At 41.9% G+C, this 72,089-nt stretch overlaps 1 protein-coding gene across 1 annotated transcript; it reads left to right on the top strand.

The window, feature by feature from the left end:
* The first annotated feature begins 24,751 nt into the window (after nucleotides 1-24,751).
* Nucleotides 24,752-60,666, top strand: slc26a2 (solute carrier family 26 member 2). The gene is made up of 3 exons (XM_068042955.1): nucleotides 24,752-24,888; nucleotides 39,783-40,409; nucleotides 58,735-60,666. The coding sequence occupies exons 2-3, from the start codon at nucleotides 39,795-39,797 to the stop codon at nucleotides 60,262-60,264; spliced, it is 2,145 nt and encodes a 714-aa protein (XP_067899056.1). The 5' UTR covers nucleotides 24,752-24,888; nucleotides 39,783-39,794; the 3' UTR covers nucleotides 60,265-60,666.
* Nucleotides 60,667-72,089: the final 11,423 nt, after the last annotated feature.

Raw genomic sequence — 72,089 nt, 5'->3', positions numbered from 1 at the left:
GTCCGTGAAATAGCAGAATGGGTTGAAAGAGTGGAGGGTAAGAAAGCACAGTGCAAGTTCCAATAGTGGGTCTGGAAGTGACTCATGCTTAAGGAAGTGATTGCATACTGGAGAAAGAGCCTCCAATAAAGTGCTAGGGAGATCTTCTTGCAGTAGTTCCAAAAGACATCAAAGTGCTAATAGAGGCCGTAGTTTGAACAGATTCCACAATAAAACAAAGGTTAGAGAGCACTATCGGAATCGAACTAGAAATAGAAGACCTGATGACCGTGACGTTTTAGTGGCTGCCAATAAACTTGAGGATAAACTAATAAGAGAAGCAAAACATAAGGAATTAGAGAGTTTGGAGTTTATTCTGAGGTACCAGATAGGGGACAGCCAGACTTGTCACAGAGATGGATTTGTACTGAAAAGGTCCTTCCTGATGGAACTTATAAGGCTAAAGTGAGTCTAGGTGTGAGGGGTTTTGAAGAGTGACTGGGTGATACAAATATTAGAGTGGACTCTCCCACAGCTGGAAAAGTAATCTTGAAAATCTTTTCAGCTCTTTTGGCCACATATTCATGTGAGTATAGATCTATTTACATAAAAGCTGTATTTCTGCAAGGTGATACACTTTTCTCTGAAAAATATCAACAACCACCTAAAGAGGCAGCAGATGCAAAAGGAAAATTATGGAAACTTAATAAATGTGTCTATGACCTTAATGATGCTCCCAGGGTGTGGTATTTCTCAGTGAGATCTGTTTTGTTGAAAATTGGTTGTGTTCAACTCAAAGTAGATCCTGCAATGTTTCATAAAGGGAAACGCTCAGGGATCTTCGTGATGCACATTGATGATTTCTTTTGGGGTGGTACTGCGGATTTTGAGAAATCTTATTAATAAGGTTAGGGCAGAATTTAAGATTGGGAGCCAGGCTTGTGGGGCCTTTAAACATATTGGTTTAGATATTAAGCAGATTAAGTCTGGAATAAGTTTGAATCAACAATCCTTTTTAAAGAGTGTTACTCCCAACCTAACAATCAGGTTAGGTCATCTCAGAAAGATGATGATCTATCTAAAGCAGAGACTGAGCAATAGCAAAGCTTGTTTGGTCAATTAAACTGGTTGTGCTCTCAGACTAGGCCTGATGCTAGTTTTGATGTGCTATGGTTAAGCACGATGAAATATCCAAAAGTCGAGAATGTTTTAAGGGCAAAAAACATTGATAAAACTAAATCTGGAGAAATGTGTACTGAAGTTCCCACCCTTCAGTGATTCAAAGAACATGAAGCTAATAATTTTTAGTGATGCTTCACATGCTAATCTTGCTGATGGATATGTGAGTGCAGCTGGCTTCATAATATTTGATTATTGATTAAGGAGGGGAAAACAGAATACGAGAGTAAGTTTGCGGGGAACATAAAAACTGACTGTAAAAGTTTCTATAGGTATGTGAAGAGAAAAAGATTGGTGAAGACAAATGTCGGTCCCTTACAGTCAGAAACAGGGGAATTTATTATGGGGAACAAAGAAATGGCTGACCAACTAAATGCATACTTTGGTTCTGTCTTCACAAAGGAGGACACAAATAACATTCCAGAGATGTTGGGGAACACAGGGTTTAGTGAGAGGGAGGAACTGAAGGAAATCAGTATTAATAGAGAAATGGTGTTGGGGAAATTGATGAGATTGAAGGCTGACAAATCCCCAGGGCCTGATGGTATGCATCCCAGAGTACTTAAGGAAGTGGCCCTAGAAATAGTGGATGCATTGGTGGTCATCTTCCTAGATTCTATAGACTCTGGAACAATTCCTACAGATTGGAGGGTAGCTAATGTAACCCCACTATTTAAAAAGAGAAAGCAGGAAATTATAGACCAGTCAGCCTGACATCGGTAGTAGGGAAAATTATAGAGTCCATTATCAAAGATTTTATAGCAGAGCACTTGGAGAACAGTGTAGAATTGGACAGAGTCAGCATGGATTTACGAAAGGGAAATCATGCTTGACAAATCTGCTAGAATTCTTCAAGGATGTAACTAGTAGAGTTGATGAGGGGGAGCCAGTGGATGTGGTTTATTTGGACTTTCATTAGGCTTTTGACAAAGTCCCACATAAGAGGTTAGCGTATAAAATTAAAGTGCATGGGATTGGGGGTAGTGTATTGCGATGGATAGTAAATTGGTTAGCAGACAGGAAACAAAGAGTAGGAATAAACGGGTCTTTTTCCAAATGGCAGGCAGTGACAATTGATCCCAGCTATTCACAATATATATTAAGTATTTAGATGAGGAAACTAAATGTAATATCTCCAAATTTGCAGATGGCACAAAACTGGGTGGGAGGGTGAGTTGTGAGGAGGGTGCAGAGAGGCTTCAGGGTGATTTGGACAAGTTGAGTGAGTGGGCTAATGCATGGCAGATGCAGTATAATGTGGATAAGTGTGAGGTTATCCACTTTGGTAGCAAAAACAGGAAGGCAGATTATTATCTGAACGGCTATAAACTGAGTGAGGGGAATTTGCAATGAGACCTGGGTGTTCTCATACACCAGTTACTGAAGGTAAGAATGCAGGTGCAACAGGTGGTAAAAAAGGCAAATAGTATGTTGGCCTTCATAGCGAGAGGATTCAAGTACAGGAGCAGGGATGTCTTGCTGCAATTATACAGGGCCTTGGTGAGGTCACACCTGGACTATTGTGTGCAATCTTGGTCTCCTTATCTGAGGAAGGATGTTCTTGCTATAGAGGGAGTGCAGTGAAGGTTTACCAGACTGATTCTTGGGATGGCGGAACTTACGTATGAGGAGGGATTGAGTCGCTTAGGATTATATTCGCTGGAGTTCAGAAGAGTGAATGGGGATCTCATAGAAACCTATAAAATTCTAACAGGACTTGACAGGGTAGATGCAGGAAGGATGCTCCCGATGGTGGGGGAGTCCAGAACCAGGGGTCATAGTCTAAGGATATGGGGTAAACCTTCTAGGACTGAGATGAGGAGAAATTTCTTCACCCAAAGAGTGGTGAGCCTGTGGAATTTGCTACCACAGAAAGCAGTTAAGGCCAAAACATTGTATGTTTTCAAGAAGGAGTTAGATATAGCTCTTGGGATGAAAGGGATCAAAGGATATGGGGGGAAAGCAGGAACAGGTTACTGTGTTGAATGATCAGCCATGATTATAACAAATGGCGGAGCAGGCTCGAAGGGCCGAATGGCCTACTCCTGCTCCTATTTTCTAGTTTCTATTTCTGATAGATGTAAATGGGAAATGTTGTCCTTTAGCTTGTGAGGCTAAGAAAATAAAAATAAAACGGGTCATTAAAAGCACTTTAGCTGCAGAAACACTGGGTCTTGTGGATATGGGGCTCTGCTTGTCAAATGTTTTGGGTGGAATTCTGAACAAGGGACATACTGACTATAGGATACCCATTGAATGTGATGTGGATAATCGTTCTTTGTTGGACAATGTACACTTTACAAAAAGTGTGTGTGAGAAAAGACTGTGTATTGACCTTGCTGGATTGAAAAAAATGCTGGAGAGAAAAGAAATCTCCAACCTAAATGGGTAGATGCAAGCCCTCAACTATCTGATTGTTTCACAAAGAAATGCGAGTACAAAGAAATTGATAGGGGCACTAGAGGAGGGGTGTCTCTCATTGTAATGCTTTGTACCCAAAATGGAATTTATTTTGAAATGTTTTTTGAGGATATTAATCCAAGTTTTATTGTAAAAAGAAAGAAAGGGATCTGTTATTCTGTTAATTGTGTATCAATGGTTTGATTATATGCAGGTGAAGGGTGTTAATTGGGGTCTTAGTTGAGCACTTATAAGCAGTGAGACTGGTGGAGGTTTTGAGTGAGGAGCTACATGTTTGTAATACTTTTACTCTGTACAGTAAATATGAAACTGAGTAAATATAGACTCCAGCATTATCCTTCCGTAACAAGCTTTCTGGAGTTTATCATATCATTCTTGCACATCTCTGTGATTTCCCTGCAGATTTGCTCCTCTATCACTCTCTCAGTATTTGGAGGCCTATAGAATACCCCTAGTAGCGTGATCATACCCTTTTTGCTTCTCAACTGTTATCAAATGGATTCTGTCCTTTCCCCTTCAAGGACATTCTCCCTTTCCAACACTGCCATCCCACATCCTTTTCTCCTTCTCTATCTTTTCTGAACACTTTACATCCTTGCACATTAAGCGCCTTAATCCCTTAAACAGATGGCTACTGACCCCTCTACGGGAGCTCCAGATAGGCAGAGGTGAAAAAACCAATGCCACCTGCTCAGCAGGTCAACCATTGAGCAGGCCATCGAGTGTGTGAAGATGCGATTCTGGTGTCTGGATCAGTCAGGTGACACCCTCTAATACCCTCCTGCAAGGGTCTTAGTCATTGTGATGGTCTGCTGTGCTCTCCATAAAATGGCCCTCCAGAGAGGTGTGGACGTTAGGACAGTGAGGCCCTGGAAGGTGACAGCTCAATGAGGAAGGAGCAATAGGTAAAAGAGGGGGAGGGGGAATAACACTGAACAGAGAGATGCTGCATGATGAGGCGGCCTCCTCCTGCCACTCTCCAGGAAAAGTACCTCCCTTCTCTCCCTCATGGCCTGCAGCATTAGATCCAGGTGGGCATCAATGAAGCAAGGGCCTGCCCTGCCCCTCATGCCAGGCCTTCTGCTCCCCTGTGACATCTCGCTTCCCTCTGGTGCTGTGGAAGGCAGATCTCTCCCTCAGGACAACCAGCAGCCTCAGTAATGTTCCCGTGAAAGTCTACATGAGCTCCAGACTTGATCTGACCCACTTTTTTAATACCATTGGTTCTAAGAGGACAGGAAACCGTTCTCCATATCAATTAAGGCTTACCCACTTGAAAATTGCAATCTGAATCAGCTTTCCACAGGAAGCAGGCTTCAGATCAAAAACCGGACCCAGCTTCTGTTCCAACCTCCACTTTGAACATCCGGCCCCTGATTTCCTGAGCAAGGCAATGGGAGGTCAGTTATTGTAAATTAAATTGTTGATACTGGTGATTAAAATCAGGCAGATTTGGATTTTGGTATAGTGCTGTATGAAATAGTTATATCCTGTGAATTGAGAAAGCTGCTTCATTAAAAAGATTAATAGTTAAAGAACTCTGAAAAATCAATTAAATTGTAATGGCATAGAAGAAAGATTTTAAATTGGAAGATGTGATGTTCTTCGGACTAAGCAGTAATATTCAGTCAGAGCTAGTAAAACACAAAACTGCTGCATGCTGTTAAAACATGGATTCCTTTATTCTCTTACAGCCACCCTCTGCTGGATTATGTGTGTATGGCAGCCTTAAGTGGACAAAATATACAATGCAATTTTCAAAACACTAGCATCCCTCCCCTTCTTAATAAATGAGAGACATAGCACATTTTCAATGGTTTGTTTCAAAATGTGTAAACTATAAATTTAAGCATAACTTGAACATTCAACTTCACCAGTAACGCTATTAGATATTCTAACTTTTGTATTGTTACAGACGCATGGAGATGATATGGATGGTTTCCCTTTTTCACTTCTCAATTGACCGAAGACAGTGTTTTATAAAAAAGTGTTTTAACCCCTAAGCTTTTAATGGTCAACAGACAAATGATAAATTTTCTTTTAAGTTTAAAAGAAAGATAAATGTTTATTATACAACACCCGAAAATATTCGCAACTTCACCTGTTCGCATACATGCACACACAGACACATGCCAAAATGGAGATTAAAATATAACATTCATTTGAGTCTGATGGCTTTAAAAAGAGTCCACTGTAAAACTTGCATTTTCCCCAGGGTGAAGACTTGGAATGGTACAGACCTGTTGTTCCTTTTTTTAATGGTTCTCTGAAGAAAAAAACTTGGAAGGTTCAAGAGGATGGATGCATTATTGCAGACTTCATTAGTTATCTCTCAGTCACAGTTCAATGGCAAAAACCCTGGTATGATTTCTCAGGTATGAAGTTCAAGGCCACTTCCAGTCTCTGCTTTCATGTAACTTAAAGCTGGTAATCTGAGGCACGGTCCTTTTATCATTGGCATAGAGGGAATCTTCTTTGTCTGTACAATCTATCTCTTATTAAAGCTCCATATCAGAAACCTGTTTTCTGTCATGTGACCGGAGTTTCTCTCTTATTGTTCTCATAAAAGGTGTCCGGTGGTGAGGTCATTGTTAGATCAGGGATGTCACTCATCCCTATTCCACCAAGTCTGCATTGTTATTAACCCAATTTGTTGGAGAGAAGTAGCGATTATCACAAAATGGGTTCTTGCATTTTAATGCCTTCTCCAAGACTTGTCCAGACATAAAGATTGGCTCAGGGCTCTTGCACTTACCATCTGTATTAGCAGTACAGGTTAAGGTCACATCATCTCTTGACTCCATTTTGTTTTGTAGGTTCGTGTCCATTTCAGGCTTTCTTCATAAGTTCATTATATAGTTCACAATTTCTCCTTGCATGAGTGTGACAGTATTAATTTAACAATGCACTCAGTCATATGCCATGAGATGAAAGGTTTGTTCAACTGACAATAGTTCATTTCATAACATAATCACTAAAGTATGGTGGACATTTTCTCTCACGAGTGGGATATCGTCCGACATCAGGTGTGGTCTCATTTAACTCATGTTCTTCTGAGATGTTGATGTCAGAACCAGATTCAATACTTACGAATATAAAAGCAAAATACTGCAGATGCTGGAAATCTGAAACAAAAACAAAAGGTACTGGAAATACTCAGCAGGTCTGAAAGGTCACAGACCTGAAACATTAACTTTGCTTCTCTCTCCACAGATGCTGCCAGACCTGCTGAGTATTTCCAGCACTTTTTGTTTTTGTTTCAATACTTATGAAATGTGTTTAAAGTGCTTTGAAGAATGACGTGTTTTGTGTGATTTGCGAATCGTTCTTAACAGTGATCAATGATCCTTTTGTGTTGGTCAAAAGGGGTTGTTTGCTTTAAAATATGGCCATTACATTTCACATGCACTTTATCTCCTGGCTTTAGCAGTGCAGCTCTAAATTTCATGTTTCGCTATGTATTTACTTTCATTTGATCCTTCTGTTCTCGATCGCGTTCATGTACATGTTGATCATCATTAGCTCTGCAGGGTAGCTCAGGAAGACATGTCTGCATGGGATGTGCAAAGTTAAGTGTAGCTGGAAGTTTTCCAGTAGTTGAGTGAGGTATCGCTTTGTAATTACGAAGAAGGCAACTCTTGCTTCCACGACTTGATCTCAGCTGTAACTGTATGTATCACTTTTTCTTTTCAAGATATGCATAAATCTCTCAACTTCTTCATTAGCTCTTGGCGAATGGGGTGTGATTTTTCGATGAGTGAAGTCTAGGTAATTCACAAATTCACTGAACTCATTGTTGTTGAATGGGGGTCCATTGTCACCTCTCACCATTTGAGGAATTCCAAACAAGGTGAAAATCTGGTCAAGCTTTTGGATGACTGCTTTTGTTGATGTTCACATAACTAATTCCACAATTGGGAATTTGCTGTAGTCATCAGTGATAACAAGCAGGTGTTCACCAGTGGGCAAATCTGCAAAATCAACACTAACTTCAATCCACGGTCCTGAAGGTAGTTCGGACATCTTGAGGAGATCAGGAGGATTTGACATTGTGGTTGTTTAACATGGCAAACACTGATTTTTGTGCTCTACCATGCGGTCAATTTCTGGGAACCAACATTTTCCTTAAGGAGTTGTTTGGTTTTGACAATTCCCTGGTGACCTTCATGTGCTACATCAAACATATTCCCTCAATTAGTGTGGAATGACAATACAGTTACATAGCATGAGATCAAATGTGATTGTAACAGTGAGCTCATTTTGAACATTGTGAAGATCTTGTAGTGTGGGAGTAATTCCATTTGCAGACGCTCTCTCAATCATATCTTTCCAGTTTTGTGATTCCATAGACGTCATAGTTGTTGCAATGCCTCATTTTGTTTTGTTGTCCCTTTGATATCGGCTAGTTTTAGTATCTTTGGCACTGCATTTATGCTTACGTAGTTAAGATTTTCGGCAACCTTTTCCTAGCGACTAGTGGGACTGACTTTCGGCAACAGATGTCACGAAAGATAGTCTGCTAGATTGAGCTTGCCTGGCAGACACTTAACATGAAACTCAAACTCTTGTAGTTTGAGTATCTAATGCTCTATTTGAGTGGGTAGATTGCTATGTAAATTGTTGAACAAGCTTACTTGTGGACTATGATTGGTTATTACTTCAAACTCACTTCCATACAAGTCAAGATGAAAGTGTAAGATTTCCCATGTGATTGAGAGTATTTCTCTGCGAGTAACGTTGCTCTACAGGTGCTAGCGATCTGCTTGTCAGATTGATGGGTCACCTGTCTTATCTTTCTGCACCAGAATTGCACCTAAGTAAACTGGGCTTGCATCCACGACTAGCTGGGTGGTTTTCTCAGGGTCGAAATAGGCATTTGTACAATTTGCTGGCAAACATCTTTTGATCTCACGTACCGCCTGTTTGTGTGATTTAGTCCACTCCCACTTAATGGTTTCTTTTGTCAGATCGTGTAAGGAGTGTAATGACCGAGGCGGGAGGAGTGCACTGTCTTTTCTAGTTCCACTTCTCCAGAGGTCGCAACATATATTTAAATGTTTACTCAGTTACCAATGTGGTCAATCATATAGTCTACTCTTTATCCCAGAATAAAATACACCAACCAGGTTTCTTTAATAAACGCCAAAATGATTAGTTTATTATAAAACAAGACTTATCCAGTAACGAAGCAAAGCATTAACACAGATTGAAATATGAAAGTTCCATTTTTAAATTCCCCTCACACACACTCTGTAAAAAAAATACAGAATTTCTCTCTGCAGAGGTCTGTTATAAAAAAAAAATACTTTGGCCAAATACTTGCTAATTCTTGAGGAAAAAAGAGAATATATGGAAAGAAGTCAGTTGTCTCTTTTGGTCTGGCATCCTGGTATATGGAGACAAGTCACTGGGAGCTTTTCCAAAGCAGTTCTTTTCAGGTGGTGTTGAGAATTAATCTGGTAGGATTTTCCAGATTCTCAGAGATACAGCACCAGGGATTTTAGCTCTCCTACACTGGACCTTTGCGGGGTTTCTTCAAAGGGGTAGAGAAAGAGGTGAACTGGGTGGTTTCTTTTTCCTTGGCAGGCAAAACGCCAACTGTCTTCAAAACAGTTCACACCCCAGCTGACTCGAACCCCAAAACAGAAAGCCAACCTCCTGACCTCCATAAACCTTGATGTGTGGTTTCTCTGTAAACATCTTACCCAGGTCACCAAGGTTTCCGTTGTTTATTGAGCTTAAAGCACATGATTTCCAGCACAGGTTGTTTTCAAACAACATTTTGGTGACCTTTCAGTGAAATGTCAAAAACAAAGTCCAACATTTATGAAATGCATTCAGCCTTGTAATGAATCCATTTCCACAATTTAAATATAAAACCTCAAATTTAAAAAAAATATAGAAGCATCTTCAAAACAGGGGGCAGATAACATAGTAAGTTCAGGAATGAAGCGACTACAGTAGCTGGTGAGTCCTAGCAGACTCCAGACTTCTTGCACATTTGTGGGATCTGCAGAGTTTGCAATGGCTTCAATTTTCCATGGATCTGGTAAGACTCCTTCACCACTGAACACATGACTGGAGAATTCAATTCTGCTTTCACTGAACAAGGACATGTCTTTGTTCAAGGTGAGGTTACATTCTCTGAGACATTGTACGCATGCATGTAGGAGTGTCTCAACTTCACTTTCAGTGTAACCATAGATGAGAATATCATCATTGATGTTCAGCGTGCCTTCAAGTCCTTAAAGTGCAGATTGAATCATATGCTGAAATACCTCAGTTTATGAGTTGACTCCAAAGTTGAGTCTCTTGTATTGATAAAGATGTGATTAGAAATTACAGTTAAGATATCTCTATTCTTCAACAAGCTCGATTTGAGGTCAAGTTTTGCAAAGTTTTTAGCACCATTCGTTTTCTCTATGATTATCATCGATTGTCGGTGTCAAGTGTCTTTCTTATTGTTTGACTTGGTTTGGTGATCGAATATCAATGCAGATTCGAATATGGTTCTCGCTCTTGGGTTTCTTGATGACTTGTATGGGTGAGACCCAAGGGGTAGGCTCATCCCCAACTTCCTCAGTAATGTCAAGATCAAGTAAGTGTTGAAGTTTCTTCCTTGTCTGCTCTCTGATATGAAATGTATTTGTCACCAATGATGTGCAACTGGGGCACATTAGGGTCTACATGCAGCATACATGTAATGCCTTTCAGTTTGTCAATACCAGTGAAGCATTCAGTTCAAGAATGTTATGTGTAATAATTGTATACGTGTCTGCAATCATGTGCAAATCTGTTGCTGAGTGGAAACTGATAAGTGTGTCACAGTCTCCAGATATGACATAGAATACAGCATTCTTTCTAGTGTGTTTGAAACTGCATTTCAAAAGACCTGAGCACTTTCAGTGGATTGTCACTGTTGTAAGGGAAAATTCTCCTATTCCCTGTTTTGCAAAGAATCCTGAAATTTGTTGAATGTTTTCTCTCCCATGACATTGACAGATGCCGCTGTGTCTATGAGAGCATCTACATCTGAACAACCAATGTTCACTGTCACACAAGGCTGTTTGCTGTTTCCTAGAGAAAGCACAAAAATATATTCAGAGTCATCCACCTCTATATTAGCTACATTCTCTCACCATTTTTGCTGTGGCATGCATACGTAGAACCCTTCTGTTGGTATTGCTCTTAGTAGTTTATTTTGCTAATGAGCAACAAACACGAGCAAAGTGATTGGGTTTTCTACAGGCTTTACACTGTTTAGCAGTAGCAGGACACTCCAGTGTGAGTAAGCACTGCCACAGTGGAAACATTCTTTGGACAAGTTGCAACTCTGGTTCCGAGGCTGCTTTGCAGGTGGTTTCCTGACACATGAACAGTGTTCACAGGAATTGAACTTGAAGTGTGGTCGTTACTGTTGGCAGCCTCAACTTCAGTAGCTGTGGACTCTTGAGAGCAATAGTGATCTTGCTAACTTCTGACAGCTTTCTGTCTCTCAAGTGCTTTTCGGACTAGTTGACTAGAGAGACAACCTTCAATTATTTGTAATTTGATTTCCCATTCGACATGTTCAACATCACTGAAGTCACATTTGGTTTCTAGTTGCTTCAATGGTAATATTGGGCAATTGTCTAGTTTGCTTCTCACTTAGTGCATTGAAAGACAATTGTTTTGTATGTGGTATTTTTCTTGGGCGTGAAGTAGGTTGTTAGTGCATTTTTGCTGAGTTGTAGTCATTTTGTTCAGGCATAAGTGTCTCAAAGATATCCTCCAGATCTTCAGCTGCATAGGGGAGGAGTAAAGCCTTTTGTCTTTTGTCATCTGTGATTGCGAAACCTGCCATTGCGCCTTAGAAGTGTCGCCGCCACTTTTGCCAATGTGGGAATACAGATGATGGCTCCGAATGCACATCAAAAGGTGGTAGATTGGGCACAGACAACGCCATATTGATCAGCAACACAGTGATAGAGCATGATTAGGGAAAGTGTTCATTTCATCATTATTTTAATTGGATGGTTATTTTGGTGAGTTCAGTGTGTCTGTGTATACTGTGCAAGCTTCCTGTGTGTGTCTAACACAGCATCAATGTGTTCTCTAAGACTGCAACTTAAAATGCTGTCTGCAGAAAGTAGACAAACACCTTTCAAACGTTCCATACCTGAGAGCAATGTTTCCTATTTTTCACCATCCTGGTCGCTATTGTGATGTTCTTGGAGCTAAACAGTAATATTCAGTCAGAGTTAATAAGAAACAGAACTGCTACATGCTGTTGAAACATGGATTCCTTTATTCTCTTACAGACACCCTCTGCTGGTATATGTGTTTATGGTAGCCTTAAGTGAACAAAATGTGCAATACAATTTTCAAAACACGACAAAAGAAATTTAATTTTTCAGAATAACGAAGGTCTGAAGGGCTTGGATCGAATAGTAACCTTTCCAATCATGCTGCTCATATGCTTAACAATCTAACTCAAAGCACAGAAAAGAAACAGGAAGCCTTATTGTTCTCTGTGCTCACAGGTCTGCAAAACAAATTCTCTTACCATTGCGACAATGCTTGACTTTGGAAAAGTACATTAGATAGGAGCTGGTGATAACCACCATTGAAGGACAATGTGATAGTTGGATTAAACTCTTTCAGGGTACACCACAGAGAATGAACAGTTATAATTAATGTAGACAATTTTAAACTGGATCTCTTTCCTTCTATTCCGGTTAGTTAGAGTGAACCTAATTAGTTAGTCTAAAAAATTTGATTGAATTTTTCGAGGAGATGACTAGGTATGTAGATGAGGGTAAAGCAGTTGATGTGGTCTACATGGACTTCAATAAGACTTTTGATAAGGTCCTGCATGGGAGATTGGTCAAGAAGGTAAGAGCCCATGGGATAATATAAAAGCAAAATACTGCAGATGCTAGAAATCTGAAATAAAAACAAGAAATGCTGGAAATACTCAGCAGGTCTGGCAGCATCTGTGGAGAGAGAAGTAGAATTAACGTTTCAGGTCAGTGACCCTTCTTCAGAAGGGTTCTGAAGAAGGGTCACTGACCTGAAACGTTAACTCTACTTCTCTCTCCGCAAGAGCCCATGGGATCCAGGGCAATTTGGCAAATTGGATCTAAAATTAGCTTAGGGGCAGGAGGCAGAGGGTGATGGTCGAGGTTTATTTTTGCGATTGAAAGCCTGTGACCAGTGGTGTACCACAGGGATCGGTGCTGGGACCCTTGCTGTTTGTAGTGTACATTAATGATTTAGACGTCAATATAGGAGGTATGATCAGTAAGTTCGAAGATGACACATAAATTGGCAGTGTCATAAATAGTGAGGAAGAAAGCCTTAGATTACAGGACAATATAGATGGGCTGGTAAGATGGGCAGAGAAGTGGCAAATGGAATTTAATCCTGAGAAGTGTGATGTGATGCATTTTGGGAAGACTAACAAGGCAAGGGTATATACAATGGATGATAGGACCCTGGGAAGTACAGAGAGTCAGAGGGACCTTGGGATACTTGTCCATAGATCACTAAAGGCAGCAGCACAGGTAGATAAGGTGGTTAGGAAGGCATATGGGATACTTGCGTTTATTAGCCGAGGCATAGAATATCAGAGCAGGGAGGTTATGATGGAGCTGTATAAAACACTAGTTAGCTGGAGTACTGTGTATAATTCTGGTCGCCATACTATAGGAAGGATGTGATTGCACTGGAGAGGGTGCCGAGGAGATTCACCAGCATATTAACTGGGATGGAGCATTTCAGCTATGAAGAGAGACTGGATAGGCTAGGGTTGTTTTTCCTCAGAGCAGAGAAGGCTGAGGAGGGACCTGATTGAGCTATACAAAATTATGAGGGGCATAGATAGGGTAGATAGGAAGAAACTTTTTCCCTCAGCGGAGGTATCAATAACTAGGGGGCATAGATTTAAGTTTGGGGAAGGAGGTTCAGAGGGGATTTGAGAGAAGAAAAAAATCACCCAGAGGATGATTGGAATCTGGAACACACTGCCTGAAGGGGTGGTAGTGGCAGGAACCCTCACAACATTTAAGAAGTCTTTAGATGAGCACTTGAAATGCCATAGCATACAAGGCTATGGGTCAAGTGCTGGAAAATGGGGTTAGAATAGATAGGCTTGATGGCCAGCACGGACACGGTGGGCCGAATGGCCTGTTTCTGTGCTGTATAACTCTATGACTCTATGAGACTTTCAGCAACTGATCAGTTACATCATGGGAGCCTCATGTGAGATGTCCGTGTGATCATTCCGCATTTCCATCAATAATATCTTTCGTGTAATGCTAGCAATTAAGAACCCCTATATGGCAATCTAATGTCTCCCAGGAGTGAGAACACATTTGGTAATTGAAATGAAGACTTTAAAATCACTTCCAGATTTGCTGTAATATGCGGGACTACCTAGGATTTGAGATTCAGGACTCAACGGCCTGATTTAAAATGTTATGCTATCTGTGCTAGCATGAAAAAAATACTTTTATACTACTGTGTAGCTTGTCTTTCTGGTGCTCAACAAATTGATTTTCTTTTATCCAGCTGTACCAAGCAGTACATTCAAACTTGGTAACATAATTATGGTTTGCCTTGAACTAGAGAAATACATTGTAGACTAATGAGATTTGTTTCAGAAACACAATGGGGTATCTTTTCAATTTGCCACACAGTAATAAAACAGGCATTCTGGATCAGCCAACCATTATAGAAATATCCAATTTTCGTTTCCATTGAAATCATCTATTTCTCCCAATTTACCTCTTCCTACATATAATGCAAACAAATTTTAATAACCAACTTTTTGTGAGTTCCCAATCCTAGATATTTTAAAAGCAATAAATATTAATTAGAATGATTCCCTTGTCTGAATAAACCCTTGCCGGTGACAATTTACATGGGCTTTCATGATTTTTAACATTATTTTTGTATAATTCCAGTGTAAATATAGCTGGTAACCCAGAATACTTCATCAGTTTTGCCACTTTAGCTGTTTTAATTCCACTTGCCTCACATTTTTGGGTTTTAATATGATGAAATATATTCTAGCACTTGAACTCCCTTGCTGGGGAATTCCTCGGATCCGCCCCTGTTTCATTGGCGTACTTTAGAGGTGGGACTCCCGCCTCTGCATTTATTCAGTGTGCTGGAGTGATCCTCTGGTCTTTTGGGGTCAAAGTTTAAGGAGGCAGGATCTCTGTCCCTTTAAAAACTTAATAGGGACTTTAAAGACTTAATTGTCCAGGTACGTCCTGTGGACAAAAACCAGGACAAATCCAACCTGATCAATTACCGCCCCATCAGTCTACTCTCAATCATCAGTAAAGTGATGGAAGGTGTCGTCGGCAGTGCTATCAAGCGGTACTTGCTTAGTAACGCTCAGTTTGTGTTCCGCCAGGGTCACTCAGCTCCTGACTTCATTACAGCCTTGGTTCAAACATGAACAAAAGAGCTGAACTCAAGAGGTGAGGTGAGAGTGACTGTTCTTGACATCAAGGCAGCATTTGGCCAAGTATGGCATAAGGAGCCCTAACAAAACTGAAGTCAATGGGAATCAGAAGGAAAACTCTCCGCTGATTGAAGACGTACCTAGCGCAAAGGAAGATGGTTGTGGTTGTTGAAGGTCTATCATCTCAGCTCCAGGACATCACTGCAGGAGTTTCCAGGGTAGTGTCCTAGGCCCAATCATCTTCAGCTACTTCATCAATGACCTTCCTTCAGTCATAAGGTCAGAAGTGGGGATGTTCGCTAATGATTGTGCAATGTTCAGCACCATTTGCGACTCCTCAGATACTGAAGCAGTCTGTGTAGAAATGCAGCAAGACCTGGGCAATATCCAGGCTTGTGCTGAAAAGTGGCAAGTAACATTTGCACCACACAAGTGCCAAGCAATGACCATCTCCAATAAGAGGGAATCTAACCATCTCCCCTTGACATTCAATGGCACTACAATCACTTACTCCCCCATTATCAACATCCTAGGGGTTACCTTTGACCAGACACTGAACCGAGTAGCCATATAAATACCATGGCTACAAGAGTAGATCAGAGGCTAGGAATCCTGCGGTGAGTAACTCACCACCTGACTCCCCAAAGCCTGTCCACCATCTACAAGGCACAAGTCAGGAGTCTGAAGGAATACTCTCCACTTGTCTGGATGCATGCAGCTCCAACAACACTCAAGAAGCTCAACACCATCTAGGACAAATCAGCCCACTTGATTGGCACCCCATCTACAAACATTCACTCCCTCCACCACCGATGCACAGTGGCAGCAGTGTGTACCATCTACAAGATGCACTGCAGAATTGCACCAAGGCTCTTTCGAGAGCACCTTCCAAACCCGCGACCTCTATCAACTAGAAGGACAAGGGCAGCAAATACATGGGAACACCACCACCTGCAAGTTCCCCTCCAAGTCACACACTATCCTGACTTGGAACTATATCGCCGTTCCTTCACTGTCGCTGGGTCAAAATCTTGGAACGCCCTTCCTAATAGCACTGTGGGTGTACATACCCCACATGGACTGCAGCAGTTCAAGAAAGCAGCTCACCACCACCTTCTCAAGGGCAATTAGGGATGGGCAATAAATGCTGGCCTAGCCAGCAATGCAAAATATCCCATGAATGAATTTTTTAAAAAGGCGCCTCTAACCATTGGAAAGGCACTGGCAGCACGAATTTGACGGTCGTGTTGGATCTTTTTAAAAGAAACCTTTGTATTTTGGAGCTGTAATGTGCTGATTTGCATTAAAATGTCATTTAATTTGAGTTGAGTGATTCATTGTAAATGAACAATTACAAAGTACAAATTAAAAAGGTAAAATTATTCAAAGTACTCGTGACAATTGAGGCTTGGGACTGTGCTATCATAAAAATATTTGAATTGCCACATGAGTTGAAGAACATTCGCTAAATAATCCCTATTAAACTTAGCATGATGGAAGAAGAAGGCATAGTAGCACACATCAGTTATGTTCAATCTTCAAGTGATGTGGTTAGCATGCATTGAAGGTGATCTGCAGCAGAAGTTGACAGGGAAAGTGTTTGCACCACCTATTAGAAGGCCATGCAGATAATTCATTGAACGGTCAGGCCATCTGGAATTTGTCTCTGTGCCAACTTTTGGAAAAATCTGAATCTATATCCAGGCTCAATCAAGGGTTTGTGCAACTAGTCATCTTCTTAGTCATAAATAATTTGTTAGCAAAATAAAAACAAATCGAATTTGCTGTGGGCAGGACTGTATATTGGACACCATAGACCAATATTAATCTCCTTGACATTTGGTTAAAGTTTGGTTATCATTCAGTAGGTTGGCTTCCATGGCAAGCTCGCTAAATTTACAATTTTTTTTGAAAAAAAGTACCATAATCTCAAATGTAAAAGTTCGAAGAAGTTCAAACTGCTTAAAATCATTATAAAGCACCCACCTAAACACTGACTGAATGACTGACTTCTTGACCTCACCTCATGGGGCATGTCTTCATCTAGTGGTGTCAATAGGGACGTGGTTTCACTAACAGTGCACCTCGCTGCTTAGTCTTGTCAATAGTTTCATCATTGGACCCATGTTGCAGCAGGAGGAGCAAGTTGCTGCCACAGCCTACAAACCAGGTAACTTTGGATTTCTTTGTACAGTCGGCAGTGAACACGCCACTGACCACAAAATCCTGGCCATTAAGTTATTATATGTGGTATAATCTGTGGTCCATGATATTTTTGCATCAGAGTACTGCCCTACTAAGGTCATAAATCCAGCCATGTGGACACTTCATCTGGTCCTGTTCCCTTAAGTGTCCGAATGAGACTAGGCACTTGCTGTAGTTGAGTGTGGACCCATGCTGATTTTGCTTTGATGCAGAGCACTGATACCTCTGTGTTACTATGCCAAGATCTTCAGAATAGAATAGTTAGAATTTCATGGAATTATTGAACTATTAATATTTTCCATAATTCTTGTATAGTTGTTTTGAACTAAATTGTGATCTTATGGATCTGCATTTTTCAGAGTAATGGACCAGTTATTTTGTTCATGTGACTGTTAATTGGATGTAGAGATCCACATATGTCCAATGACACCTGTTTTCACAAAGTAGTAAAATATATTATAGATTTTTTTTTTGCCTGTTGAGGAATAAGAATTAAATCTAAAATTTGTCTTCCTGTTGTGGCTCAATAATTAAGTCAGTTTTAGCTGGGAAAAATGATACAGAGGATTAAAATAAAAACATCTTTTTTATCTACAAGGTAACAGATTCAAGCAAGTTCAAGTTATCATTAAGGTAACTGTTTCAACATAGGCCTTTATTGATGCCGAACAATCACCAATTTAGCTCTTTTCTCAATTAGAAGTTGAAAATAATAAATAATAATACTTGCATTTATATGGTTTCTTTTCACATTGAAATGCCTCAGCACATTTCACACAGTAAATTGTTGCATGCAGTGACTGTTAGGTAGATCAACATGAGTATAGCTACTGCAGCACCAACAAGGTAACATCTTTTCATAGATAACTGCTAATGTGTGAAGATATAAAGTTACACTTTATTGCCAATCAAAGGGAAAAAATGTCTCACACAAGTTTAAACATGCAAGCAATGCAGATTGGATTAGAACATTGTCCCTTCATCTTTGGGGCATTGATATGATTACGAAGATTGAAGAAAGAACTTGGGGTAGAAATTTATCTCAAGCAGTGGTGCAAAACGGGTGGTGTTGAATCAGTCGCCTGTTCTACGCAGCATCTTCTTATTCCATTGACTGCAATGGAACTGAATGTCAATTGCTGCATATAACAGGCGGCCAATCTGATACTGCCTATTTTGTGCCGCTGCCTGAGACAAATTTCTATCCCTTTGCATTTTTATAGCATCCACGTGACTTGAGGATGCCCAAAAGTATTTTGCAGCTGATTAAGTACTTTTTTGAAGTGTAGGGCAGAATTGGGGGTGAGAACGGAGGCTGGTAGATATGTAAATTTGAGCCGCCGGCAGTGTGCCAGATTGCTGGCATTATTCTGTCCCCGGGCCATTTTCCTGGAGGTGAGATCGGGGGCAGAAAAACTACCCGCCTGCCAATGGCAAGGACCCAATTAGAGTAATTGTATGGCCAAGTAAGGCGAATTATCAGAGGCCGACTGGAATTTTCGGGAACAGACCAGCTGCCTGGAGGTTGCCACCTGGCGGCAGACTGGGTTGGGTGAGCGGGTTGTTGGAGGTGGGTGGAATAGGGCCAGCACTCCAGGCAGACTTTGAGGCCCTCACTGTCTACTTGATCAGAGCTGTGGCCGTTCTCTCTCCACAATGGGCATTTTTGAATTTTAAATTTTATAAAGTTTCTGAGAGGGAACCTCAAGATGGAGATACCAATTTCAGCAAGGGATCCGCTTTTGACTCAGACATCAGGGTCCTGACCCAAAACGCAAAATCCTGTCCATAGTCACTGCTGTAATTCAGGGAAATGCAGCAGCCAATTTGCACATAGACAGCATGAGGTGTTCATTGATGGATAACTATCAGCCAGCACATCTCTCCTGTTCTTCCTCAAATAGTGCTGTGGGAACTTTACGTCCATCAGTGAGGGCAGATGGGGTCTCAGTTTAATGTCTCATCCAAAAGACAGCACCGCCAACAGTGAAGCACTCCATCAGCACTGAAGTATTAACGTACTGGAATGAAGCAAATACATTATGTGCTCAAGTCTCTGGAGTGGTTTTTGATCCCATGACCTTCTGATTCCAAGCAGGGAGTGCTATCACTGTGCCAAGGCTGACACAAAATAGCATTTTCTTATAAATTTGTGTGGCTCTGCGCCTACCCTCCTTCTAGGATTTCTCCTCCCAGTACATTTATATTAGTAGGACTTCAATAATTGAATTTGACCCCTGTCTGCTGTGTGAGCCATACAAAGTGACTTTATTTTCACAATGGTAGCAGTTATGACAAGAGAGCTGATAAAACAAGCTGTCAGTGTTTGAAGTTTGTGTTCTATTGATTGATCCCATTCTACATTTTATCTAATGTTAAGTAAGTAATCTCAGTGTTACTTATTTTGTGCAGAATTATATAATGAAATTACTGGGGGGAACTTGAGAAAGAGACAAATAATTTAATCTCTGTTTCAATGATTAGATCTTCACTGGTGTACAAGAGTCTTCTCTTTCAACAGCAGCCAAACTGACATACACAGGAAGCAAAACAGAACATGCTGGATAAATTCAGCAGGTTAGGTTGCATGTGTGGCGAGAACAGATTTATTAATGTTTCAAGTGTGGACCTTTCAACACAACTGGAAGATACTATACAAACAGGATTTAAAAAGGAACAGAACATGGGGAAGGGAAATTAAAAAAACAAATAGACACACACACACACACTAGAACTGGAATATCTGGTTGGACATATTCAGAAGTAGGCTTTCCCAGACATTCTGCTGAAATTAACAGAACACTTTTAATTTTTTTCTGCGGTGTTTGTCATCCATCAGCAAGCTTATTGGGTGGGAAAGTCTGTGGCACATCGTGGGCTGGGGGAATGGTGGAGGTTGCAGAGATTATGGAGGTCGGGGGAGATCATAGAGGTCAGGAAGAGATTGTGGAGGTCACGGTGGAGAAGCTGGGGGTAGGTAGGTCAGTTGTGGATTCTGTAAAGAGGTTTTCTTGTTGGGCTTGGAAGAAACATTCCTGTTTAATCAGGTGAAGCTTGTTTGCAGTTTGCAAATGTGATTGCATTTTCCTTATAAAGATTGGTTCCCCTGTCGTTGAGTATCTTCGCTCATGGTTTCTTTCTTCTTAAATCTACATTTAAGTTGTTTCCCTGGTGATCCTAATAATCCTAGGCTATTTTCCTGGGTCAGGGTCATTTCCCATGAAGGATGAGTTCTGGCCAGAATTTCCACCAGCAAGAGGGAGCCTGCTGCTACAGTAGTGGAAGAGGTAAATTTGAATTTAAAGGGGTGGAAAAGCCCAGAGGAGGAGTCCAAAAGTTATTTTTAGGCCTCAGTTGAGACCAAGGACAAAAAAAAAGCTTAAGAATTCTTGGGGTCCTGGGCAACAAGAATATTCATGGCGCCTCCACACAACCTCCACAGGCCTCTGCCCCCACACCACTCAATTAAACAGTAATGTATGGTACAATATGTGAAGCAATAGGTCCTAGAATATTTACACATTGCGTTAATAATAAAGAAAATCAGCAGCAGTAGAAGAATTAGGAAGGATGACCCATGGCATCGTTGAAGATATTTATATATTGGAGAGTTTAACTCATGAAACCCCATTCACTTATGCAGAGTTAAAATTGGGCTCTGGTTTTGAAGTGGATTGAGGAAGCCAGGCCAAGGGTCTGGGAAGAAAGTGCATTAAAAATAGAGTTCAGATCATTTCAAAAGTTGTGGAAATTTGCAGTATATTTCTAAAACAGCACTGAGCTATCTTGGGTCCACTTTTGTTCTGATTAAACTTCAGTCTAGAGGCTTCATAAAAATCTACAGTGCATTATTTAGCATATTTCTTACAAATTATTCTGAGTTAATGGGATTAATTTTCACTTTCATTTTCGTTTGGGTGGTAATCTAAGCATGTTCTAGAGTGAGTGGGTGATCAGTTTACTGCCTAGATGGCAAGGGTGAAAATTACCCTTAGCGTTTAACAAGAAATTTCTTTATATTTCCCTCCTTTTAAACTTCATTATCTCTGTGTTTGCTCAGGCCATGGAGAGAATGAGGAGGTGGATTTCTGGATGGGAAATCCAGAAGTAAGGATTTCCCAGACATTCTGCTGAAATTAACAGAACACTTGTAATTTTTTTCTGCAGTGTTTGCCATCCATCTGCAAGCTTGTTGGGTGGGAAAGTCTGTGGCACATCGTGGGCTGGAGGGAATCATGGAGTTTGCAGAGATTATGGAGGTCGGGGGAGATCATAGCGGTCAGGGTGAGATTGTGGAGGTCACGGTGGAGAAGATGGGGGTAGGTAGGTCAATTGTGGATTCTGTAAAGAGGTTTTCTTGTTGGGCTTGGAAGAAACACTCCTGTTCCACAAGTAGTGCTGTAAAGGCACTAACCTTATGGCATTTCTCACCTCTTTTTACCAGCCAACATTAGTTTAAAATAAAACTCATGTTACACTGGAGGGACACAAGCTCCTTAAAAGATTTCAGTGACTGCCTTGTCTCCTCAAAGCAGATTGGTTGCCCGATCTGCCTCCGTTAAAACTCGAAGTGGACTTTGAACTTTTTAACATTTTTACTTCTCACCTGCCCTAAATTGACCCATTCTTGGGGGTTAAAATTGTGTTCATCATGCGGGAAACTGCAGTATCACTTATGTATTCAGAAGAAAACTTAATGTACGATGATTTGGGGCTTAGGATGTGTAAGTCATCATTACATCAAAAATATACTTCAACAGAAAAGAAAAAAATTGCATTTCTATAGCAAATTATCACAAAAAAACTTTGGAGTTTTTTTTTTCTGTAATCATACACAAAAGAGAATTTTCACATGGCATAATCCTGCAAGTTTGTTGGTTGGTTTGAGGGATGAATGTTAGCTAAACCACCAGGAAAACCCCCTGCTCTTGTACAAATAGTGTCATTGGGACCTTTACCATCCACCTGAAGTGACACACAGGACCATGGTTCAATATCTCATCTGAAAGATAACAGCTCAACTTAGATTCTGTGCTGCAAATTGTGAAGTGAGTCTTGAACCTACACTCTTCTGATTCAGAGCAAGACTGCTGCCAACTGAATGAGGTTGACAGAAGTGACAGATCTGCTAAATTTAAAAGATGTTAAAATCTTAATGGAATTTTAGGGCATGTTTTGTTCTGTTACTGCCCTCTTTGCAGCTAAAAATGGGGTAGTAGCAGGACCAATATCGCATGGATGATTGACCCACCAGCTTACTGTTGGTTGTCCATGCATTCCGATTTTTTATCCTGACCTGCATTTGGACAGTCAGAGATCCTACTGAAAACAGGTGGGGCATAGAGTCATTTGCAGCACAGAAGGAGGCCATTCAGCCCATTGAGTCTATGCCAGCTCACCACGGAGCTATCCTGTCAGCCCCACTCCCCAGCTCGATCCCCATAGCCCGACAAGTCTATTTCTCTCAGGTGGCAATCCAACTTCCTCTTCAAGTCATTGATCGTCTTTTCTTCCACCACACTTGTGGGCAGCGAGTTCCAGGTCATTACCACTCACTGCGTAAAAAAGTGCTTTCTCATATTTCCCCTGCATCTTTTTCCCAAATCATTCAATCTGTGTCCCCTTATCCTTGCACCATTTGTTAATGGGAACAGCTTTTCCTTGTCTAACTGATCCAAGCCTGTCATAATCTTGTACACTTCTATTAAATCTCCCCTCAATCTCCTTTGTTCCAAGGAGAACAAATACAGCTTTTCCACCCTACCTTCTAACTAAAATTCTCCATCCCTGGAATGATTCTGGTAAATATCCTCTGCAGCCTCTCAAGGACCCTCACATCCTTCCTGAAGTGCAGTGACCAGAACTGGATGTAATACTCCAGTTGGGGCCTAACCAGAGCTCTATAAAGGTCCAGCATAACTTCCCTGCTTTTGTACTCAATGCCTCTATTTATGAACCCCAAGATCCCATGTGCTTTACTAACCACTTTCTCAATATGTTCTGCCACCTTCCTGCCATTTTTAATATTTAGTTATAAATTGGGGTCAATTAGCAGAGTTAAGATCCCAACTCTTTTTCCATCTCCACCTAAATTTCTACTGCCAGTTTCTCAAGTCACCCACAAACCATTGAGTGTGCAAGTTGGGAGGCAGCCTTTTCCAGTCACGTTTAAAGAGATCCTCAGTTGCAAGTAAGGGAAAGCTGAAGGCAGGCCCGGCATTCATTTTTACTCCAGTCGCCTGTGTGCTTGGAGCCTTAAAGGCTTCTAACATTTGATCTTGTTGTTATAGGCAATAACAATTTTCCCTCAGACTATAAATGGCTACTCCCTTTCACTTCCAACATTTCCACCCCACCCCTTTAAGGTGCTTTTACAGGCAAGATGGGCTTGATTCCCCACTCTCCCAATGAGCAAGCAGCAATTAAGGTGCACCAATAGATGCTGGCAGCTTGCCGATTCAATGCTGACGTGGCTTACCCAGGAAAATTGATTAGGCCAACTTACAACTGCATCGGCTGAGCAGTGGGGACAGAGTTGGCAACCCACCCATTGCTCGCTTGATATATGCCCAAATCCAAAATTGTCCCCAATGAATCAATGAGTGAGATGTTTAATTTATCACTCCAGTATAATACATAGTGACACCCAGCCATTGTACAAGTGGGTCACCCCTTGTATGAGTCTCATGCACACCAAAATAAAAAAATGTGCATTTATGTAGCGCTTTTCACGATCCCAGATGTCTCAAAGCCAATGAAGTACGTTTGAAGTGTAGCCACTGTTGTAGGAATGGGCAGATGTTCAGTTTTGTGTATGTTATTAATATATGTCATCATATTTTCAAAGATAGTTTTATTATTGCATAATGTAGTTGAGATTCTAAATTCAAAAATCTAAGACTTCATCTAAATTTGCCAACATCGGTTGAATAGTTATGACTGGCAACAGATTGCAAAATCATTTAAACATATAACGTTGCGTTTACCTTTGAGTGTTGAATGACATGCACACAAATAGATTACATTTCTTAACCTAAGTGGGTAATGTATTGGTTTCCAGTGAGGCTAGGCAAATGTCCTGGGAGGGAAACAGGTGAGACTCAATTTTGCTGTACAGTGCAGGCGCCAGTTTCTGACATGCGTACAAATTCCATGTCGAAATTCAAGTATTTCAAAATACATGGTGTGTATATGAAAATATCACAAAAGAAAATCTCAGTTAATAAAAATAACAATCTTCAGTCGTTCAGGCACAGAATTTAGAGCTGCAGTAAATTGTTGAGGGGACATTGATCAATCGCAGCGATTAGTACCCGACAACTGGAACGACAGTAACTGGGCGGAGCTCAGCGCCGGTCTCACACAGGTCCGCAAAGGTTCGAGTGGTAGCGGATGGTGGGAGCTCTGACCAATCAGGAATGTTGGCGCTGCAGAAAGTGGGCGGGGCTCTGATGCACTATCGTCCCATGAACTACCGGCTTCTGGCGATGACGTTACAAGGCGTCTGGTTGCGGTGCTGTACGTGGGCAATGAGTCCTGGGGTGATATTCGATTGGAAGAAATATTATAGTTTATCTTATTATTTCACTTTATAGCCCCATGCGAGAGTGCAATTACCTGTTCCATTGTTAACAGGAGCCTGACAGTAGGTGAGTGAGTTCATTCTGCAGTGAGGAAGAGTAATGTGAGTTTGTTGCATTGAAACTGCTTGAGCAGCATTGGGATCGCGCCTTCTGTTTCCATGTTATTACTGAAGAGTTTCATTTATTTCTATTTTTAATGTGATCTAATCCATTTTTGTGGCTTTCAAAGTAGATTAGTTACAGTTTCTACTTACTGTCAAATGTTACTGTTTTGAAAGATAAGGGCAATTTGGACTGCTGGGTATGTACCTACAATCGATTCTACAGCTTGGTGGTGACATTGAACAGTAGATTCTATTGTGATGTGGCAGGTACCTGTTAAACAGGAAAAGTTTGAGGCATTAGTTCATTCTTGCTGCCCGAAATTGACCACTGACATAGTGCTTGTTTACGGTTTCTTTAAAGTGAAAGTGGTTGGAAATTCTGAATTAAATTTGTGGGGAATTGAAATAAACTGGGAGAATCTAAAGTTGCTTTGCGGTTGTATTTAAAAGGGGAATAACAACGAAAAATGCTCGCTAACACACAGCAGGTCTGGTAGCATCTGTGGAGAGAGGGACAGTTAACATATCAGGTCGACAACCTTTCATCGGAGTTAATGTTTCAGGTTGGCCCGCCTACATTTCCGTTGTAAATTAGTTGAAACTAGGTTTGCAAGTTATGGGCTTTCTCCATTGAGAACTTTAGTAACAGGTTAAAGCAGAGTGTTGTTCTTTATATACTGTACTACGTTAAAGCAGATTGATGCATCAATATGCTACGCTTTCAACAAGTTAATTGCTAAACTTAATGCAATTTATTGGACCTTTTGAGGAAATAGAAACGTTGTGGATTAGCAGCCGAAATGGCGCGTATTTTAAAGGATATACTGCAATTGTTGATGTTCCTAGGATGGTGCTAAACCTATAGTTAATAAGTATTTTTAACGTGATCCGTATTATAGGACCAATCTGGCTTGAGCTGAATACTTATTGGACATGAAAAACAAGACCCGATAGTATGAGCTAAATCTTACACATAATGGTGTTAAAATTGTGAGGGGTGGTGTTATGGAGTTGTTGCTGTCCAAGGGAGTAGGCTAACCTCCTGAAAGAGCTAGAAATCACCCACGCTTGAAAGGCTGTAATGGTGTCGCTAGATATAAGTTTGTGTTGTTCCATATAATCTATTTAGTGCAAACATTTTGTTTTAATGTTGCTAAATTTTATTAACATTGTCACCGGTAGACACGATCACCCATGTCATATCACTAATCACCTTTTGTTTTCAGATCTGCTAATGTCCCAACATCTGCAGCACTTATGATGACCAGAAAAACATAAATTTGTGCTTAAAATCAGGCTAGATCAATATTTCATATTGAGATTGAGAAGGGGGTTTTCAAGCTCCAGATTAGCTTATTGAATGTATGAATCCTGCAAACCTTTGAAGTTTTGTTCGTATTGGTGCATCATAAGAAAATAACTAGTCTTTAACTTTCTTTAATTGTATGTGTTAGGGAAAACTCTGACATCAAAGGATATAACCTTATAATATTTACATTGTCATGCCACTTGGTGTTTACTGTAAATTTGCTTTGCACAACTGTTCCTAACTACACTTGAGTTATCATTCTATCCTAGACATTCTGAAACATTTGCTAACATTTTGGGATTTTCACAACCCAAACATTAGATCAGATGTTACGAGTTATTTTTTGGATTAATTGTTTCCAAACAGTTGACCTGAATGGCACAAGAAGACAAGATAGTAGGGCTGTGCTTGCATGCATAGTTCAGCAATACAGTGGTAAGCAATTAAGGTGGTGTTTCTGTCTCCTTGGGGGGCAGGACCCATCTGAAGCAGTCCTTTCTGCCAGTTTCTCTAGAGGCAGCAATACCAGAGTGGCAACAGAATTAATGAATAAAAGCAAAATACTGCAGATGCTGGAAATCTGAAATAAAAACAGAAAATGCAGGTCTGGCAGCATCTATGGAGAGAGAAGCAGAGTTAATCTTTCAGGTCAGTGACCCTTCTTCAGAACTGACAAATTAATGATGCTGGTTGCAGATGGGATATAGAACCAGTAATACACTTCACCAAGCACTGCTCCATATAGAACATTTCAGCTATTAGCAAAGGTTTGGTGAGCAGAAAATAGTCTAAATTGTGACTGTCAAGCAATTGGGTGTGTTCAGCTGTTTGTCAGTTGCCACTGATATGATGGAAATAGCCTGCAATATAAATGGAGCTGGTTCCACAGCAGTGGAAACCAAGGCTGTTCTAATTGCTGCTTCTACAAGGTTCTGTAATCTGGGTTTGGGACAATAACCTCACCATAACTAACCACAGTTTAAAGAATGCATTGCCACCTTGTAATGATTACAGCCAACTGTTACTGTGTATAGTATATTCAACTGCCATAGTTTTGATAATTTCAGTAGGTTTGCTGGTTTGTAATTGCATTGCTTGTGTTCTAGAGCATAACTGTAGAACTTGTTTGTGCATCAAAATGAGCTACCTTACTATGTCCATTAAATCTAAGTAACTGCCAATTAAACTTTTCTTCCTGTAGCTAGGTGCTAAAGATGAGTGTCAACTTGGCTTAGGTGGTGGAACTCTTGGTCTTGAGTCAGAAGATTTTGGTTTCGATCCCAATACCAGGACTTGGGCACAGAATCTAGGTATACTGAGGGCCTATTGCATTGTTTGATGAGCCATTAAGCCAAGGTCCCAAACTGCCTGTTTTATTGCTTTAGGTGTTTATGGCAGGAAAACTTCTCTGGCCCACATTCTTCCCTTAACTAATAGCACCAAATAACAGAATTAATTAATTCTGTTATCATAATATTGTTCATGGGTTCTTGCTTGTCTATATTGGCTGTTGTGTTCACCAATATAACAATAGTAACTGCTTGTAAATTGGATTGATGTAATCATGAAACATTCACTTTTCTTGGATCATCTAGAAAGTAAAAGTAATCCCAAGTTTTTTTTTCTGCACTGCTGACTGCTTCTTTAAATCCCTGTCCCCTGCCTCCCAATGACAAGTATGAGGAGCAATAGACCTCTGTCACTAAAATTAAATTCCTCATCAATGCTTTTGTCAGTACAGTTTTGAGTTTCCACAATCTATACTTTTAAACAATGTGGTTTCATTTGTGAATTTTTTTTTTTGTTGCTTGTATTTTCTTTATCTATTTGGTGTCACTACATATAGGCCTGGATTTGTGGTTAGTGGTGAAGGGACAGCACTCACTGCTGACCTCGCAAAAGGTTGCCCACCAAGATTTAGCAGGCTCTACAGCATGGATTTCCTCTATTCCAATATGACTTTAAATTTGGTACCATCTGTGGCATCCAGCAAGAGTGGAGGTAATAGGGAGGCTGATCAGCCCATCAGACTGAAGAATTTTCACAGACTGCAAAGCAACAAGTAAACAGCAAAGATTATAATTCTCACTTTATTTTGCTTTTTCTGTGCAGTGATTAAAGATTGGAACATACACATGGGATTAAGGTATAAACTGAAGTAGCATAAACTTAAAACAAATTATTTTAAAAATCATACAGCTTTCAATTAGTCTTCTGAGTGAATAAGCCACCACACTTGCAAAATTAGTTCTTCGTGGTCAGAGAGGCTGTTCAGCAGTAATTATGAATTAGTATGCTGTTTTAAAAACTCAGTTACACCTGCTGCAACATTTCTGCTGTTTTTCTTACCAGGAGAATAGTGTGGGAGAAAAATTGAACTTGATGTCAATTCACTGGTTCTGTGTTGATTGCATCTGCAAAAACAGCAACAGCACAACCTGTGGAGGAGCAGGGTATCACTGACAGCGACTTTCAGGTTTCCATGTTTGACTGCAGATCTGCAGATGCCAGAAATTGCTGTTAGTTGTACACAATAATAATGGCGAGTGCTGACAGTTTTGCCATCATTACAAATGCAAAATCCAACCAATAAAGGATTTTTTAAGTAGATATTTATGAAAGGTTAGGCACTTAGAAAATGTCAGCAAGATTTGTAATTGGACATCTGCTAATCTTGTTACTTGAGTATAGTGGGCAAGAAATTCACATGTAACTACTCATCATAAAAGGTGCAAGGTAAGATTAGTAAACTGGAGAGTTATTCTGTGAAGACATTAGTTCTTTTACGCTAAAATCAATTAACGCAGAATTCTAACTATCAGTGTTTTTGAGATATGATAATGCACACTTAATGAGAGTGCTCCATCATATTGCATATATAATTTTCAGGTTGAACTTGTTTCATGGTTAATTGCCGATTGCTCTGTTGCTTCCATCACTACTTCTTTTAATGACTTGCTGCCAGATTGATACAATTTTTTAACCCTTTGTAAAACTGTCAAATTAAGCAGGTCAGATGCATTACACAGAAACCACTGTTAGAGCTGGATACAAAATGATTAACTGCACTGAAAAAAATGACTTTGAATTTTGCACCCAAATCATTAGGGCTGTATGAAAGATAAGAATTCAGAAACATGTCATCAGATTCCAGTTATCAGAATGTAGTAACAGTGTGATATATTAACTTGTTCTGGTCCATGTCCAAAATTCAAACAAAATTACTGAATGTTCTTGGCTTGAGTATTTTGATCGGGAAATATAACTGAAGGTAGAGCACTCAGGCAGTGTTAGATTTTTATCTCCAGCCAAGAACATTTGGCAATGTAGTTGTGTGCCAGAATTTCTAAGTAAATATCTTGAATTGTTACTGCTTTCTCTTAGAACTTTATGCACAATGCATTGATGGTTGTTTTGTAGGGAAATAGAGCAACCATTTTACATAAAGTAGCATCCCACTAACAGCAATGAGGTGAAAATGGTTCTGGTCTTTTTCGGAGAAATGTTGGTCAGGACCCTGGGCATTCTGCCAGCTGTTATTTGAATTGTTCCATGAGACCTTCACCATCCATCTGAACTGTTTGAATAGAGCTTTGGAGCTGAAGGTTAGGTTTTGCAACAATGCAGCATTCTGATTATTACAATAGAATGTAAAACCTGATTTATGTACCTGGATCCTGAATGGGAGCTTGAAACCACAAGCTTTTGATTAGATGAGAGTGCAATCTACCAACTGGTCAAGCTGACCACTGTATTTCAGAGCTCTACGTATTAACCACTGTAAGTGGCCTTATTTCTGCATGTCTATTTGACTTTTATGTGGCACGACTTGAAAGATTTATACTTTTCTAATGCTTGAGTACAGTTCAGTCCAAGTTTTCTCCCCAGAACACTTTCATTCAATTGCACTAAATTCCTACCACCTAAAAATGGTAAGCATTTTATTCAGCAGTTGTAACTACATTCCTTATGTTGGGATCTAATTTGATAATTGATGCAGATCTGATTCCTTGGCCAAATGACAGCTGGTTAACCATTTTCCCCAAGTGGATGGTGATTCTTTCAGCTTCTGATGAGTGGCAATTAAAAAAAAAAGTACTTTAAAACTTAAAGGGCTTGCATAATGTTTTCAGTGGCAGAGTGACTCGGGTAGGGGTGGAGGCAGGCAATGTTTCAATGGTACAAATAAAGCAGTGTTGAAGTTTTTTAATCGTTCATGGGATGTGAGAATCACTGGCAAGGTCGTCATTTGTTACCCATTCCTAATTGCCCTTGAGAAGGCGATGGTGAGTTCCTTGAACCACATCAATCCATGTGGTGTAGGTACACCCACAGAGCTGTTGGGGAGGGAGTTCATGTTTTTGACCCAGCGACAGTGAAGGAATAGTGATATAGTTCCAAGTCAGGATGATGTGTGGTTTGGAGGGGAACTTGCAGGTGGCAGTGGTCCTATGCATCTGCTGCTCTTGTTCTTCTAAGTGGTAAAGGTCACAGGTTTGGAAGGTGCTGACTAAGGTGGCTTGGCGAATTGCTGCAATGCATCTACTAGATGGCTGTGCACCACTGGTGGAGGGAGTGAATGTTTAAGGTGGTAGATGAGGTGCTGATCAAGCGGGCTGCCATGTTCTGTATGGTATTGAGCTTCTCGAGTGTTGTTGGAGCTGCACTCATCCAGGTAAGTGGAGAGTATTCTATCACACTCCTGGCTTGAGCCTATACATGGTAGATGGGTTTTGGGGAGTCAGGAGGTGAGTTATTTGTTGCAGAATTCCCAGCCTCTGACCTGCTCTTATAACTATAGTATTTATATACTGGTCCAGTTAAGTTGCTAATCACTGGTAACTCTCAGGATGTTGATCTTGGGGGCCTCAGTGATGATAATATAGTTGAATGTCAAGGGGTTTAGGTTCGATTCTCTCTTGCTGGAGGTGGTCATTGCCTGGTACTTGTGTGGGCAAATCTTACTTGCCAGTTATCAGCCCAAGCCTGAATTTGTCCAGGTCTTGCTGCATTCAGGAATAAACTGCCTCAGTATCTGAGGAGTCGTAAATGGTACTGAATACTGTGCAATAATCAGCGAACATCCCCACTTCTAACATGATGGAGGGTAGGTCATTGTTGAAGCAGCTGAAGATGGTTAGGCCTAGGACACTACCCTGAGGAATTCCTGGGGCTGAGATGATTGGTCTCCAACCAGCGCAACCATCTTCCTTTTGTGCTAGGTATGACTCCAGCCAATGGAGATTTTTTTTTCCCCTGGCTCCCTTTGACTTCAATTTTGCTAGGGTTCCTTGATGCCACACTTGGTTAAATGCTGCCTTGATGTCAAGGGCAGTCACTTTCATCTCACCTCTTGAGCCAAACATGGACCGGAGTTGAATTCAAGGCTGTAATGAAGTCTGGAGCCGAGTGTTCCTTTTGGAACTCAAACTGAGCATCAGTGAGCAGGTTATTGCTGAATAGGTGCCGCTTGAGAGCACTGTCAGTGACGCCTTTGATCAGTTTTTGCTGATGATTGAGAGTAGGCTGATGGGACAGTAATTGATGGGATTGGATTTGTCCAGCATTTTGTGGACTGGACATATCTGGGCAATTTTCCACATTGTTGGGTAGATGTCAATGTTGTAGCTGTACTGGAATGCAAGTCTTCAGTACTGCTGGGATGTAGTCGGGGCCTATCGCCTTTGCTATATCCAGTGGCTTCAGCTGTTTCTTGATATCACATGGAGTGAATCAAATTGACTGAAGACTGGCATCTTTGATGCTGGGGTCCTCAGGAGAAGGCTGAGATGAATCTTCTACTTGGCACTTCTGGCTGTCTTTTGCACTGATGTGCTCAGCTTCCCTCATCATTGAGGATGGGATTGTTTGTGGAATCTCTTCCTCCAGTTAGTTGTTTAATTGTCCACCGCCATTCACAACTGGATGTGGCAGGACTGCTGATGGATAGGCTGTGAGTGTTTTAAAGCCCATTGCAGCGTCAAATAAGATGTCAAGAATGCAAATGGTTGGGGTCAGCTTAAAGAGTGTGTCTTGCTGGAGAAGGAATCAGTGACAAGGGAGTGGAGTTTGTAATTGGGACCAAAGACAATGGCGTTGATCTTCCTGGTGATCAGCTTTAGAAAGTTATGACTCATCCAGGAGTTGATGTCAGATCGGCAGTCTGGTAGCATAGGCATAGCCAAGGATTGAGAGAAGAAGTAGAGCTATTGTCATCACTGTAGATGTGTATTTGATCTCCATCTGTAGGTGATATTGCTAAGGTACAGCATAACCGTCGGGAACAAAAATGTTCAACTAGATGTATTGATGTGCTAGTTTAACTTGGACGGTTGTAAATGGAGCCATGAAAAAGATGGACAACAGAGCAGAGATTGCAGGAGCATGGTGTGGTCAATTGTCAGTAAGTATAGAAAGCCTGAGCAGGGAAAATGCATCACTGTTAGAGTCACAAATTATATAACTTGTAACTGGCTAGCATCTTTTCATTGCTGTAAGTAGGACCAAAGCTGAACTAGTGAGATTCAAGTAGGAGGTTTCAGAGATGGGCACAGTACTGGTTGGGAATAATGCATTTGCGAATCTGAGGGAAAAGCAGGTGGGCATTAGTTGCATAGGACAGATGGGTCAAGGGTGAGCTTTTATTGAGGAGAAGGGTGATGGCAATGGTTTTGAAGGAGAGGGGCAGTACCTGAGGAAAGGGAACAGTTGGCTATATCAGTTAGGGTGGAGGACAGGAAGACAGTTGAGTGGGAAGGAGATCAAGGGATGAGATAATGGATTATGTAGGTCAAAAAAGCAGAAGAGAGGGATGAGCAAGAAACTGTAAAGGAATCGAGGGACTGGATTATAGTTGCTGGAAGGCTGGGAGGGGATGAAGTGGCCATGGAAAACGATGTGCATCCCAGATTTAGTGTTTGAAGTGAATGTGATTAATAGGGAATTAAAGAGATGGTTTGTCATGGATCAAAAAACAATAGTGGTGTTGTACTGCAGATAATCCTGAAGTGATGGAAGTACAGCTACAACACTGGCATCTACCCACCAATGTGGAAAATTGCCTAGGTATATCCTATACACACAAAGCAGGACAAATCCAACCCGACCAATTACTGCTCCATCAGTTTACTCACAATCATCAGTAAAGTGATGGAAGGTGTCGTCGACAGTGCTATCAAGTGACACTTGCTTAGCAATAACCTGCTCAGTGACACTCAGCTTTGGTTCTGCCAGGGCCACTCAGCTCCTGACCACATTTCAGCCTTGGTTCAAAAGGGCTGAATGCCAGAGGTGAGGTGAGAGTGACTTCCCTTGACATCAAGGCAGCATTTGACCGAGTATGGTATCACGGAGCCCGAGCTAATCTGGCGTCATTGGGAATCGGGGGGAAGCTTTCAGTTTGTTGGTGTCGTCCCTAGTGCAAAGGAAGATGGTTGTGGTTGTTGGAGGTCAATCATCTCCGCTCCAGGGCATCACTTCAGGAGTTCCTCCAGGGTAGTGTCCTAGGCCCAACCATCTTCAGCTGCTTCATCAATGACCTTCCTTCAATCATAAAGTCAAAAGCGGGGATGCTTGTTGCTGATTGCACCATGTTCAGCACCGTTCGCGACTCCTCATCTGAAGCAGTCCATGTAGAAATGCAGCAAGACTTGGACAATATCCAGGCTTGGGCTGATAAGTGGCAAGTAACATTCGTGCCACACTAGTGCCAGGCAATGACCATCTCCAACAAGAGAGAGTTAACCATCCCCCCTTGACATTCAATGGCATTACAATCGCTGAATCCCCCACTATCAACATCCTGGGGGTTACCATTGTCCAGAAACTGAACTGGAGTAGTCCTATAAATACCGTGGCTACACGAGCAGGTCAGAGGCTAGGAATACTGCGGCGAGTAACTTGCCTCCTGACACCCCAAAGCCTGTCCACCATCTACAAGGCACAAGTCAGGAGTGTGATGGAATACTCTCCACTTGCCTGGATGGGTGCAAGAAGCTCAACACCACCATCAAGGACAAAGCAGCCCGCTTGATTGGCACCTCATCCACAAACAGTCACTCCCTTCAGCACCGATGCACAGTGGCAGCAGTGTGTACCATCTACACGATACACTGCAGCAATGCACCAAGGCTCCTTAGACAGCACCTTCTAAACCTATGACCTCTACCACCTAGAAGGACAAGGGCAGTAGTTGCATGGGAACACCACCACCTGCAAGTTCCCCACCAAGCCACACACCATCCTGACTTGGAACTATATCACCGTTCCTTCACTGTCACTGGGTCAAAACCCTAGAACTCCCTTCCTAACAGCACTGTGGGTGTACCTACCCCCACATGGACTGCAGCAGTTCAAGAAAGCAGCTCACCACCACCTTCTCCAAGGCAATTAGGGATGAGCAATAAATACTGGCCTTGTCAGTGATGCCCATATCCCATGAACGAATTTATTTTAAAAAAAAAATTTTGGAGCTAAAAAGTGTGAAGCAGAGTAATGCTTGATTTAGTCAAACCAGATCTGGCAGTTGATAGCTAGACCAGTTATCAGCCTGGTGTGCTGAAGATTGTGCTTCTCTAATGTTTTAATGGAGTGGGAATCTGGGCTATACCAGGAGAGACTGTGGTAGGCGACAGTGATTTATTTGTTGGGAACAAGAATATTCAAGGCAGGGCAAGGAACCAGTTCAACAACTCAATAGTGGCAATAATGTGTGGCAGGTGGAATGCAAAAAAGACGGAGTGTGAAATTGTTCAGGAGATGAAGGAAGAGGTTTTTTTTCCCCTTGGGCAGGTAGTGAAAATAATTGGTTTGGAGGAGCGTAGGAAGTTGTATTTAAAGCATAAAGTAAACCTCTATAGTGTAGCAAAACAGTGAAAGATGACTAGGTTTGGAGAGGGGTAAGCACATGGTTGAAGGAGTTTAAGGAAATCCTATGGATGAAGAAGTCAGAATTAGAGGGTGATGGGGGAATTGAGGTGTAGGTTGGAAAAGTTCATTTTTTTTAAATTAAAAGAGAAAAGCCCCAATTTTAATTCCAAAATTGATTGTGTGCATGCTTTTCAAATAGGATTACCAATATTTTCCAAGTCCAGAATGGGCCACCTTTATGGTAAGAGTGAGTGTACGACTTGCATTCTTGGGGCAGGTTTGTCCTCTTTTGTATTTGGGCGTACGTTTTATGGACAGAGTGCATAGAATCACAGAATTGTTACAGCACTGAAGGAGGCCGTTTGGCCTGTCGTGTCTGTGTAGGCTCTCTGAAGGCTCTCTAGGCAATTTACCTAGTGCCATTCCCCCACCTTCTCCCTGTAGCCCTGCACATTCTTCCTTTTTTCAGGTAATAATTCAATTCCCACTTGAATACCTTGACTGTACCTGCCTCCACCACACTCTCGAGCTGTGCATTCCAGATCCTAACCACTCACTGTGTGAAAAATATTTTCCTCGTGTCTCCATTGCTTCTTTTGCCAATTACCTTGAATCTGTGTCCATTTGTTCTCAATCCTTCCACCAATGGGAAGTTTTTCCCTATCTACTCTGTTGAGACCCCTCATGATTATGAACACTTATCAAATGTCTCCTCAATCTTCTCTTCAAGGAATACAGTGCCAACTTTTCCAATCTAGCCACGTAACTGAAGTTCCTCACCCCTGGATCCATTCACGTGAATCTATTCTGAACACTCTCTCATAAGGTAGAACATCTAGATTGGAAGAGGGCTAATTTCAAAGCAATGAGAAGAATAGAGAATAAAGCATAGAGAGAAATCAGACTGAAGAGGGAGGTTTGCAGCCTGATTTTATTTTTTTCCCATTTTGTTAAATGGATGGATAATCTGTGCACTATGTTACGGATAAACACACCTCCCCACATAATTTACTACTTTGCACCCTGCCCAGGCAATTATTTATACCCAAGTGTAAAGAAGACAATCCGTCTCAAGAAGTCACTCCTGCACCTGTCCTTGAATCTTTACTGCAAATGGATTGGAAACCATAACAACTAATGTCTATACACCATAATACACAAAAGAGCTGACAACTTCTGAAGTCTAGATTTTACTTTGCCTGCTGTACATTGAAGAAATTTCTAGACAGCCCACTTAAACACAGAACAGTTAATTGCTGTAATATTCACCTTGGAGATTTGGCACAGCTCAGCCTGTAGATGTCTCCATAGACAACATCATTGTCTCATTCTTTGGTTAACCATCTTTAGTTCACCATGAGAGATGCTTAAGATATGCATGAAGGGATTTCTTCCCTTCTGTACAAGTCAATAAGATGAGAAATCCTCCCTCCAGTCATGAACAAATAAGTATGAGCAGCAATGAAAACTCAGACTGCAGTTCCATTTTTAATAATTTAACCAGCAGTCTACTTGGTAAAGGTTGCAGATTTTTAAAATATTCTTGATTAACCATTTGAAGTTGCGGTTACTTCTGTTCCTAGAATAATATGCATCACATCTAGATTGTTTAAGCATCTTTATGTCTGCAGTAAGACATATTGTATTTTTAAAATTTTGTCAAGGGACATGTTTCATGTGGAAGAATAAAATCTTTTTGGAGTTTTATCACAGCCATGTTGATTTCTGAAAGGAAATCTAAGTACTAACTGATCTTGATGAGTCTGAGTGTGCAATGTTCCATAACAACTTGGATCTTATCAGGAAAATCTGATGGGGAAATTGTTTTAGAAAGTTAGTATGACTTTTAGTGTGCACTGTACACATAACCTTTAGTATATATAATTCAAATTCTTTGAGTGTTCTACAACTGAAATTAATATTAATAAAGAACTTTGAATATGAAATTGTGATAATGTTTGGCATCTCATGAACGTGGCTGTATTTTGCACTTGTTTTTCCAAATTGAACATTGTTGTAAAAGATGCAGCAACTCCAGGAATGGAATGCTGCAATACGTAATAGTGAGTACTGGGAAATTGGGATTGTATCCTCATTGAGAAATTCTGCTCGATTTAAATAGACACTTCCCACTGGGTGCCTCACAGCAATCACAAACGAGACTGTTGGTTGTTTGTTGTAGAGTGAGTTAATGTTTCAGGAACTTGGGAGAGGGGATATGGTAAAGGAAAGTGGTGAAGTCTGGGTTGGGATCATTATCTCTAAATCAGTAATAACCAAAGGATGTAATAAATGGTTATAGATAAATTGTTATATACTTTGTACCAGAAGTGCTTATTATGATCTTTTAAAACAATTATGTGCATAGTGTCCTTGAACACTCTTGCTTAATGTTCATTTTCTGTTTTTTAAAAAAAAGAGTAGCAGCTTAGATGGTTTGTGGAGGGACTGGCATTTTGTATGTGATAAGATCAACAATGTTGCATTCTGCAAGGAATTCTGGAAATACTCAGCAGGTCTGGCAGCAGCTGTGGAGAGAGAAGCAGAGTTAATGTTTCAGGTCAGTGACCTTTCATCACTGTGGGCGGCACAGTGGTTAGCACCGCAGCCTCACAGCTCCAGGGACCCGGGTTCGATTCTGGATACTGCCTGTGCGGAGTTTGGAAGTTCTCCCTGTGACCGCGTGGGTTTTCGCCAGGTGCTCCGGTTTCCTCCCGCAGCCAAAGACTTGCAGGTGATGGGTAAATTGGCCATTGTAAATTGCCTCTAGTGTAGGTAGGTGGTAGGGAATATGGGATTACTGTAGGGTTCGTATAAATGGGTGGTTGTTGGTCGACACAGACTCAGCGGGCCGTAGGGCCTGTTTCAGTGCTGTATCTCTAAATAAATAAATAAAGTTAGAAATGTAATAGGTTTTAAGCAAATAAAGCAGGGATGGAGCAAGAGATACCAAAAAAGGAAGATGTTGATAGGACCGGGTCACAGAGAATAACTGACAAGGAGGTCGTGGAGCAAAGGCAAACGGTATGTAAATGGTGTGCTGAAAGACAAAGCGTTAGTGCAGAGATTAACACCCTCTCTGCACGAACGCTTTGTCTTTCAGCACACCTTTAGAAACATAGAAAAATAGGAGTAGGCCATTCAGCCCTTTGAGCCAGCACCGCCATTCAATTCGATAAGAGCTGATCATCCAAGCTCAGTACCCCGTTCCTGCTTTCTCCTCATATCCCTTGATCCCTTTAGCCCTAAGAACTATATCTTACTCTTTCTTGAATGTATTTAATGATTTGGTCTCAACTGCTTTCTGTGGTAGAGAATTCCACAGGTTCACCACTCTCTGGGTGAAGAAATCCCTCTTCATCTCAGTCCTAAATGGCTTACCCCTTATCCTGAAACTGTGACCCCTGGTTCTGGACTGCCCGCCATCGGGAGCATCCTTCCTGCATCTAGTCTGTCCAGTCTGTTAGAATTTTGTAGGTTTCTATGAGATCCTGTTTTGCCTTTGCTCCATGACCTTCTTGTCAGTTATTCTCTGGGACCCTGTCCTATCAACACCTTCCTTTTTGTTATCTCTTGCCCCACCCCTACTTTATTTGCTTAAAACCTATTACATTTCTAACCTTTGCCAGTTCTGATGAAAGGTCACTGACCTGAAACGTTAACTCTGCTTCTCTCTCCACAGATGCTGCCAGACATGCTGAGTATTACCAGCATTTCTTGTTTTTATTTCAGATTTCCAGCATCTGCAGTATTTTGCTTTTATTATACTGTTTCTACGTGGTTGGCCTACTGTGTACATTAGATGTGACTATATTTACTAGTTGAAAGCCACAAATTTGCTCTTTCTATTTTATATCCGCTGTATTTACTATTCAAATTTCACAATCTTCTGTATAGTTTAAAAACTGGTTCTTATTTGTGCCAAATCAGTGTTAAATATTTTAAAGTATCCTTGCAGAGGAAAAAATTGTTAATCGTATTTTGCTAATTATTTGCAAACTACCAAAGGTACTTTCAAATTATTAAAAACTATGATACAAGTCTCGTTATGTTATCCTTTTAAAGTCTTTGAAGGGCATATTGCAAACCACAGTGGTTGTTCCTCACAAATATTAGAGTTGTTTTGTACCACATTCATATATCCATTAGTCAGATAAGTAAAATATTTCTTAAAACGCTGAGACACGCCTCCCTGATAGATGATTCAGAATTGTGTGGTACTAGTCAAGACATTGTTAATTGGGGCAGCACAGTGGCACAGTGGTTAGCACTGCAGCCTCACCGCTCCAGCTACCCGGGTTCGGTTCTGGGTACTGCCTGTGGGAGTTTGCAAGTTCTCCCTGTGACCGCGTGGGTTTTCGCTGGGTGCTCCGGTTTCCTCCCACAGCCAAAGACTTGCAGGTTGATAGGTAAATTGCCCCTAGTGTAAGTATGTGGTAGGAGAATGGTGGGGATGTGGTAGGGAATATAGGATTAATGTAGGATTAGTATAAATGGGTGGTTGGTCGGCACAGATTCGGTGGGCCGAAGAGCCTGTTTCAGTGCTGGATGTCTCTATGACTCTATAATACCATTTTGATCAATCTTGGTAAAGTAATTCAAAATGTTAGGCCTTGGGACAAATGTCATAAGTTGAGATTTATTACATAAAGACTAACCAGCTTCTTCTGTTTGTTTAGACAACTTGCAGGATGACTTCCCCAGAAGCTAATAAGGCTGAAAGCGGGTTGGCGCTCAGTACCCCAGCCTCTTCTGACAGGAAAAGCAGGAAATTTTCTCCCATTATTTTAGAGGAGCAAGAAAAGAAAACATTAGATGTGAAGAAGATTGCAGTGAAAAGGCTGAAGAAGTATTGCTCCTGCACCCCAACAAAAGCAAAAGACCTTTTAGTTGACCTCTTTCCTGTCATACGATGGTTTCCAAAGTACAAATGGAAGGAATGGATTTTGGGGGATATTATGTCTGGGCTGATTGTAGGCATCCTGCTAGTCCCTCAGTCAATAGCCTATTCATTGCTCGCAGGGCAGGAACCAATATATGGGCTATATACCTCATTCTTTGCCTGCATCATCTATACTCTGATGGGAACATCAAGGCATATCTCAGTCGGTATCTTTGGTGTACTTTGCTTAATGATTGGCCAGGTGGTGGATCGAGAGCTACAGTTTGCCGGGTTTGACCTCTCTGATGATATTAACAGCACTACCCAATCAGAAATGTTCAATCAGTCTGCAGGTATTTGTGGCAGAAGTTGTTTCGCCATTCGTGTTGGCTCAACATTGACTTTTATGGCTGGAGTCTATCAGGTGAGGTGAAAACTTAGTCAACCTTTATAACCCTAAATAAATATCTGCTGTATGCACAATACAAAGATGAAGTTATGGGCCTGGAAAATCCTCCATGGTGTTGCAACCCACCGTTCCAGTCAAAGCCCCCAATCAAAATATACGATTCTGATTGTGGTGGGAGAAATGCACTGTGAATTCAATCCCGTCCCTACACTGATCACCTGACATATCATTTTAAACTTTCCAAATTAAAGAAAGACCCAGCCAAATTGTACCAGCTATTAACCTCCTCCCTACCTCCCCGGCGAATGAGGCTAACTAAACCAGGTGTCTCTAAATCAACAAATTAACTGTTTAATTAGAAAAACTAAAATTCTTAAACACTACTAAGACATAAACAACATTTAAAATAGAAAAAATTAGCATCCTTGCAAATTTACGCTTCTGTGGGATATGGAACAGTCCAAGGTTGCTTGAAGTCCTCACAGCCATCTGATGGGGGGAAGTAAGGTTCTTCAACAATAGAACAGTCTGTAGTCTAATTCAGAAGTTGAAATTGACCTAGTGTTCTGACCACTCAACCAAACCATTCATATAATTCTGGAGTCTACAGCCATCCTCTTCATCAACTACACGGCCAATTTTTGTCATCTGCAAATTTCCCAATCATGCCTCCCACATTTAAATCCAAATCATTAATATATACCACAAACCACAAGGGACCCAACGCTGAGCCCTGTGGAATGCCACTGGAAACCGCTTTCCAATCACAAAAACACCTGTCGTCTGCTACCCTTTGTTTCCAGTCACTGTGCCAATTTTGGATCCAACTTGCCACATTCCCCTGTATCCCATGGGCTTTCATTTTTCTGATCAGTCTGCCATATGTGACCTTGACAAATGCCTTACCACATCCACTGCACTACCCTCATCAATCCTCCTTTTTACTTCCTTAAAAAATTCAATCAAGTTAGTAAGTCACAACCTTCCCTTAGCAAATCCATGTTGACTACCCCTGATTAATCCTTGCCTTTCTACGTGACAGTTTATCCTGTCTCTCAGAATTGATTCCAATAATTTACCCACTGCCGAGGTCAGACTGACCAGCCTATAATTATTTGGTGTATCGATTGCACACTTTTTTAAACAATGGTACAACGTTCTCAGACCTCCAATCCTCTCGTACCTCGCATGTATCTAGTGGGGATTTGACGATGATCCTCAGCGCATCCACTATTTCCTCCCTGGCTTCCTTTAACAATCTGGGATACAGTCCATCTGTATCAACTTTGCTTCTAATTTCCACCCTTCTCTCACCTTTTACATGGTCCATCTCCAACATTTCTCTTCCCTTCCTCGAGTTCTCTGTCTCCATCTCTGGGGATAGACTGTCTACTAATATCCATTATAAGCCCACCGACTCCCACATCTACCTCGGCGACAACCTCTTCACACCCTGCCTCCTGTAAGGACTCAATTCCATTCTCCCAGTTTCTCCGTCTCCGACACATCTACTCCGATGATGCTACCTTCCATGATAGTGCTTCTGATATGTCTTCCTTTTTCCTCAACCAAGGATTTCCCCCCCCCACTGTGGTTGACGGGGCCCTCAACCATGTCCGGCCCATTTCCCGCACCTCTACCCTCACCCCTTTTTTCCCCCCCCCCCCACTCCCAGAACCGCGACAGGGTTCCCCTTGTCCTCACTTTCCACCCCATCAGCCTCCATATCCAAAGAATCATCCTTCACCATTTCCTGCACCTCCAGTGTGATGCCACTACCAAACGCATCTTCCCCTCCCTTCTCCTATCAGCATTCCGAAGGGATCGTTCCCTCTGCGCCACCTTGGTCCACTCCTGTATTACCCCCACCACCTCATCCCCTTCCCAAGGCACCTTCCCCTGCAATCGCAGGAGGTGTAATACCTGCCCATTTACCTCCTCTCTCCTCACTATCCCAGGCCCCAAATACTCCTTTCAGGTGAAGCAGCGGTTTACTTGTACTTCTTTCAATGTAGTATACTGTATTCGCTGCTCACAATGTGGTTGTCTCTACAATGGGGAGACCAAATGCAGACTGGGTAATCGCTTTGAAGAACACCTCCGCTCAGTCTGAATGCATGACCCCAAGCTTCCGGTTGCTTGCCATTTCAACACTTTTTCCCCCCCCCCCCCCCCCCCCCCCAGCTGCTCTCATGCTCACTTCTCTGTCCTGGGATTGCTGCAGTGTTCCAGTGAACATCAACGCAAGCTCGAGGAATAGCATCTCATTTACCGATTAGGCACACTACAGCCTGCCAGACTGAACATTGAGTTCAATAATTTCAGTGCATGACAGGCCTCCCATTTTACTTTTTTATTTTTATTTTTTCTTTTTTTTTTGTGTTTCTTTTATCTTCGTTTCTTCATTTTGCCTACCCACTCTTCTTTTTTCATGTTTGTACTTGTGGCTGTTCAGTTTTCAGTCCGTTAACACCTTATCTGTATTAATGCTTTGTCTTTCAACACACCATTAACATATTGTTTGTCTTTGCTCCATGACCTTCTGGTCAGCTATTCTGTGACCTTGTCCTATCTACACCGTCTCCTTTGCTATCTCTTGCCCCAGCCCCACTTTACTTGCTTAAACCTTTCACATTTCTATTATTTGCCAGTTCTGAAGAAGGGTCCCTGACCTGAAACGTTAACTCTGCTTCTCTCTCCATAGATGCTGCCAGACATGCTGAGTATTTCCAGCATTTCTTGTTTTTATTTCAGATTTCCTGTTTTTATTTCAGATTTCCAGCATCCGCAGTATTTTGCTTTTATTATAGTCAGTCTGGCACTGACGATTTATCCACTTTTGGGGATGTCAGACCCTCTAGTACTTCCTCTCTCTCATTATGCTTATCATATTGAATATTTCACACTCGTTCTCTTTCACTACAATGTCTGCATCATCCCTCTTGTTTGTGAAGACAGACAAAAAACTCATTAAGAACCCTGCCCACATCTTCTGCATCCACGCATAAGTTCCCTTGTACATCTCTGATAGGCTCTACCCTTTCCTTAGTTATCCTCTTGCTCTTAATGTACTGATAAAACATCTTTGGGTTTTCCTTGATCTTACCTGACAATAATCTTTCATGTCCTCTCTTTGCTTTTCTAATTTCCTTTTTACTTCAGCCCTGCACTTTCTATACTCTTCTAGGCTTTCTAAAGTATTATGCTTTTTGTGACTATCATAAGCTTTCTTTTTCTGCTTAATCCTACCCTGTATGCTTCTAGATAACCAGGAGGCTCTAGGTTTTGCTGTACTACCCTTTTATCTTTGTGGGGACATGTCTACGCTATGCCTGTAGAATCTTGCTTTTGAATGCCTCCCACTGGTTTGCCACTGATTTTTTTCCTTCAAGTAGCTGTATCCGGTCCACCTTCGCCAGATCAACACTCGGCTTCTTAAAATTTGCCTTCCCCAATTTAGAACTTCTACTACTGTTTTATCTTTGTCCTTTTCCATGCTTATGCTAAAATTATTATGGTCACTATCGCCAAAATGGTCTCCAACTGCTGCTTCTTCCACTTGCCCAGTTTCATTATCAAAGACTAAATCTAGAATTGTGCCCCCACTCGTTGGGCTTGTTATGTGCTGGCTAAAAAGGTTCTCTTGAATGCAGTTCAAGGATTCTGTCCCCTCTGTGCCCTTCACACTGTTTGTATTCCAGTTGATATCAGGGTAGTTGAAATCCCCAACTATTGTTGCCCTATAGTTTTTGCACTTAAAAATTTGCTTACATATTTGTTCTTCTATCTCCCTCTCACTATTTGGCTGTCTATAGTACACTCCTAGTAGTGTGGCTGCCCTTTTTTAATATTTCTGACCTCAACCCATATGGCCTCATTGGATGATTCATTTAGCATATCATCCCTCCCCACAGCTGTTGTTGATTCTTTAACCAGTAATGCTACACACCCCCCCCCCCCCCCCCACCCCCTATCCTGACTGAAAACTCTATATATCCAGGGATGTTGAGCTACCATTCTTGCCCCTCTTTAAGCCAAGTTTCAGTCATAGCAATGATATCATATTGCCATGTGTTTATCTGTGCCCTCAGTTCATCGGCTTTATTTGCTATACTCCTTGCATTTAAATAAATACCTTTTTAACACTGCCAAATTGGCAGTGCCAGTGGGAACCTAAAATGTAGTGCCAGTGTACAGGATGTTGAGAGTAGTGAGGTCAGGGATAAGGTTACAAGGACGCAAGAGGGCACTGGCAAGCAAGAACCTGGTTTAAAGTGTGTCTACTTCAACGCCAGGAGCATCCGGAATAAGGTGGGTGAGCTTGCAGCATGGGTTGGTACCTGGGATCTCGATGTAGTGGCCATTTCAGAGACATCGGTAGAGCAGGGGCAGGAATGGATGTTGCAGGTTCCGGGATTTAGATGTTTCAGTAAGAACAGAGAAGATGGTAAAAGAGGGGGGGGGGGGTGTGGCATTGTTAATCAAGGAGAGTATTACAGCGACAGAAAGGACATTTGAGGACTCGTCTACGGAGGTAGTATGGGCCGAGGTTAGAAACAGGAGAGGTGAGGTCACCCTGTTGGGAGTCTTTTATAGACCTCCAAATAGCTCCAGAGATGTAGAGGAAAGGATAGCGAAGATGATTCTCGACAGGGGCGAGAGTAACAGGGTAGTTGTTATGGGGGACTTTAACTTGCCAAATATCGACTGGAAATACTATAGTTCGAGTACTTTAGATGGGTCAGTTTTTGTCCAGTGTGTGCAGGAGGGTTTTCTGACACAGTATGTAGACAGGCCAACCAGGGGCGATGCCACATTGGATTTGGTACTGGGTAATGAACCCGGCCAGGTGTTAGATTTAGATGTAGGTGAGCACTTTGGTGATAGTGATCACAATTCGGTTAGGTTTACCTTAGCGATGGGCAGGGACAGGCATATACCGCAGGGCAAAAATTATAGCTGGGGGAAAGGAAATTATGATGCGATTAGGCAAGATTTAGGATGCGTAGGATGGGGAAGGAAACTGCAGGGGATGGGAACAATCGAAATGTGGAGCTTATTCAAGGAGCAGCTACTGCGTGTCCTTGATAAGTATGTACCTGTGAGGCAGGGAGGAAGTTGTCGAGCGAGGGAGCCGTGTTTTACCAAAGAAGTTGAAGTGCTTGTCAAGAGGAAGAAGAAGGCTTATGTTAGGATGAGACGTGAAGGCTCAGTTAGGGCGCTTGAGAGTTACAAGCTAGCCAGGAAGGATCTAAAGGGAGAGCTAAGAAGAGCAAGGAGAGGACACGAGAAGTCATTGGCGGATAGGATCAGGGAAAACCCTAAGGCTTTCTATTGGTATATCAGGAATAAAAGAATGACTGGCCCTAATCTACCTCTAATCAAGGATAGTAGTGGGAAGTTGTGTGTGGAATCGGAGGAGATAGGGGAAGTGTTAAATGAATATTTTGCGTCAGTATTTACAGTAGAGAAAGAAAATGTTGTCGAGGAGAATACTGAGATTCAGGCTACTAGGCTAGATGGGATTGAGGTTCACAAGGAGGAGGTGTTATCAATTTTGGAAAGTGTGAAAATAGATAAGTCCCCTGGGCCAGATGGGATTTATCCTAGGATTCTCTGGGAAGCTAGGGAGGAGATTGCAGAACCTTTGTCCTTGATCTTTATGTCGTCATTGTCGACAGGAATAGTGCCGGAAGACTGGAGGATAGCAAATGTTGTCCCCTTGTTCAAGAAGGGGAGTAGAGACAGCCCTGGTAATTATAGACCTGTGAGCCTTACTTCGGTTGTGGGTAAAATGTTGGAAAAGGTTATAAGAGACAGGATTTATAATCATCTTGAAAAGAATAAGTTCATTAGCGATAGTCAGCGCGGTTTTGTGACGGGTAGGTCGTGCCTCACAAACCTTATTGAGTTTTTCGAGAAGGTGACCAAACAGGTGGATGAGGGTAAAGCAGTGGATGTGGATATGGATGAGGGTAAAGCAGTATATGGATTTCAGTAAGGCGTTTGATAAGGTTCCCCATGGTAGGCTATTGCAGAAAATACGGAAGTATGGGGTTGAAGGTGATTTAGAGCTTTGGATCAGAAGTTGGCTAGCTGAAAGAAGACAGAGGGTGGTGGTTGATGGCAAATGTTCATCCTGGAGTTTAGTTACTAGTGGTGTACCGCAAGGATCTGTTTTGGGCCCACTGCTGTTGGTCATTTTTATAAATGACCTGGAAGAGGGTGTAGAAGGGTGGGTTAGTAAATTTGCGGATGACACTAAGGTCGGTGGAGTTGTGGATAGTGCCGAAGGATGTTGTAGGGTACAGAGGGACATAGATAGGCTGCAGAGCTGGGCTGAGGGATGGCAAATGGAGTTTAATGCGGAAAAGTGCGAGGTGATTCACTTTGGAAGGAGTAGCAGGAATGCAGAGTACTGGGCTAATGGGAAGATTCTTGGTAGTGTAGATGAACAGAGAGATCTTGGTGTCCAGGTGCATAAATCCCTGAAGGTTGCTACCCAGGTTAATAGGGCTGTTAAGAAGGCATATGGTGTGTTAGCTTTTATTAGTAGGGGGATCGAGTTTCGGAGCCACGAGGTCATGCTGCAGCTGTACAAAACTCTGGTGAGACCGCACCTGGAGTATTGCGTGCAGTTCTGGTCACCGCATTATAGGAAGGATGTGGAAGCTTTGGAAAGGGTGCAGAGGAGATTTACTAGGATGTTGCCTGGTATGGAGGGAAGGTCTTACGAGGAAAGGTTGAGGGACTTGAGGTTGTTTTCGTTGGAGAGAAGGAGGAGGAGAGGTGACTTAATAGAGACATATAAGATAATCAGAGGGTTAGATAGGGTGGATAGTGAGAGTCTTTTTCCTCAGATGGTGATGGCAAACACGAGAGGACATAGCTTTAAGTTGAGGGGTGATAGATATAGGACAGATGTTAGAGGTAGTTTCTTTACTCAGAGAGTAGTAGGGGCGTGGAACGCCCTGCCTGCAACAGTAGTAGACTCTCCAACTTTAAGGGCATTTAAGTGGTCATTGGATAGACATATGGATGAAAATGGAATAGTGTAGGTCAGATGGTTTCACAGGTCGGCGCAACATCGAGGGCCGAAGGGCTTGTACTGCGCTGTAATGTTCTAATTCTAATTCTAAAAAATTCCTGTGCTGCACACTTTTTAACCTTTTGCTTCTTCTGTCTTTCAAAGTCACTTGCTAATTTTCTGCCTCCTGTTCCCTGCCCTGAATTTGTCCTATCTGAAACTACCGTCCGGTTCCTATCTCCCTGCCAAACTAGTTTAAACCATCCCCAACAGCACTCGCAAACCTTCCTACAAGGATACTTGTCCCAGTCTTGTTCATCTGTAGACCGTCCTGCTTGTACAGGTCCCACCTTCCCCAGAACCGGTCCCAATGCCCCAGTAATTTGAAGCCTTCCCTCCTGCACCATCTCTCCAGCCACGCATTCATCTGGTGTGTTGTCCTATTTCTATACTTACTAGCACATGGCCTTGGGAGTAATCCGAATATTGCTACCTTTTGAGTTCCTGCTTGCTAATCTCTTTCCTAACTCCCTAAGCTCAGCCTGCAGGACATCATCCTTCTTTCTTCCTATATTGTTGGTACCAATGTGAACCATGACCTCTGGCTGTGCACCCTCACCCTCCAGAATGCTGTGTAGCCGCTTGGTGATATCCATGACCCTTGCACCAGGGAGGCAACATACCACCCTGGAATCCTGTCTGTGACCACAGAAATGCCTGTCTGTTCCCCTAACTATAGAATCCCCTATCACTATTGCTCTTCTGTCTTTTCTCCTCCCTCCCTGCACAGCTGAGCCACCCTTGGTGCTCTGGTCATGACTCTCGCACTCTCCAGAGGAACCCTCTCTCCCATTGGTACTCAGAACTGAAAGTGGGATGCTCTCCGGGGACTCCTGCACTACCTGCCATGTCCTTCTTGTCTGTCTGGCAGCCACCCAGTTCCTCTCTGCCTGTGCTCTCTTAAGCTCCAGGATGTCTACCTCCTGAAACGTGCTATCCATGTAGTTCTCTGCCTTGCGGATGCACTACAGTGACTCCAGCCGCCGCTCGACTTCCGAAACCCGGAGCTCAAGCTTCTGCAGCTGTTGACACTTCCTGCAGATGTGTTTGTCAAGGACACATGGTGTGTCCACGACTTCTCGCATACCACAGGAGGCACATTCTGCTTGGCCGAGCTGCCCTGCCATTACTTCACTTCATAAACTAATTATTGCTCGTGTAATAAGTAGAATAACTAACCAGTTACTTGTCAATCAGCTTCTTTCCCTGTACCGTGGAGGCTGAAAAGGCAGAAAAGAAAGAGACCAAAGAGCACCTGCTTCCCTTTGTCAGTGAAGTCCCTCACACACCAACTCACAGCCTTACACTCTGCCCAAACACCACTTTCTAATTAGTAATTACTAATAAATTACACCAACTAAAACCTTAGTAATAATAACCTTACCATTTAGAAGGTAACTATTTGAGGGTTTAAAAAAAGTACTTTTTTCTATGATTTTTAAGCTATTTACATGCACTAATAGCTAATACTCCCCAATCAATCAGCTTTCGGATTTCCTGTGATGTCACTGTTAGGTTTTTTTCACTTTTCAAACACAGCACGCGATGACACAGACAGAGCCAGAGCCTGCCATTCCGGTCTTCAGGTAAGTAAGGGCTTCGAGCCCCGCTCTCGTATTTATAGCTCCCACTCAGGTTTAATTCCTCCCAGGTCCGTTGACTGCCTCTCCAGTCTTCACATAAGCAAGGAACTTGAGCCCAACTCTCGATTTTTATATCCAACTCATGGAGAGCCGTAAGCAGCACCACTCCAAATGGATGCAGGAGCAGTGTGCTGATATGCAGAGAAAGAGTGACACTCTGTAGCATAGATGGCTCAGTGTCACTGATAGCACAGAGATGCTTGTAGTGGATGCCAGCTGCGTCCCAGCCAGTGGCCTAATCCAGCATGCATGGGCTGAGAAAGTCACAGGAGCTGATGAGGGAGCCACTCCTCAGGGGACACCGGCGTCATCCGTTACCTCTTTGGCCACTCTGACTCGGGAACCATTTATGCCGCAAAGGAGTCTGCCCTGCAGTGATGCTGGCACAGCTGTCTGTGAAGGAGCCCCAATGGGCACCTCCAAGACAAGGACGGAAGCTATGGGCATTTCAGCCGCGAGTAGAGACAAGGGAGCAGGTTGCTTTTTTTTTCCAAAATATACTTTATTCATAAAAATCTGTTTTTAAAAAAAAAAAATTACAAAACAGTTCAAAACAGCACCAAGTTGACAATACAAAGAGTGCAAAGGAGATCAGTTTCCTTCAATCCAGGAATGAGTTGCCTCACAACCCTTCCATTTCATTTTACATGCCATGTACATTTTGCAGCAAACCCATATTTTCTGGATACAGCCTGAGGGGTTTCCCATGGGTCCAGCCCCTCAGTTCAGTATGGTGGGAAGACCTTGCACAGTGGTCTTTCCCCATTGAGCCTTTGCCGCGGCTACCTCAAGCTTTAGTGCGTCCCTCAGCACGTAATCCTGGACCTTGGAATGTGCCAGCAGGTCCGGGCCGACCCAGTCACACACTGCCAAATACAACTCAGCCGGTAAGCCATCACTTCCGGGAATTTTACTGTTCTCGAAAGACCTGACTGCCTTTGTCAGTTCTTCCAGAGTTAGCGGCTTGTCCAGTCTCTTCCTCGTGCTGTCATCGAAGACCTCTGTGATAGATGACAGGAAGGACTGGGAGGCTCTGCTGTCCATGGGCTTCACGTCATCCAGCCCAGCATAAAATGATTTGCTGATCCTTGGTATGTCGGACTGCGAGGACATTACCGAGCCATCCTCTTCCTTCAGGCTGCTGATCACCGAGCTCTCGCTGTGTACATTTTTGGAAGAATTAAAGCGAGCACATCTCATCCTGCTCAATGGAGCAGTCTCTGGACCGGAGGATGATCTTTGAGGCCTCCGTGGTAAAGGAGCGAGGCCAGCTGGCTCTTCACCTCATGGAGGTCTTCCTTGACCTCGATCCCCATCGACTGCAGCCAGAGTAGATTTTGCATTCTTTTATGGAGTCGGGACATTTCCCTCTGTCTCTCTCTCGCCCTCTGAACACCTTTGAAGATAAAGAACCTCTTGATGTTGGAGCAGGTTGCCTCCACCTCATCCTCAGCCACAGGGGGAGCACCTTATAGCAGTGGATCGAAACGCAAGGTGCCATGCCGTTAGTTGCACTTTTTGGGTCATCTGGGTGATGTTGTCTCAATTTGTTTTTGCATTAACTTTCCCTGTCATAACAATTGCTAACTCTTTCGATCAGACTTGTGTGTTGTTATTGCTTGATGTCGAAAGGGAAAATAGAGTTTGGGTGGGCGGCCTGGGTTTGCGGTGGTGTCATGGCCTGTGATCTGGGAGACTGTTGGCAGTGGAGACCCAATTCTCAGTGGTTTTGGGTGGCAAAGGGATTCTTCAGATGTGTGTTTGCTGGATGATTTCTCTCTCTGATGGAAGGTGATTGACTGAGTCATCTGTCATAAGGGCTGAGAGGTGCTCAAGTGAAACGTTGCTGAATTAGCATGACAGCTATGCCAGCCTGCTGATTGCAGTGAGGCCTGCAAGGGCCTTGGCAGTCATCCTCCAATGACTGCGCCCCTCTGGAGCTCCTCCCTTGTTCTCTTTTTTTTTTTTTTTTTGTTCCCTCTTCCTCTCCATCCTCCTCCGAGGGAGCGTGGCGTTTCAGGTCCTCCTCGTCATCCAGCTCTTTGTATAATCATGTTGTGCAAGGCGCAGCAGGCAACCATAGTACAAGACATCTGGCTAGCATGTACTGGATGGCACCAACTGACTGGCCAAGGTAATGGAAGTGCCATCTTCAAGGTGCCAGTGGTCTGTTCAATGCAGTGTCATGTTAGGACATAGCTCTGATTGTAGTGCTTCTCCATCCGTTTCTGGGTACTGGACAGGTGTCAGGAGCCACTTTCTCAAGGGATAACCCTTTATCCCCCAGTAACCACCCACGCAGTCAGGATGTTGGCATAGAAAGGTGTGGCAGCTGGGACTCTTGAAGGATAAAGGAATCATGATAGCTGCCCATTAACAGAGTGTAGACTTACAAGATGCACTTCCTGTGCTCACAGACCAGCTGGACATTGTGAGTGGAAGCCTTCTCCGTTCAGGAATTTGGCTGCCTGGTCTATCAGTGCCATGATGACTACGTGAATACAATCCAGGACCCCCTGGACTTAAGGCAATCCATTGATAGCAACAAAGCTCCATGCCCTCTGTGTCTGTGCTGGCCCATCTGTCTCAAAATGGATGGAGTCCCCTGCCCTCCGGAATAGGGCATCCATAACTTACTTGATAGCCTGATGAGATGCCTCTTGGGTCTGCAGCTGATCCCTGGAATGACCCAGTGGCATAAAAATTCAGGGCAACAGTGACCTTGACAATTCCAAGTAGGGGACTGCCATAGGGGCCTTGAGGCATCAGGTCACTGCAAATCAGAGCGCAGATATCTAAGACCAACTGTCCAGATAGGTGTAGCCTCCTATGGCACTGGCGCTTAGTCATTTGCAGGTAGCTGGCTCTTTGGCTGTATAGCCACTGTCTTGGGTAGCATCTTCTTCTCCTTGCAACTCCCCACTGTGCTCCTCTGGCAGCCTCCTGACCAGGAGATGCATCTGCTGAAGCTCCTTGCTACTTTGTCCAATGTCAGAGTAGCCGTCTCTCATGTTACCTCCCTCAACTTGTACATTCACCAGGGCTTCCTCTGCTGATCAAGTGATGCCAGCAACCTCGCGTCCCTCTCAAGTCCTACCGCTCACAAATAGAAGCCCCTCCACTCCAGCGATGGCAACTCTGTGCCATTGGTTGAGAAGCTGAGCTTTATTCTCTGCCTCTTAAGTTTGTTGATCAGCGCATCCATTAGCCCTCATAGTTCCTCACTGTGTTCCAGACAGCTGCACCCTGACGTGTCCCAGATGCTGCGTTTTCCCCGTGCCTCCCAATTGAAAATTTTAAACTGCTCCTCTGAAACCGTTTTTTAATGAGCTCAACACCCACTTAATTGGAGACACGCCCACCCTCCGGCTCTCTTTGAAAATCGCATTGCGTTCTGGAGGTGTTGGGCTCCAGTGATGTCTTCCAGGAATACGATCTTCAATGTGTACCTGTGCCTGTGCTCTCCCTTGCAGGCAATTGGAAAATCAAGCCCATAGAGTCTGCAAAGGGCTGTAGATAGGGTAAGTGAGTGCACAGAAATTTGGCAGATGAAATTTATTGTGGAAAATTTGAGGTTGACCACTTTGGCAGGAAAAATAGAAAAGCAGAGTATTATTTAAATGGCGAGTTACTGCAGAATACTATGGTACAGAGGAATATGGGTGTCCGCATACATGAAATGCAAAAGATTAGCATGCAGGTACAGCATGTAATTAGGAAGGCAAATGGAATGTTGGCCTTTATTGCAAGGGAGAATTACTACAACTGTACAAGGTGTTGGCAACACCACACCTAAAGTACTGAATACAGCTTTTAGTCTTGTTACGACCAGGTGAGAAAGGTGTCTGGGGTTCCCTCTCAGCCTTCACTTGATCTTACTGTAACAGGGTTTAATTTTAAACAAACCTTTTTTTTTTTAGCTCCCCCTAGTGAATCCTTGTTCACTAACTTCTAATTATAAGACAAAGAAACTAGCCAAACAGGTTTTCTTAGGTTTAAAGAAAAAAGGTTGAACTTTATTAAACTCTAATTCGGTTAACACCTACAGATATGTGATGTGCCCATGCTAGCATGCGTACACGATACATGCAGATAGAGACAGAAAAGAGCAGAAGAAATAAAATGGGAAAAGTTTGAGGCAATATCTGAAGATGGTTTTGGTTACTGTTCTTTGAGCTTGCTGTAAAGTTCTTGATTGTAGGTCGATCTTGCTTTTCGTTGGGGCCCAGTATTCTTCTTAAACCTTCGATGTAGGAGACTTTTCTCTCTTGAAGTTCATGTGTCCTCAGTGGGTCCAGAGGCTTGTGAAAAAGAGATGGGAGCAGACGGGAGAGGTCTTCTCACTCCAGGAACAAGCAGTCTTTGAGTTCAAAAACTCTGTGGCTAGTTCAAAAAACCCTGGACCAGCCAATTAGTCATGTGACCAGCTGGTTTAAACAGTCCTGCCTTTTGTGGATTGTATCACCTTAGCGGTCTCTGGAATGTTCTTTACACCTTCACTGTCTGTCTGGTGATCAAAATCCATTTTGGGTTGAATGTGTCAAGGAATGGTTTATTTTGTCTCCACAAGCACTGTTTGTTAGTATGCAAATTTTTGTCAGCTCAGTCTGGCAGGCCTTCTCTTCCCAGCAAATTTAAAATCAATCTTCATATGACAAAATTAATGTGCCTCATTCTTGGTAGATGGGGCCCTGCATGGCGGTCTCCTTTATTTAAGGAGGGATATACTTGCATTGGAGACCTGGGATGAAGGGGTTTTCTGAGGACAGGTTGAGCAGGTTGGGCCTATATTCACTGGAGTTTAGAAGAGTGAGAGGTGATCCTATTGAAACATAGATTCTGAGGGGCTTGATGGGGTACATGCGGAGAGGATGTTTCACCTTGTGGGGAAATTTACAACTCGGGGACACCGTTTCAGAATGAGGAGTTGCCCCTTTAAGACAGATGAGGAGGAATTTCTTTACTAAGAGGGTCGTTAATCTTTGGAGAGCAGTGGAGGCTGGGTCATTGAATATATTCAAGGATGGGAGACAGATTTTTGAACTATAGGGAAGTCAAGGGTTATGGGGCACAAGCAGGAAAGTGGAGTTGAGGTTAAGAACAGATCAGCCATGATCATCTTGAATAGCGGAGTAGGCTCGAGGGCCGTATTTTCCACTCCTGCTCCTATTTCTTATATTCTTGTGTTTACTCACTTACATTACCTCATGCCATTCCGTCTTCTGTTTATCAATTTCCGAGAAGATCTAGCAACTCAAACATTTTTAATAGGAAAAAACCTGCAACAGTAAAATGCATAACCTATATGGTTTTAGAGTTGTAATTAAAATGCCTCTAGGAATTAAAGCTGAACATAATGGAAAACTTTTTAATTATCGACTAGCAGATCACCCGTAATATTACTGACAAGTCAGCAGATATTCTGTTTTATAACAGGAGGGATGATTATGCCACGTCGACATAACATCAGGGTCACTGCTTTTCAGTGTCTCAATAAGTCAAATTCCCTTTTTTATTATGTCATTCTTTGCACCATATTCCATGGTCCTGTCCTTTTATTCTTTAAAAAGCTGTTCATTTATAGTGTTCAAATATATCTAGTCTGCGTTTAATTTTTATCTCTTACTGGTTTTAGTGCGTAGTATGCACAGCAAAATGAACAACGTGGGGTTTGATATCTGTTGTTTATTGCTGGCTAGGGGGAAGTGGGATTTAGCTGCACTGGGGTTGTCGTACATTTTGGAACTGGGAAATGCTCCTGGGCTTTGGTATCACTGGGCAAAGGAGCTTCAGTTTGGGAACCTGGGCAGATCTTTTGGTCTGGTATCACTGTGGAGAGGGAAACTGAGATTTGACTGAACTAGGGAGTGCAAAATGGGGATTCGTTCACTGGTGGATTTTTGGTGCTCTTAGCAATTGAGAGAGGGTACAGAGCTGACAGCTCGGAATTACCTTGAAATTACAACATGGAAATGGACCTTTCAACTCAATCTGTTTATATTGGTGTTGATCCTCGACACGAGCAATATTCTTGATCCCATGTGACAACCCTGTTCCCATACCCCATTTACCTTTTGCTTTCAACTTATTTTTACAGGTTGACATGATCTATGTTTCAATCACTAACTTTGGTAGTGCATCCCTGCAACCTCTAAGTTTCTCCCCTAAATCTTTTACATTTAATCTTGCATCAATGCCCCCTTGTTCCCCTTCAACCACTCGAAGTCGGTTTATATCTGTTCTGTCTGATCCAGCCATAGTTTTAAACACCTCTATGAAATTGCATTGTAATCTACAGCCCCAATTATCACTCTGATGAAAGGTCACTGGCCTCTGCACAGATGCTACCAGACGTGCTGAGTGTTTCCAGCATTTTATTTCTAACTTTTCAAGTCTTTCTTTGTATTTATATTTCCTCAGACCAGGCAGCAGCCCTTTGAATCTACATGGCACCCTCTCTATTGCCCCAGCATCCATTTAAAAGTGCACACAGTACTGCAACTGTGGTCTTACTATGATTTAATATATATTCAGCATTCTCAACTTTCATATTCTATACAACTTACCATTAAACTCAGTCTGCTACTAGGTTTAATGGTAGTGACCACTTGTGCTGCTGCTTTCTAATGTCTTTATGAACCTGAACACCCCCCCCCCCCCCCAAATCCCTCTGCTCTTTCACATCACCCAGCCTTCCCCCATTCAAAGTATGTGTTACATTTATTTTAAGCAAAGTTATCACCTCATGTTTACTGATCTTGAATTCAATCTGCCATTTCTTTTGCCCATTCCGCAAACTGTCAATATCTCCTTGCAGCTTCCTTTACTTGTTTAATATGGCTCCTATTTTAGTCTCAACTACAAATTTGGACACAACTCCCTCGGCTCTTTTTCCAAATCATTGATGTAGACAATGAACAGAAGTGATTCCAAAAAAGAATCATGTGAGGCCCCACTACCCGCTCTAAGAAACTGCCCTTGACTCCTGCATTATTTTCTCTCAAGCCCATTCCTTCCAGACTCTCTGCAGTCTAGCTTGTCATGAGCTCTAGATCTTTCCTGTAGAAAATTAAATAAATTCATAAACTGTCCATTGCATCCTGTCCAAGCAAAATTTGAAACATCTATCCATCCCCCTGCATCCGTTATTTATCCTGCTTTCCACAGATGTCATCTCCTGGGTGCCAAGGGAGACCTCGGTATTTGATTATCTTTGTTTATACTTATTCTCACAACTTTAACCTTTTAAATTCTATTCCTAATTTCATTTGCCCAGTTGTTTTTCTAGAAGTTAATTGAAACAACATTAAAAGCTTTTACTAGGAGTATCTTTCCACATATCTGCCACCTTGTAAGAAAGAAAGAAAGACTTGCATTTATATAGCACTTTTCACAGTCACCAGACATCTCAAAGCACATTACAGCCAATGAAGTACTTTTTGAATTGTAGTCACTTTTGTAATCTAGGAAACATGACAGCCAATTGACACTTAGCAAACTCCCACAAACAGAAATGTGATAATGACCAGATAATCTGTTTTTTGTGATGTTGATTGAGGGATAAATATTAACCAGCACCCTGGGGCTAAATCTCCTGCTCTTTGAAGTAGTGGAATCATTTAGGTCCACCTGAGAAAGCAAGCAGGGCCGAATTTTAACATCTCATCAAAAGACGGCTCCTCAGTACTACACTGGAGTGTCAACCTTGAATTTTGTGCTCAATTCCTGGAGTGGGACTTGAATCCTGAACCTTGTGGCTCAGAGCCGAGAATGTTACCAACTGAGCCATGGATAATAAATCTCAATCTCTAGTTTTGCTGGTTTCTGGTTTTAAACTTAACAAATTCTAGTTGTGTGCTATACTTTAAAATCCAGTTTCGGGATGTCAGCATTGTTGACAAGGCCAGCATATATGGCTTGTTCCTAGTTGCCAGGGTTTTGATACAACTGTTTGCCTTGCTAGGCCACTTCATAGGGGACTTGAGAGTCAACCATGTTCGTGTGGGACTGGAGTCACATATAGGCCAAATTGGGTCAGGATGGCAGGTTTCCTTTCCTAAAAGACATTTGCAGGACACCCAAAAAGTTGTTTGCCAACAATTCGACTCATTGTTTTCTTTAAATAAATCTACCTCTGGATTTGGAGAAAATGCCACCAGGACATTATTGTCTTATATGACCTTCAAGCTCAGTTCAAGATAAGCTGAGCACAATAAAAACTGCCTTGGCATAGGCAGTCATTGTCATTGTACTGTTCTGATGCTGGACAAAACTAACACTGTTTAGAGTGAACTCTACATTCTTACTTTTACAATCAAACAAAGAGCTTGGCTAGTAATCCCAATTATAGCCACAATTCCATGTTTCAGGGAAATTTTAATACATTATTGCTTCAGAAAGATCACATTTTCTTTGGCTATCTTTAGAAGACCAATGCACTTCAATGGGCTGAATTTTACCAGCCCCTCTGTGCCACAAAAGGAGGCAGGGGGCCGGTATAATTCTGCGGGAGAGGCCTGCCTTGACCCCAGTCGTCAAGGGCCCACTGCATATTACTGGCGGTGGGGCGACCTCGGTGCGCCCCCGCCAACCCCCCCCCCCCCCGGGCCGCATGACAGCGGGCCTTTCATCCAAATATTTAAATTCAAAACAATAATGTGTAAATCTGTACGCGGCGGCCATCCCACACTGGTTTTATGGCCGCCGTTCATACTTCGCGTGCCTGCGGAACTCTGTATGGAGTTCCAAGGTGAGAATCTGGTGGGGAGCGGGGAGGAATTAAATTTTCAGAGTGGGAGGGGTGGGGGAGCATGGAAGACTATTTTAATTAGCTGGGGGAATGGTGAGAAGGGGCTAGAGCCAAACCTTAGAAGGTTGTTGTGGGGGGGGCAGGGGAGAAGTTCGGGTAGGGAATCAAGTCAGTTTTGTCAATAAGGGCCAATTAAATGACCGTGGGGGTGGGGTGGGTGGTGGTTGGGAAGGGCCTCCATATCTTTATTATGCATTCATAAAAAATTCCTCAATACTGTACCTTTTTAAAGTGTAAAATGACTTCTAAGGGCTTGAAGCCTTTTAAAAATGGCGCCTGCGCAGTGGCGGCGGACACTGTTGCTGGGGATGCGGTGGCTGCCTCGTCTACATCATCGGGGACAGCTTCTCCGCCCCCTCCATTTAAATGAGCCCCCGCACTTAATATTGTGGGGGCTCCTTGGCGGCACTTCCATGTCGGAAGGCCGCCGAGTTCAAAGTGCGGAACGCTAATAAAATTCAGGCCAATGTGTTGTGATAAATGGTACCCACCTGAAATGCCAACTCATCTGCTCTTACAGGTATTAGCTGACTTCTGAACATTTACAGTATTTTCTGTTTTTGCTCCATTTCCAGTGTCTACTTGTTTTTCATTTGTGCACTTCAATAATGACCTTTAAACAAAATATGACGCTCGATTTATTTATTTCAGTAGTGCTATGTTTAGACACTTGGAGAATGTAATGTGTGCATAATAAAGGGGTTAAATGTCAACTATCGTGTGAACATAGGAACCCATAACTATTTCTAACTCTCTGAACTATGTTATTGACAATTATGTTTTTTAAAACTGTGTTTCCAGGTGGCCATGGGCATCTTCCAAGTGGGCTTTATATCGGTGTACCTGTCTGATTCCTTACTTAGTGGATTTGCCACCGGAGCATCGTTCACCATACTCACTTCACAAGTTAAGTACCTTCTTGGGCTCAGCATTCCACGTGCCCATGGTCCTGGTTCACTTGTGCAAACCTGGGTGTACATCTTTAAAAATATCCATCACACTAATATCTGTGATTTAGTAACCAGTGTACTGTGCCTTCTGCTACTAGTCCCTTTAAAAGAAATAAATGAATGTTATAAATCCAAGTTGAAAGCACCAATTCCAGGTGAGCTTCTGGTTGTAGTGCTTGCTACCTTGATCTCTCATTATGGACAATTGAGTGCCAAGTTTAATTCTGCTGTTGCTGGAAACATTCCCACCGGATTTATGGCTCCCACCTCCCCAGACTGGAGCATGATACCGCGAATTGCTGCAGATGCTCTTCCAATTTCTATCATTGGCTTTGCAATTACAGTTTCTCTTTCAGAAATGTTTGCCAAAAAGCATGGATATACAGTGAGAGCCAATCAAGAAATGTTTGCCATTGGTACCTGTAACATTATTCCGGCATTTTTTCATTGCTTTACAACCAGTGCAGCTCTTGCAAAAACCCTTGTGAAAGAGTCCACTGGTTGCAAGACACAATTATCAAGTATAGTGACTGGTTTAGTGCTTCTCCTTGTACTCCTTGTGATTGCACCTCTTTTCTACTCACTTCAGAAATGTGTCTTGGGTGTTATAACTATTGTAAATCTCAGGGGTGCTTTAAGAAAGTTTATTGAGTTACCCAGAATGTGGAAAGTGAGCAAAGTGGACACTGTCGTATGGTTTGTTACAATGATATCGTCTGCCTTAATCAGCACAGAATTAGGACTATTGATCGGGGTTAGCTTTTCTGTGATCTGTGTCATTGTGCGAACACAAGTGCCAAGAGCCACTATGCTTGGCCGCTTGGAAGGGACTGAAATTTATGAAGACTTGAGAAGATATAAAAATCTTCAAAATTTGCCTGGTATCAAAATATTTAGATTTGAGGCTCCATTGTACTATGCAAATAAAGAGTTCTTCAAGACATCCCTCTATAAACACACAGGAGTTAATCCCACTCAAGTAATCGTAGCAAAGAGAAAAGCAGAAAGGAAAATGATTCAGGAATTGAAACTTAAAGTGACAGTAAATTCTTCTCCTTCCGTGAAGACTGAGGTTACGATGCAGCTCTCCAAGCAAGATTTTGAATTCCATACTGTTATTATTGATTGCTCAGTTGTTCAATTCTTGGATACTGCAGGTATAGCTACAGTGAAGGAAGTCTTTAAAGATTTCAAACAGATTGGAATACCGATTCTTCTCTCAAATTGCAATGCCTCAGTTATTGATAGTCTTCGCAAAGGAGGCTATTTTGAAAATGGTAACATTCACACATTAGTATTTTACAGTGTTCATGATGCTGTCATGTTTGCTTCAAACGTACACCAAAAGAATGGTGACTATGAAGCAAACAGCCTGTGTTAATGTTCCACTGTGACCAAATACACGAAAACTATTCAGCATTGTTGGCTTGAGAAACTTGAACAGGTTTCAAAGCAAACTGAAATCATTTGAGAATTTTAACTTGATTATTTTATATGGATCTGTAGAATGTTTTATACATGTGTTTCTGTACATTTCTAATCATGGTGCTTACATGAGATGGGATTAGAACATGTAGAGGTTTATAAGCAACATCATTAATAGTATTTGTTTAAATTAACTTCATTTGGAGTTCATTTTTTAGGGAGAAGCTACTGGTTCTTAAACACTTGGGGCTGGATTTTGGAGTCCGTGGCAAGCTCACAAAATGGCAGCCCGCCTGTACGGGCCACACACCAAAGAGCCGCCATGGTCTTAAGTGCGGCGGCTCATTTAAATAGCCGGGGCAGCCCCCCCCCCCCCCCCCCCCCCCCCTGTCAAGTAGAGGGGGACAGGCTGTCCGTCACTGGCAATGGCGTCAGCTGCCTGTGTGCAGGCGCCGGTGCCATTTTTAAAAGGCAGCCAGCCCTGCTACCTAATTTAAATTTTTAAAGACAGAGCTCCCAAAATTAAATAAATAAATTTCTAACACCCTTTTCCCACCTCCCAACAAAAATTACATTAACTATTTGCCCTTCACCACCCCCTCCCACAAAACACTTTTAACATCTGACCTTTACCCCACAAACTGCACAGGTGTGGCACCACCTTTCCCCGGATGGGGAGTTGAAGGCATGGCAGCACTGGCTGCTGCAGCAGGGCCTCGAGATCGTATGTTAATTCATTCATTTTATTGATTTGAATATTTTAATTTTGGTCCCGTCGCCCAGCAGCTGGGGGACTGCCACGGAGCCTCGCCGCTGTCAGGAGGATCGGGCCAGGCCCTCCTGGCGTTGAGGTCTGTGGCAGGCCTCATCCAGAGACATCTTCAGGCACCTCCCCCCGCCATGGAACCTGATGCCTGGGGGAGAACAGATCCGGTCCTTATTTTTGGAGAAGTTTAATTTTTGAACAGTTTCTTATAAATATTTTTCTGGAGGCTATTTGAGTTGAGTGGGTTTTGCAAAAGGTGTTGCATCATAAAAGGATTTTTTTTTTATACAATAAATAGATCTGCCTATTTCAGCTAGTTAAAGGTGGAGTACTGATTAAATTGTAGTTTACTTTTTAACTACTTACCTTTTATCATCCCTGAAATGTTTGACAGGAGCAGAATATCTAATTTCAATTTTATGTAGTTTTTAGGGGAACTCAGTTTTACTATTTTAATCAAGTACATCTGGGTATGGTGTGGTAACAAAAGTAATACATCTATGTATCATGCATTAACATTCCTAGGCTAGGGGGGGCCTGAAGATGTCTCCGGATGAGGCCTGTCATGGAGCTCAAGGCTGGGAGGGCTCGGCTCGATTCTCCCAGTGGCAGTGAGGCTCCTTGGCGGGACCACCCCCCCCCCCCCACCCCCCCCACAGCTGCTCGTCGACAGGACTACAATTCAAATATTCAAATCAATAAAATGAATGAATTAACATAGACGTACCTGCGATCTTGAGGGCCTGCCAGGGCGGCCGGCACTCCCGCACCTTCAAATCCCTGATTGGAAATTGGGTCAAGCTCCCTAAGACAAAGAAACATATACTGTGGAGTCTGTGCTGGCATAGATCAAATACAGCAGCCATTCTGGAGATATTAATCCCTTTTTAATTCTTTAAAAATAGAAATGCATTTGAATATATAAATTTGCAATTTATTGAGGTTCTTTACTTCTACGTTTCTCTTCTGTTCTTTTCATTCCCCGCCCCCAAAGAAAAAGGTGCCGAGTATTGGTGGGGTATATTTCCATGAGCATCCTCTCCCCCTTGTAGCCATTCTTCATGTAAATCTTGAATATCTGCTTGATATTCACTGTGGAACAAATCAAAGCTCATCCTGATCATATTTCCAGTAGATAGTCACACACTCATCTGGCTGTAAAGCATTCAAGTGAAGGAAACCTGACTGATTTGATGTTACATCGCCTCCCTAGCCTAAGAATGTTCAGGCCAAACTATTGTGCTGGCAGAGATCCAATAGCTTGGCACAACAGACCAGGAATCAAGCACTGCACCTTCTAGTCTGAATGATGCTTTAGCAATTCAAAGTTTTACTGATCCTCACCAGTGGAATGACTGCACCAGCAATTTATTTTGTTTATTTTTAATAAAACAAAGAGGAACATGCATCTGTTAATAAAAGCAAAATACTGCAGATGCTGAAAGTCCGAAATAAAAACAGAAAGCCCTGAAAATGCCTAACAGGTCAGGCAGCATCTGTGGAGAGAGATGCAGAGTTAACTTTTCGGGTCTGTGACCTTTCAACACGCATCTTGTCACTTTGGAAATTCATGATAACATAGTGAAAGTGAACTTCATATAAATGAAAACAGAAATTTAAATACAATATTTAAATACTGTAGCAAATTCATTCTATCAAGATCCAAGCACGAACAGATATATCCATCATAAAAAGCTTAGTTCTTTAGTACTGACTAGCTCATTCCTCCAGGTTAACTTGAAGAGATGGTAACTCAATATACTCAATAATAACATGGCCAATGATTTATGGTGTGTGTGTGTCACAGTGATAGCTTGTAAATTATTTACGTTTTAGAAAATTGTAGAAGTATGAATACATTATTTTTAGTTGAAAGTTTTCCTCTCATTTCTGTTATGTTCTTAGTTTAAAAATCTAAAATTTTTTATGATGTGTATAAACCTAACAAAGGATGCTGTAGTTCAGTTTGCAGTTGCATTATTCTTTACGCAATGTGCCTTGAACAGTAATTAGCTCTGCACTAATGATAGACTTTATGAAAGAATACTAAGCTGCTCAATAATTTCATTTAAATATTTTCTTTGAAAAACAATGTGGAAGTGCCAAGCTGGTTAATCAATCAGTTTATCCATTGCTCAAGATAATAGACTCAAAATGCTAGTACACAGCATATAAACTGATGAGAAAGGGGTTGATACAAAAGCTGACTATATGACTATATAGCCATAATCTTGCATAATTTTTATTGGACAGTAAAATGAGTTCAGATGAAGTAATTATCATTGCTCCATTACTATCATTGCTATAATGATTATAACTGCACTTATGGCAGTTGAAAATTTTCATATTCTTTAAGATAGTGACTTTAAAATTGAAATGTTTTTATTAGAATTGCAGGTGTATGTATTTAAAAAGTTCCCTCCTCTGCCTTCCAAACATTCTAGATAAACTCAATTATTGGATTTGTGAAGATAATTGAGAAATATTGATCCTTTTAGTAAATATCTTTGTTAAAAGTGAAGCACTGACAAAGTGAGGGTATTTATGGTTTCAAAATAGTCAATCCATTTTTATTATAGAATTTATTTTAGCTTTTTATGTAACTTGAGGTCAAATTGTTTGACAGAAGGGGACAGAAAACAAAGTATCAATTAGTATCTTTTACAGTTCCAGTTGAGTTTTTATTTTTATTTTTTAACATCTATCCATTTCAACAAAGCTATGCTTTTGAACGTAAGTGATCTGCACACTAAAGTAGCCCGTTGTGATTATAAACTTTTAATTATGTAACGTGATCTATTTGTAGCATAAATAAATAATTTTTATTACAGCAAATTTCTATACATTTACCACCAAAACTGATCATGAACATATCACTCCATTTTATTTTTTTCATTCTTGGAGTTTAAATTCTTGTTGCAAATTGTTCAGTTACAAGTGAAAATATACCGTGCGAAAATTTCCAGTTTCAGACTTTTAATGCAATGCAGGTAGTTAGTAGCAGCATTTTTCACTTGCTTATTGACAAGTTATTGAATTTTATAAGCCCCCCGACGTCAGGGGTCGTGGTGGGGGGGGGAGTGCGGGGGTGTGCTTGGGAAATACTACCGGGAGAAGCCCATAATTGGCCCCTCCACATTTACTGGCAGGGGTGAGGCCTAGGGGCGCCCCCCCACCAACTCTGTCCGTCACTCGGCAGTGGAGCAGTCATTTAAATATTTAAATAAATGCATAAGCACTTACCTTGTCCTGTTGGCCGTCCCATGCCGATACACCAGCTGGTTGTCAGAACTCCTGTGCCTTCGGAATCTCCAAACGGAGATCCGAGACGTGACACTGGTGGGGAGGGGGGGGGAGGAGTGAAATTTTCATGGCGGGGAAGTGGCAAAAACGAACGCTATTGGTTTTGAGGATGGTGGGAAGGGATTGAGGGTCAAGGGAATAAAGTTCGGGGGCCGAGTTCGGGATATGAATATTTTTTTTCTGGGGGGAGATAGCAATTTAAACATAAATCACTCATTGTGATGGGGTGGGGGGAACAGTATTCAAAGTTGTATTAAAAATTTATTTTTATTTCCCGGAGACTGGGACCTTGTAAAAATTCAAATGTCACTGAAGGGCTTGAAGCCCTTTTAAAATGGCACCGGTGCCTGCACGGTGGCGCAGACGCCATTCCCGTGGCGGCCACCCCATCTGTGTCATCAGGAGCAGGCATTCCGCCCCCTCCATGTAAATGAGCCACTGTGCACAAGTTGCACGTGCGCCATGCCTTTTTTGATGCTCACTGCTGAGATCGGTGACAAGTTTTCAAAATTCAGCCCATTTTCTCCAAATCCTCCTGGTTTGACTTTGTTGTTTGCAGAGAGATGAAATACTGAGAGAGTCAAAGTTGTGGACATTTTTTACAGATGACCAGAGGAGCACATTTCGAGGCAGAACAGATATCCCTGCTGATTCCACCATTTTTTTCCCCCCCCCTTTCCGTTTCCCCCATGATTTCCATCATCATAAGGCTGTATATAAGCTTTTCATCATAATATGAGACTGTGATTTGGCCTTATTTTAATTTTGAATATTAAACAGTTAAAGCTACACTATCCACTTGGCAACCTTGAGGTTTTGGGCCAAGGTACGACAAGCTGTGGGGAGAAATGGTACAAACAGCATGTCTCTGCTCCTATGAAGAGATCATTTAGCAATCCCATTTAGAACTGAGTTGGCTCATCATACTTGCATATTCAAGTTTTGAGATTCAACACTTCACCATGATTGTGGAGCAAGTGGAGAAATGGACTGCTACTTTGCTAGGTGCATGTTTTATCGTAAAATTGTTTTAAAATATATAATATATATATATATATATATATATATATATATATATATTATAGTATTTTTAAAAGCATTTCTACGCACTTGAAGCTGCTTTTTCTATCTGTGATTCCATTAAGTTCAAGGACTCCTATGAAATGCAGTACTTTATGCAATTTAGATTGTCGATCAGTAGTTTCTGGGTGAAAAAATCTACAGACTGTAGAAAACTCCAAATTCATAAAATATTCTGGGAAAAAAAAACTGATTTATTCCTGCATTTTACAAAATTATACGATTAGAGTAATTAAACCAAAGGGCTGCTTTGAACACAGAATTTTACTCAACATGCAATGCCAAACTGCACTCCACATTATTTTTCATCTGCAGCCAACTTTGGTCGCTGGCATTTAATGTAAAAAAATATTTGAGTTGATACTTTACTATTCAACTACAACTTGCATTTATATCGCCACTTTAATGGAATAAATATCCCAAGGTGCTTCACAGGAGTTTAGTCAAACAGCAAAAAAAAAGCCAAAGGAGAGATTCGGACGGGTAATCAAATGCTTGGTCAAAGAAGTAGGTTTTAAGGAGCGTCTTAAAGGAGTAGAGAGAGATAGAGAAGTTTACGGAGGGCAATCCAGAGCTTGAGGCCTAGACAGCTGAAAGCTCAGCCACCAATGGTGATCCAAAGGAAGTCAACGATGCACAAGAGGCTGGTATTGGAGGAATGCAGTGGCCTTGAAGGGTATTGAAGTATTTTCTGTCTATTTAAGTCTGATACCTAGAACATTGATCAGTAGCAATTTTTGCAATCATGCAATATTTTCATGTTGTCAACTGGCTGGTTGCAAACTTTTTCTTTGTTTTATTTGCTGTATACATCCTTCATGAAGATAATGCTGCATGATATTGTAGGGCTTCTGGTATTGGTAGTAATTCATCATTATGTTCAATACCTACTATTTCCTCCCATTTCACCATGGAGAAAGGTGATATTCTTTGTGTGTGTGTTGTGCAGAAGTGTTAATATTACAATGTGCTGTATTGTCACGGTGAATAGTGCTGAACTGTGTGGCTAACATTCTTAATTCTATGCTCAATATGGGATGTTTATTTTTTAATAGGGAAATCATATTAGCTGTTTTCTGTAAGTCAGTTTAAGATTACAAATTTGAAATGTTCGGAGGAATTTTCAAATACTTGTCTACCATCTCAAATATTTTATTTTTCTTAATGGTATAACGCACATCTATTGCCAGTAATTGAGATAAATGTGGCTAATCTTGATAATTCATGAAATATAGTTTCCTTTTTTAAAAAAAGCTGAACTGAATAATTGAAGGCAGGAACATTTTTGCACTTTTTAAAAATATTTGAGACTTATAAATGCAGTCTTTAAGATCTGATGAATAAATATGTAGTTATTTTAAGAGAGAATTATCTTTATTGTGCTGCATTTCTTTTTATATCCCTTGAATATTTGCTTGATTTTTTTATTTTTGTTTCAGTATCATAACTTACATTTAGCATTAATCGTCCTGCTTTTTCTAAATATGCCCATATGTTTTAACGTTTGCTTAGTTCAAGTTGCCAGCCCATGGTATGATGTAATTTTCTTGTTTACTTTTGCTTATTGTAATTACCCACTATGCCAAGGAACATGTTCTGCTTGCCCCCCCGCCCCCCCCCCCCAATACACCCCTCCCTCAATTGTCAGCTAAAGATTAATTTTTTTAAAGTCATTTCCATTGCCTCCGGTTTGGTGTACTTTGTTAAGGAGTATAACAAACTCGTTAAGGCAGTTTCCAGCTTCCATGTTGGCATTGTTTAGTTTTAATCTAGTTTGTTAGAATTAAAGGAACAGTTTTACCCTTTCGCAATATCATTACTATACAACTTCAAATGTGTTGACTCATTTGAAGATGTATTTGTTATTTAGTATGCCATTTGACATTTAACATAATAATGCAGAACTGCCAAAAAAACTTAAATCAATACATCCAAAGGTTTGCAACACCTTTTTTAAAAAAGAAAACACTAGATTTAAAATTTCCTTGCAAAGATCAGGGATCTGCTTCAAACCTTAAATGTTTATTTGTACTATCCCTTGTGAATGATGCAATTCTTAAATTTATTTCTGAAATGTTTTTAAGTTCAGAATCCTATTTTGATAACAAATTATAACATGTTTAGTGTGCAGAATAGTCTGTATTAATGGTTGCAATACAAAATTAAATAAAGTTGCATGGAAACTTAGTTTAAACTTTTTGTTTTCAAATACACCTGAAATGAGACCTTTTATGGTTTAATTTTGACTACAAAACAATGTTGATGTGCACTTTATCAATAGGAAGGTGTAACAAATGTTTAATTAAAAGTTAAACACTTTTGTATTCATGAGCACCGGGGTGAAATTTTGCAAGCTATAGTTTGTCCAAGTACAAAGTTCTAGTTGCTTCATATCCTGCCTAAAAATCCTGAAGAATCTCTGAGATAATATATTGAACTTTAGCATTCAGCATGATATAATCTTAGTTGGTAGTGAAGTATTTACAATTGGTTTTAAATCTACCAGTAAATCTCTGTGGCATTGTTCAATTTAGCTGGGAACTCTAATGGCTACTTTCTGCTTTTAGTTGTTTGTAGTGATCCAATTTGCAATGTGACTGCTCACAATGTTAGCATGATCTACTCAAAAAAAAAAACAGAGGGGCTTTGCAATGCTACATGCTTGTATTCATTCATACAGTCATCACACTTTGTAAATAAGACTTTTCTATTGTCAAAATGATTTGTCTTACCAATTTTTATGTTTTGTGAAAAATATCTGAAAAAGGATTGTTAATTATTTGTAAATGCACCTGCTTTATGGCTACTTTGCTTATTACTATTCCATTAGATTGACCTATTAAATAAAAAATGTACTATGAAGATGGGGTTTTTTTTGCTATTAATAGCTGTCTGTCAAGAAATGTCTATTTTAGTAATGGCCATATGCTGAAAATAATTATGACTTTTGAGGTATTTTCTCTGAGAATTCAAATATAACTTGTGAGGTGCATGGAAAACACTCCCTTCTGCATCAGTGTGAATTTTGCCATTTCCCACACCAAACACCTTGTTAGGCTCTCTGAGAGACAATGCCAGTTAGGGCCAGATTAGAGCTAGTTTTGTGCTGTAGTCTCATGATTTGAGGAAATGGATTGATCCTACCCAAACCCATTGCACACAAGACCTTTTACAACCAATACATAGCAGACTTTCAGCTGTCAAATTAATCTCTGCCTGATTTGAACCAAGGTCCCAGAGAGGAAAGGTCAGTGTCTGTCCGACTGCACTGCCGAGCTTCAGAAGTGTTGGGTTTGCATTATGGGAATTGCCCTTCATGAGCCTTTAGGTTTGGGGTGATGCAAGTCTGTCAGAGCAATCGATTTTTTTTTTTTAATTATAGGAGATGAAAAGTGGTCAATTTTGACAAATGTGACATTTGAATTTGAGCTTTGTTTAACTCGTATACAATCTTTTTTTATAGGATAAGATTAAAGATGTATGATCTCTATGAAATGACCGTCAGTGACATTGGCCTGAACTTTACCGATTGGGTGGATAACCTGACGCGGGGACAGGAGGGAATATTCAGGTTGGCGGCATGCACGAGCGGGTGGCAGGAATTCCTCTGTGATTTTATGAGGAACAGTCAGTTAAGGGCTGATAGGTGGGGAAGCCAGCTAATTAAGGGTGGCAGGTGGGTCACAGTGCCTCGCTGTAAGGTGCCATTTTTAAAGGCACATGTACAGCATTCAGGCAGGCTGCAGACACAGGCTACAAAAGAAAGGGTTTATATCAATGGATGGAGTAGAGGAATGTCTTCACGAGAAAGGGTCATTTACTGTTCAGTAACGCCTCCCTGGAGCCGCTGCTGCAGGCAGTAAGGCAAAGGAGAGATGCCCTGTTTCCAGCAGATGGCAGAACCCAAACTGAGCATCGCTGAGAAGGTTATTGATGTGTAAGGACCACTTGACAGCACTGTCGATAACACCTTCCATCACTTTGCTGATGATCAAGAGTAGATTGATGGGGTGGTAATTGGTCAGATTGGATTTGTCCTGCCTTTTGTGGACAGGACATACCTGGGCAATTTTCCATATTGTCGGGTAGATGCCAGTGTTGTTCACTGGGTGATAATTTGTTAACTGCAGAAGTCTTTATGGGAGTCTTAATATTCAATGTAGTGCATTTCTTTTTGTGCAACAGTAGACAGTGACCAGATGTGGCATCAAATATTTGGATGGCATGTAAAGGTGAGCAGCTGTGTTGACAGAAGGCCTTAGAATGTAGTGCTGTTGGGTATAGAAAGATGCTAAGGGTCTCTGATGTAAGGTCAGTAAGACTGTCTGCGGGAGAGAGCATCTTGGTTCGGTGGCCCCTCTGAGGATGCTGATCACTCATTGTCTTGCTCTGGCTCTAGTGTTACTCCCCTCTAGAGCACCAGGTTATGCAGTGCGCAGCAGGTGACAGTGATGTTAGATATCCTTGAGGGTGCATATTTAAGGGGCTCCTCCGTATCTATTGAGGCATCTAAACCTTGTCTTCAAAAGGCCAATGGTCTACTCGATGGTGGCTCTTGTAGTCATATGGCAGAGGTTGCATGTGTCCTCTGCCTGTATGTTCGGGTTGTGTACAGGGGTCAGAAGTCATGACCCCTTGTTCCCCAGTATCCAGCCAGAATTGTGTCCTGTCCAGGGAGATACCTTTCCACTCGCAGCACTTCTTTGGCCTCATCCTCTGCTATGCCTTCAAACTTAATAGCATTGCTTCTTGAAGACACAGACTGCAGACAATTTCACAGTATGGTTGCCAGTTCCCTCCACAACTCCGCTTCCACTGAGATCTCTCCTTGTTTGAGTAGGCCAAACTCTGAGCCTCCGTACATCCAGTCTGTTGTTGGTAAAATTGGAAAAGGTAGGAAAATATCTGGCAATTGGTTGGTTAACGACCTTAATTACCTGCCCTCCACTGATGTGTCTGCTACTGATCCATCCCGCTGCCCGCATCTTGTAAAATTGCTTGGTGGCAGGAACACATCAGGGACTGGCCTAACGCGGGCTCACGCCATTTTACCTGCTCCCCACACCCCCCCCCCCCCGCCTCAATTTCTGCCTTTTTAGAGGGCCCGTCAAATTCTGCCCATTGCCTCCTTTATTTTGGGTAGTGTGAAAGTGAGACTTTAATTTGTCTGTTGCTGCAATTTAATTTATTTTTGGATCGTGGAACTTTCATTTTCAATTTCAGTAAATTGCGATGGTAATTTAAAATAAAATAACCATTTCTCTATTTTGAGCTTTTCTTCTACTTTTCCATTAGATGCTAATGTTGGCAGCCTGGTGTCAGCAGTACCACCAGAAGCTGCAAGAAAAAATGAGTCATTCAAAATTGCTGTCTGTAAAATCTTTATCTTGAGCACAAACAGAAATTTAAAGCATAGTTTTGGGGTAGATTTGTTTTTAGTAAAATGGTGAAATCTGGGGGGAAAATAGGCTTCTCTGCCTTATTGATTGGATCAAAGGATTTTGGAGGATAGTCCAAGCACAAAAGGTTATGTATTCTGTCTGTCTTAAGTGAAACTTTTCCAAATGTGGTTTATTTTTCTAAGCTGTGCTCTTGCAGTGCAGCTCTTGTGGGCAGAAGGCAAAGGATGAGACATTTAAAAGATTCTAAATTGAATCTTCCAGGCTGAATTTTGCCGGCCCCTCAATGTCGCGAGTCGTGGCACGGGGCCGGGTAAAATGCTGCGGGGAGAGGTCCACCTCAACCCACGACGTCAAGAAGGGCCCGCCGCATATTACCGGCGATGGCGGGACGTCAGTGCGGTTCCCACGCCGCAAGGCGGCGGCACCACAATCAACATATGGTAATGATTACTTACCTAATGCTGATTATGCAGTTTGCCGCCTCTCCACCGACACTGCCGGATTTTTCGTTGAATGGGCTGCCGTCCCGTTCACGATCTGAAAAGCCGGCTGGTTTGCAGAGGCAGAAGTTGTCACCAGCGAAGGTAAGTTATGTTATTCAGGGGTCTCACTGTGCATTACGGAAGAGAGGGGGATATGCAGGGGTCTCACTGCATTCTGAAAGGGAGGGGGGATACATAGGGGTCGCACTCTGCAAGGATCTTGATCTGTTCATGCTGTGCCACTGAGTGTTGGCCAAGATGGGCAATGCCATGGCATGACACATAGTTGATCCAGGAAAGCAGCTGATGTACCTGTCAACACCAATCCATGTCCTGTTAGGAGCCTTCAGATACATGCAGGGCTCAACTGTATTTATCACATGGAAATAGGTATGGCTCTCCTACATTGTGTGATCCTCTGCACGTGAGGATCCATATACGCCAGAGGCAATACCAGTAGGCATATGCAATCCACGTAGAGGTCCCCGGTCGTGAGCAGCAGCCCCCAAGGGGAGCTCACCATTATGCTTGCTGTGCTTCTACGGGCCCCACATGACATGCCATCGGATGTCGGAGAACCAGTGTCAGAGGAGATTGTGTATATAGAGAGGGTGGTGACCTGTACCCTGCTCAAGGATGACCTGCAGCCCATGGGCTCTGGTGGACATCCCATGCTTTTGTTCCTCATAGTGGCAGCAGTTCTCAAGCCTGATGCCTCTGAAGCCTTTTAGGGGCACACTAGAGACCT

Source organism: Heterodontus francisci, chromosome 12 (assembly GCF_036365525.1).
Source record: "Heterodontus francisci isolate sHetFra1 chromosome 12, sHetFra1.hap1, whole genome shotgun sequence".
Lineage (NCBI taxonomy): Eukaryota > Metazoa > Chordata > Chondrichthyes > Heterodontiformes > Heterodontidae > Heterodontus > Heterodontus francisci.
The sequence above is the reverse complement of the archived record's forward strand: the minus strand, read 5'-3'. Positions and strand labels throughout refer to the sequence as shown.

Excerpts from the sequence above, each read along its gene's own strand:
- slc26a2 (XM_068042955.1), top strand. The coding sequence starts at position 39,795 with ATGACTTCCCCAGAAGCTAATAAGGCTGAAAGCGGGTTGGCGCTCAGT. Across the intron at positions 40,410-58,734 it reads TTATGGCTGGAGTCTATCAG|GTGGCCATGGGCATCTTCCA; the intron begins GTGAGGTGAAAA and ends CTGTGTTTCCAG.